Source organism: Camellia sinensis, chromosome 1, assembly GCF_055761805.1.
Source record: "Camellia sinensis isolate YWXY chromosome 1, ASM5576180v1, whole genome shotgun sequence".
Taxonomy (NCBI): Eukaryota; Viridiplantae; Streptophyta; class Magnoliopsida; order Ericales; family Theaceae; genus Camellia; species Camellia sinensis.
In genome coordinates, this window is record NC_138961.1 from 9,378,772 (window position 1) to 9,450,860 (window position 72,089).

General features: G+C 37.3%; 1 protein-coding gene and 2 long non-coding RNA genes across 3 annotated transcripts; all 3 read right to left on the reverse strand.

Annotated features, from left to right (window-relative positions):
• Positions 1–21,924: 21,924 nt before the first annotated feature.
• LOC114256531 (uncharacterized) lies at positions 21,925–22,525 on the reverse strand. Its single transcript, XR_014327542.1, has 3 exons — positions 22,376–22,525; positions 22,154–22,282; positions 21,925–22,048 (listed from the first exon to the last, which is right to left on the reverse strand). It is a non-coding gene; the product is annotated as an uncharacterized LOC114256531 (long non-coding RNA).
• Positions 22,526–27,717: 5,192 nt separating this feature from the next.
• On the reverse strand, positions 27,718–28,558 carry LOC114256544 (ethylene-response factor C3). Its single transcript, XM_028196209.2, has one exon. The coding sequence runs from the start codon at positions 28,486–28,488 to the stop codon at positions 27,808–27,810; it is 681 nt and encodes a 226-aa protein (XP_028052010.1). The 5' UTR covers positions 28,489–28,558; the 3' UTR covers positions 27,718–27,807.
• Positions 28,559–35,982: 7,424 nt separating this feature from the next.
• Positions 35,983–39,751, reverse strand: LOC114256546 (uncharacterized). The gene is made up of 4 exons (XR_003627229.2): positions 38,930–39,751; positions 37,941–38,099; positions 36,282–36,376; positions 35,983–36,178 (listed from the first exon to the last, which is right to left on the reverse strand). It is a non-coding gene; the product is annotated as an uncharacterized LOC114256546 (long non-coding RNA).
• Between the last annotated feature and the right edge of the window lie 32,338 nt (positions 39,752–72,089).

Sequence of the window (72,089 nt, forward strand, 5' to 3'; positions counted from 1 at the left end):
CACGCAAACCGAGGCAATGCTAGAATATGATGAAATGATATGGGAATGACAAATGGGCTTATACCAACATGAGTGAGCCTCAGCCACACTCATGGGATGCCGATGGCAGAAAATGAAGTGCTTCGAAATGCGTGCACACGGGCACGCAAACCGAGGCAATGCATACGCAATGCAAATGACATGAAAAATGACAAATGGACTTATACTAACATGAGTGAGCCTCAGCCGCACTCACATAAGATGCCGATGGCAGAAAATGAAGTGCCTCGAAATGCGTGCACACTGGCACGCAAACCGAGGCGATGATAGAATGCTGTGAAAATGACATGGAAATGACAAATGGGCTTATACCAACATGAGAGAGCCTCAGCCACATTCACATCGGATGCCGATGACAGAAAATGAAGTGCCTCGAAATGCGTGCACACGGGCACGCAAACCGAGGCGATGATAGAATGATATGAAAATGACATGGAAATGACAAATGGGCTTATACCAACATGAGAGAGCCTCAGCCACACTCACATCGGATGCCGACGGCAGAAAATGAAGTGCTTCGAAATGCGTGCACACGGGCACACAAACCGAGGCAATGCTAAAATGTGATGAAACATGGCAAAAATGATATGCAAGCATGCTAATGGAATTTCAGCAACAAAATATGGGGGAAAACAGTCCCGAAATGAAGCGAAATGACATGAAATGCAAGGAAATGCCCCGAAATGCAACATAAGGCACCCGAAATGGCCTATAGCTATGCCAAACATGCACAATATGGACATGCAATGCAAAGACAGAAGCTAGACAGTCCCAAAAGATGTACTTTCACAGTTATAAACATGGCCAAACAGCAAGTATAAGTAAGGGAAAAATAGCATGTAAGAATAGGGGCCAAAAGAGGGGTAATGAAGCAAGTGGTATAAGAAAAACTCAAACTGAAAAATTTCCTTCTACAACACTGAAGATGGACCAAAAATATGAACATTTACAGTATATGGCAGACCTCAAATCAGTATAAAAACATGCTAAAAATGTGATGCAAAACAAGGCTCAAAAGGTGCTATAACATGAAGTATATAAAATAATCACCAAACAGAAAAAAAGTGTGAATGAAACATGAAGTATAGGCCAAAATAAGACCACTTTCAGTTCGAACCAAGGTCCAAAAACAGAAGCAAAGAGGGCTACTAATTTATGCAAAAATGGGGCCAAATAGGGGATATAACTACAAGTGACATATGGAAACACCAAACAAGGTTGAGCCCTTCCTCAATGTTGAAGAGGGGCTCAAAATAAGCCTTATATCAGTTTATAACATGCTCAAAAACAGATGTCTCATGGGCCAAAGATAGCATGCAAAATCATGACATACAAGATGATCAATGAAGCAAGTATATTATAGAGGGCTCAAACAAGGTTGAGCCCTTAATGAGAAGTGAAGATGAGCTCAAAATATGGCCCTTTTCAGTTAGGGCCGGAGCTTGAAACCAAAAAGAAATGGGGCTTAGAAATAGATTAAGGAAAAAGGGTCAAAAGGTTAAAAGAGTAACTTACCCTTGAAGATTTAAGCTTTTGTTGCTTCTTGGATGGATTTGCAGCTTCTTTTGCCTTCTAGAAACCTTCCTTGCTGCTGGAGGTGAGGTGGTGGTGGTAGAGCTTGGTGGTGTAGAAGGAATGAAGGTTAGGGACTTAGGGTTTTTTGAAGAATTGAGAGGGAAGAAGATGGAGTTGGCTATGGAGCTTTGAAGGATAATTTTTCTAACCCTTATGAAGAAGGCCACCAGCTGGTTATAAAGGTTCAAAATGGGGTGTAAAGGTGGGGGAGAAGGAGGGCAAAACTCCCCCACAAAATATCCCCCGGATACAGAAAATATCTGGGGGATATTGCCCCACAGTTGGAAAGGGTACAGTGAAAGGAAGCAGGCCGGCCTCATACTTTTGCTGGAGGCGGCCGGCCGGCCACACCCCCTAGCCGGCCGGCTAGGGGTCAAAAGGGTCAAGGTGATTTTAATGGCCGGCCATGAACTTTTAGGGGCCTCTCATGTGTGTACATCACAGATATGTGGTTGAAAGTTGGCAACACTAGCTCCAAGGTATTCAACATTAGCCCGGAAGTGCGAAAAACGGGCGCTGGGAGGCTCCGGAAGAGAAATAACTGGTTGCTGCAACAATTGCTGGCCTCCCACCCTTCAGTGACCTTCCCTGTGATAAAACAGAGGTACCTGCCAAAAATGAACGAAAACCGTTGCAAAACGAATGTTCCGGGGCCAAAACACGCAGTTCGGGGTCCCGAAAATGGGCTGTTAAGCACCGAAAATGGTATTCGACCTCGAAGTGGGTTTCTCAACCCCCAGTGTCCCTCAAAAGGGATGAAATAAGATGTATGCCAAAAATTAGAGCAAACGGAGATGGTTAGGCGGTCCCGAACCGAGGCACACGGCCTGACGGCTCCGAAAACCGGGAACCGGACTCCGAAATGGGCAAAATCGCCTACGGCCACCAAATGTAGCCTATGGACATTGAGAGATGGTCTGCGGGACCTCTCCCTCCCCTCAGGAAAAGAAACAGAGAAAAACGAGTCTGGTTCGCAAACCGAGACAAGGCACAAGAGAGAGTTCGGAAGTCCGGAGGCAGGGCTCACGGCCGCGACTCTGAAACTTCTGAACGAGCACAACATGCAATATCACCGAGTGCTCAACTGGTGACGTCTGAGTCTCGAGGTCGGTCAAAAAATGGGGTGTCTACAGACATCCTCCGCCGATCTTCGCAGATCCACCGCCACCGCTACCGCCACCGCCACCGCCACCGCCACCGCCGCGAGATCCAAAGGCTTCATCACTGACAAGAACTCTGCTCCATTGATGCTCCATCTCGCGTATGCTCTCTCTCTCTCTCTATATATATATATATATATGTATATGTATATAAGTATATCTGTGTATCTATAGATCTTCGATTGAAAATTGCAGATTTTGCTGCGAAATCTAATACATTAAGGCAATCAATTGGTGAAACCATTAATTTTCATGTTTGATTTTGCTTGAAGTGGTGGAATTTATTATTTTTACACCTTCATTCTCTATAGCTTGGAACAAAATGAAAGATTTGTTCCAACACTAACAAAATCCTAGAAGTTGTAGGAAACATACAGACTCAAAATTCAACAAAATAAGTAGTTTCTAAACCAAATGTGAGGTGGGTGTTCGTGTCTGTGTATATATGTATGTACTATTAATTCTTCAGAGTGAGATGGTGAGTGAATTTTATTGGAATCAATAATGTTATTTTTTCTTCCTTGTTTAAGAATAAACTTATTTCAACATAACATTTTAAAAATAATTTTTAGATCTTTAAAATAATTTTGTTTTATTTATGAAATAAAATGATAAATTTATCAATGCTAAATAAGATTATTTTCCTGGTTTTGTTTGGCATAAGCTAAATTGGCTAAATTAGCTAACAAAAACAAAATAGGTTAATTTAGTCAATAAGATAAAATATCGCAAATAAATCATAGGGTGATGCATCGATGAATCTTAAAATGAGAACTTATGATCTATTTAGTCTCGTATTTTTTTCTTCATAGACCAATAAGTCCCATTATAGTGTATTTTACATATGAGGACAATATTTAAGTAGGGCTTGTGTGGATTGTTAAGGGATACTTAAGGTATTTCAGCCTATGTGAGTTTACGAACTTGGGACTTCTTTAATATAATCTTTTTCGAATTTGACGTTGAAGAATTTAGAAAGATTTTGAACTCTGGTATAACATTGGGCAAGAACATGGTGGTTACACAAAATTGAGACTTCTTTAATATATTCTTTTTCGAATTTGACATTAAAGAATTTAGAAAGATTCTAAACTCTGGTGTAACGTTGGGCAAGAACATGGTGGTTGGAGGTGAAGCGTAAATGGAAATGATATTTTTCCGGCGTTAATTTAGTATTACATATTTAGGAATCTATGTTGCCCAACCCTACATTGCTAAAACCCTAGAAAACATCCCCAAGTGACATTGATTCACGATGTTGCAAACATTGTGGGAAAAGCGATTGGCGACATTGAGGAGTGAGTTCTTTGATTCTGGAATCCAGCGTGGATTAGAACCGGCGACCGTGGTGTGGACGCATGACAATGACACATTTAGGTGTGTATTTTCGTGATTCCGTTTGCCGATTATGAAATATGGGGTTAGTGTTCATTTGGGACTTTCGGATGTCATATGTTTTCGATGTTGTGTGCGTTTATGTTTTTGAATGTTGGCAATGCTGAATGGGTATGTGGGGTTATGGTGGAGATTACTGTGGTTTGTTATGTCAATGTTAAGTCAAAAATGTTAATATGGAATTTGTGGCCTGTTACTCGTATGTTGTATGTGATTTGATGGTAAACTGGACCTAACATTTGTATAAGTGTGACATCAGTTTGTTGCCCTGTTTTGGTAAATGGTTGTATGTAGACTGAAGCTAACATTTGTATATGTGTGACATTAGTTTGTTGTCCTGTTTTGGTAAATTGTTGTACATGCCCTGTGTTTGCCTTTGACATGTAGACATGGTTGCCAATGTAATTTTTTTGTAACAATATCGGCTGTGTTTATGGGAAAATTTTTATGCATAATTGTCGCTAAACGGAAACGTCATGTGACAATAATATGGGGGTTGGAGTGTATACTGATGCAATTACGATGTGGATGGGGGTGTTTGACAGACCATTAGATATTACAGGTGTTTTTTATGTTAATGTTATTGAGTGAGTGAACCAAATTCTTTATTTGTAATTTTTTACAAATCAATATGATAAGTTTTATCAGTGATTAATTTAATACTAAATACGTATAATTTTATTTAATTTATCAATAAACATATACAATTACAACTTATATGTGGATCAATGAATTAAAAATAATATTATTAAACTAGATAAATATTCTTGACTTTTATTTTTTTTTTAAGTAATAAAAAAAAACGTGAGAACAGTGTGTGTGGACATGAGGGAGAGTCAGTACTAGGAATGTATAGTTTTTTCTAGTGGTGACCAGCAGACATGGTGCTAGATTCTGACTAACAACCAAAATGGAAAGTAGACAACATATAAATTATTAAGAATAAAAATTTGTGGGAAACATGACTTTCTGAAGTCTATAACAACTTAACTAATCCAAAGTAAAAATAAGAATTAAATGACCCACAAATGAAAATTATTAATAAAATTTAGATTAATTTTTAGGACAAATTTCATAGACTAAAATGTAATTATCCAAAATTTTAAGAGGAAGAGAGAAAGAGAACGCTTCCATTATGTTAATTTGGATAATATCATTAGGAAGATTCGCCTTGGCAAGGATAATTTTCTCGGCAAAGTTGACACTGGTGTTGACAAGCCACAAGGAGCAACTCATCAAGAACATCTCCAGATAAAAGGTTAAGCTTCACTTCCAAATTAGAGTCGTCATCATTTTTTGCGGCCTCAAGCAGTGTCGGATCCATTTCGGGTCTCGCCTAGTTCGTTTTTTTATTTTTCTGATCAACTCTCTCTCTTCTCTCTCTAGATTATTATATAATCTACAGAGGAACAAAGGAAAACACAACTTTCCGCTCCTTCTGACTAAATAAAATTAATTTATTTTGTTTGGTTCATATTTTTTTATTGTGTAAATATTTAAAATGTCTTAAAAATTATAGATGTGATTTTTTAAAAAAAAAAAAAAAAAATTAATCACGCATGGATTTCGTTGAATTTAATCACGCCTGCCGTTTGAATTTTTTACATGCAAAGAAATTTCGTTGCATGATCACATCTGCCTTTGGCCCATCAACATGTAATTTTATGTACTAGTTGTGATAGGACAATGAAAATTTTATTAGTTTTTTTATTAGTACAAAATTCATTTGATCAGAACTAAGTATCTTACATGGGTAGAATTTACATAAGCATAGGAGTGTAAATCTGACCTGGTCTGGCCTATATCGGGTCTCATGGGCTCTCGTTAAAATTTGGGCTGGGTCGTTCCACGAGCTAAAAAATTAGACCCAAGCTTAGGCACAGGCCTAGGGGTATTTGGGCCATGACCCGGGCCTCAGATCAGTCCAGTGGGTCTAAACCTGGCCTCGGACTTGGGTTGCCCTGATATTTTTTGTACCAAAATTTTATTATTTTTCACTAAACAAGACACTGAGCCTCAGGCCAGATCTCGAGTGGGCCTTAAGCGGACCGATGGGCTGGGTTGGGCCGGGTTTCAAAATGATAGCCCAGGAGCTTGGACTGGATTGGAGCTCGAACCTATCCCGAGTCGCGGGTCATTTTTACACTTCTATATAAGAATGAATGTCAACTATCATATGACAGTTGTGTCAATTTTTTTGATTGAATCATTTGCATTTATAAATTTAAAAAAAAATAAAAATAAATAATTGAACGAAATGCATAAGCAAGACAAATAGGTTCCTTTCGCGTTGGCTCCATGAAGATAAAATTTATGACAGAATGAATCAAAACAGGTATAATTAAATAAAAGTATCATATGAATAATAAAATTATCTAAAATTAAAAGGTAAATTATGTAAATAGTTCTTATAAACTATGTGTTAATTTGGTCTCTATTATTTTAATTTACTCGATTTTACCCCTTAATTTAACAGATTGTGTCATATTGGTCTCTGTAAAAATCGATATTTGTCTTAGTCGATTTTCTTTGTGTATATGTTGAGGGATTTTAATTATTATGAAAATATTATATATTCTTTATCTTATAAAATTTTAATATTAAGAACCTTAAAAAAAAATTATCCTAATTTGCCCAATAAAATTTGCAACTGTAATATCAAACTTTTCTTTTAGCTACCATAATATATTGTTTTAATTTTTTTTTATTAAATATAGTTAATCTCATTTTAAACTCTCAATATACTTTCAGTAGTACTAATTTTATAAAAATTAAATATATATTTTATTAAAATAAAAATAATAATAAAGAAAGATGAGACAAAACTGACATAAAAAATAGAAAAATGGCTGATAGAAGAGAGAGAAAGGAAAGAAGAAATAGTCAAAATGAGAAGAGAGACTTTAGAGGCGTTGACTAATAGGCATTAATATTGTGTTTGGTTGGAGATTTGAGAAAGAATTTGAAAAGGAAAAAAGTAGGTGTAATATAAATAAAATACAATTACATTTCATCTAATTTCACACATTTTTTCTCTTTTTATTTCCAAATCTCTTTTTAAATTCTCCAACCAAACACACAAAAAAAAAAAAAGAAAAAAAAAGAAAAAAAAGAGAGATAATTGGGAAAAAAAATGCCTCTAATTTCAAAATAGTACATACATTCGTGCAAACAATTGGAAAAGGGCTTAAGTGCATAGAAAATTTTAAACAAGAAGCGTACTGGTGATGGAGAGAGAGTGGGTCCTCCCGTGGCGGCGATTGCTACAACAAGGGGACGGGGTGCGCTCACTGAGGTTGCCCTCTCCAGCAACACCCTTCCCTTTAATCTGGCGTTTTAGCAGCTCCATCTCCGCCGCCATCTTGCGAATAACGGCGTCTTGGTCCTTGAGTTTGTGCTCCAGGCGCTGCGCATGGGACTCCCCTCGGCGTCTGCGGCCCCCAGGACTCTGCGAGCGATCAGCACTCCTTTCGCATTTGTCTCGCGCACTTCGCGAAGGAGTCTCTAGGCCCGCCATGGCTGGAATATTCAGAGGACCTTCTCTCAAGCGGACGTACTCAGGTGTGACGCCATCGACGACGGACAATGGGGCTTCGCCGTTGTTGGCAATGGAAATGGTCGAAGAAGCTCTGAGAACAAGGGTTGAGTATCAAAAAAAAACTTCCCACAGACGGCGCCAATTATACGGGGGCGAAATATCCTCTACTTTTCGTACTCCTTGTACTCTGAGCTTCTTTTGACGGCATCTACCTGGGAACACGAAAACGGTGAGCTGCCCGGCGGTGGTGTGCCGGATAGACCCTCCGACGATCAAGTCAGTTCACTTGAGGAAGAGGAAGAAGACTGAGAGAAAGATAGTGTTCTCTTTTGGGAAGAAGTTGCATACCTCTAACGTTCGCCCCCTTCCCTATTTCAAGGCTGGCCATGCAGCCTCAAGATCGTGCGCGCACTACCTCTGCTGTCCTTCCCAAGACAGGTGGCAGTACTCGCCTCTCACCACCTTACGCGTGTAAAGGCTTAGTCCTCCCAACAGTACACGCAGAACTGCCTAACGGTATTGAGGCATATGTGGAGCATATGTCCCTTCCTTCGGGCCATTGGTCCAGGTGGCACACCTGACCGCAGTACCACGACCGGTCTATTTCCCAAGAAGAACTATCGCTACAGGCGCTCAACCGCGCTATGCCCCACCGGACTGCCCCTTCGCAAAGGGGCGGCGGGGGGGACGTCCATGGACCGGGCTGGAGTTGACCGGTTCGTCGTGGCATACCGGTCGCGAGGCATGCCGGCCCCCGTCCGTTCTACCTTCATCCGAGGTTATATTGAATCTTCCCATCTCGGCTCACCGGTCAGAGACGCGTCATCCCTCCCTTGTCCACAGTTTAGCCTGAGCTATCCGTAGCTCGGTCTCACCTCTTTGCTGTGCGCACAGCTGAATATTTGCTAGTCGTAGCTCGACCAGGCTTGGTTTCTGCCCGGTCAGCCGATCCTCGAGACCGAGCAAAACAGACCCGTCCAATCCCTGCTCGGCCGTGCTAACGGCGCAAATCTCCCCTCTCAAATTCATTTACAAAATTATCTTCTCCTTGACATAGTATTTTGAGAAATGATAAATGTACCGCATGATTTCCATACCCATGTAAAAAAAATGTATACAAATTAGGTATCCCCATGTAATGTTTTTTGTCACAAAATTCTATAAATTTCATTTTTATAATTATTTATTTTCAAATTGTAATCCTAAATTAACTTACCTCACTTGTCATGTTCACAAATCAAAAATAGCTAAAGTGCTTGGTTTGGGAAGTGGCTTGGCTTTTTCCTTGACATAGTATTTTGAGAAATGATATATGTACCGCATGATTTCCATACCCATGTAAAAAAAATGTATACAAATTAGGTATCCCCATGTAATGTTTTTTGTCACAAAATTCTATAAATGTCATTTTTATAATTATTTATTTTCAAATTGTAATCCTAAATTAACTTACCTCACTTGTCATGTTCACAAATAAAAAATAGCTAAAGTGCTTGGTTTGGGAAGTGGCTTGGCTTTTTCCTTGACATAGTATTTTGAGAAATGATACATGTACCGCATGATTTCCATACCCATGCAAAAAAAATGTATACAAATTAGGTATCCCCATGTAATGTTTTTTGTCACAAAATTCTATAAATGCCATTTTTATAATTATTTATTTTCAAATTGTAATCCTAAATTAACTTACCTCACTTGTCATGTTCACAAATAAAAAATAGCTAAAGTGCTTGGTTTGGGAAGTGGCTTGGCTTTTTCCTTGACATAGTATTTTGAGAAATGATATATGTCCCGCATGATTTCCATACCCATGTAAAAAAATGTATACAAATTAGGTATCCCCATGTAATATTTTTGTCACAAAATTCTATAAATGTCATTTTTATAATTATTTATTTTCAAATTGTAATCCTAAATTAACTTACCTCCCTTGTCATGCTCACAAATCAAAAATAGCTGAAGTGCTTGGTTTGGGAAGTGGCTTGGCTTTTTGACTATTTGAGCCTGAGTTAAAAAGTCTCGTTTTGATTGAACTTTTTGATTTTTTGGACTTTTATGAGAGAAAAAATAAAATGATTATGATTTGAATGTAACATTTTGTCTTATTAGATTTTTAACTTATTTTGTCTTTTTATGACTATTTTAACCTTTTAGCCTCCCCAACCTTGGATGCCAAACGAGGGCTTAACATTAGAAATCTGATGTGATATCATTTCATTTAGAATAATTGCAATCTTAAAATAAAATGCCCATGAAAATAAGTTTGTTTAATAATAATGAAATTTATTTTAGGAGAAATTACAAAAAAAAATTCAGGATTTGAGTCTAATAACAAAATAAACTCTGAACTTGTAATTTTGTCAATTTAAACCTTAATCTTATAATTTATTTTTAATTCAAACCATTTATCTATTTTCGTTAAGTAAAAATGTCGGAAAAAATATATTTTAATTATTAAATTCAACACAATTGTACGAAAAATGTCTAAAATATCTGTTTCTATTGATTTTAATAACTAAGTACACTTATTCTTTTTTCAATACTTTTTTACTTAATAAAAATAGACATATGGTTTATATTGAATACAAATCAAAAGATAATGATTTAAATTAACAAAGTTTATTTTATTCTAAGGCTCAATCAAACTCTAAATTTTATTTTATTTTATTTTTTTTTGTAATTTTTTTCTTTTATTTAAAAAAAAGAAGAAAATTATAGGAGAAATTACATCCCGACAGGAAAAAAAAATTTACACAAATATGAAGAGGTTCAAGTGATGCTTGCACTTCCACAACTTTTCACTTGTACCAACCACAACTTTTCACATATTTTTATAATTTTTTTTCACTATCTGTATATATTATAAAAGAAAGATAGGATATAAAAGAGTTCTTACGAAACGTCGTTTTTTGATGCAAGGAAGTTAGTATATGGGTAAATTATGCAAATATTCCCTGTACTTTACACAATGTGTCAATTTGGTCCATATAGTTTCAATTTGCTCAATTTTGCCCCTTAATTAACGGATCATGTCATTTTAGTCCAATAAATAATGATTATTAAATTAATTTAACGGAAGGTCAAATAATGTGTCAATTTGGTCGCTGTACTTTACAAGATGTGTCAATTTGGTTCTTGTAGTTTCAATTTTCTCGATTTTGACAGGGACTAAATTGACACATTATGGAAAATATAGGGACCAAATTGATACATTTATTCTATTTTCCGTTAAATTAACTTAAAAATCATTATTTATTGGACTAAAATAACACAATTCATTAAATTAAGTGACAAATCGAGCAAATTGAAATTACAAGAATTAAATTGACACATTGTATAAAAGACTATTTACGTAATTTTCCCTTAGTATATTAGGCAAAAAGAAGTTGAATCCAAAGCCTACAAGGAAAACAAGTGCAGAGTTGAGATGGAAGTAGTGTTACCTAGAGTCTCGCAGCCGTACGAATGGAAAATGGAGATGAAGAATGTTGATATAATTGCTTCAGTTCGTCATGATATGTGGTGTTTGTACGAGGCTTGCAAGAACGGGGATTGGAAATTGGCAAAGCGATTGATTCAAGACGACAAGAAGTGGTGTTTCAAGAAGAACAGGTTTGGGATGACTCCTCTCCATATTGCTCCTGCGGATGGTAGAATTGATGTCGTAAATTGGATTCTCAAATATTGCCCTCAGTCTGCGAAAGATGTCACCGCAATGACAATAGAGACTTGTCTTCACGTTGCTACCAATCATAACCAGACCGAGGTTGTTATGCACTTGCTAAAATGGATTATTGGAGAAAGGCCAGACTTCCTCTATCTACTTGATTTCAAGACTTATGAGGGAAAAACTAGTACTGCTGTTCAATTCTCCACTTTAAGCAAACAATTCCAGGTATTCTTATTGCTATTTTCGTTAATCTTTAGGCATATATATATATATATATATATATTTGATCAGCAAAGGAAATTTTATTGATGGAAGCCATACAGAGCATATGAGATTACATCAATAAAAGAAAAGAGAGCAGCACCATATAGGGATGACAGCAACACCATATAGGGCCACAAACCAAGCTAGCTGGTGAGAAACCAACCATAGGAAAACACACCAAGAAGAAGAACAGGACACACCCACCAACCCCCAAAGACAGGACAGAACCGTCCACCCCCCAAAACAGCCTCATACCCATTCATGTCAACACCAGAACAACCAGAGATACCCGATTAGCACTGCCATGAAGCCCGCAGTCCAGCAGACCACCAATGAAGCTCAGCAGTGACAAAGTAGCTAGGCACATACCGATTAGCTAAGTATGCATCTAATCTGCTGAACATTATTGACAAGCTCAAGCACAGTGTAACAGCAATCTTTAGAGTGAGCTTTAACCCAACTGGCAATTCTAAGCTTGATCAATTCGCATACTTCCTCCAGATGCACTTGCTTACCATTGAACACCACCTCGTTCCTAAGCTTCCATAACGATCACAAGACAGCTAATGGTACAACCCTCCAAATCAAATTTGCAAGCTTTCTCCACCTAAAGCCCCTCCACCAGCCAAGAAGATCCTCCACATTCCGAGGCACAACCCCAAGCATATCCCCCACCATTGCATCAGACATGACCATACTCTCCCAGCAAAAAGGGCACCACGCCTCGAAAAAATAAATATAAAAGTTGTCTCATATGTTCGATATGACTTACAGACGCCACACTAAAACCAATCATATCCACCACCACTGCCATAGCCACCGCTTATTTCGTTCTCGTTGTTGCCTCCGTCAGCAATGCGACCACCATCAACCTATTCTGTCAATGAAATACTACCCCCAATTTGGTGGGGTTTGCGGTGTAGTGATTACTGTTACTTGTTACGGCAATTATAATGGTGTGACAAAATTTACAATCATAATGGTCCTCACTGTTACATAAAGGTAGTAACGGCCGTTATATTACCGCTATAGCACTATTACGGCCGTTAACACTTCTATTTTTTTATATAATTTTTATACATAATGTTATTATTTATTTATTTTTATTTTCTAATTATATAGAATTTAAATACAAATCTTATCTATACATGTTTTAAATGTCTAATCATTAAGTTCTATAAGATTTCATTACTTTTTTTCACTTAATTATATTTGAATATGAACTTATATCTATTTCTCTTCTATTAAATTTATTGAACAAAATTTAGATTTCATATTATGTACTTTTACATTTTTATGCTGTCATTTCTTTATTTTGAACTTAAGTTTATGATACTACATTTTTAGTATTAAACACATTTCATTTTTTTCTTTCTTAACAATTCTATACTATTTAAGAAAAATTGGGTTTCTAACCATAAGGGCTCTAAGAGTTCCAAAATTTCATTCTACAATTGCTAATTTTTGTAATTTTAAAAATATTTAAAAAATAGAGAAATTTACCTAGAAGTTCCATCCTAAAAAAGTATGTACCAGAAAGTCCTATGAATTTTTTTGTAGACTATTAAGTCTCATTGAATTTGAAAATGTATACTATGAGGTCCTTTCATTATATTTCTTGGAGATTCCGAATGTGGGTATGCCTTATATATGCACTATTGTCTTATTAAACTTGTGCAAAATGTGTCATTCTCCTTAAAATGTGACAATAGAATATATGTGTACTATTGTTTTATTAAATTTTTTTTATCAAATATGTCATTCTTAAAATATGACAATATGACATCATTATAATGTGCGCACTATTGCCTTATTAAACTTTTGCTAAATGTGTCATTTTTAAAATATGACAATGAAACATTATTCTAATGTGACATTCTCCTTAAAATATGACAATGAGACATTTGTACACTACTGTCTTATTAAAATTTTGTCAAATTTGTCATTTTTAAAATATGATAATGTGACATCATTCTAATATGTGCAGTATTATCTTATTAAACTTTTGTCAAATGTGTCATTCTTCTTAAAATATGGCAATGAGACATTTATACACTATTATCATATTAAACTTTTATCAAATGTGTCATTCTTAAAACGTGAAAATACTATTGTCTTATTACGTTTCCAAATATAGGTATATTCATTTGGGAGATTTTAATGTGATATAAGACTTATAGGTTTATAAGAATACTAGCATAAAACCCATGCTATACACGGCCTTAAATAAATAATTAAAAATTCATCTTAACAATTAAAATGATAATTTTAAAATTTAAAAGAAAAATGTAGTTGAAATTGTATGAATAAGTTGTTTTCATTAAAATTGAACTAAAGTCGTGTTTTAACTGTGTTATCATTAAAATAAGTATTAATAATAGATATATATGTCATTCGTGGATCAGTAACATTTTAGAACAAAAAAATTGAATGAATTATAAAAATTACATTTAGCATAAATGATAAATATATATACTTTTATATTAAATTTTCTTGAAGGATATAACAACTAAATTTTTTTGATTATTTTATTTATATACAGGTTATCTCGTTCATAATACGGGTATTATGCTAGTTAGAAGTTATCCATAAGTATAATCAATAAAGTAAAGAAAATTAAATAAATCCAACAATAAGAAAATTCTTCATTGCGACTTCAAGCCAAATAACATTTTATTGGATTATGTTTTAAAACAAAACAAAAATACTAAAATTATTTTAATACTCACTAAATGTGATTTTGAAATAAAAATATATATATGTATCAATATGTTTTTCTAGAGTTGTGTGAATTAAAAAATTCATAGTTATAGTTGCCGCTATCATTACACTATGCCTTTATACCCTGCAACCGTGTCAACACTAATGTTACCGTTACGATAACCGCTAGCATAAAACCTTGCGACCAACAATATTGTCTCACTCATAGGGCAACAATGGAGGACTTCCTTGGGGAATTTTGTTGAGTCTTATTATTTTGGCAAGTTGAAGGCTTGAAGGTGATGCAGAAACAATTTCCACCATTATCATACTCACACACGTCACCAAAGATTAATAAAGGATTCACCTCACACTGTCTCTCAAAAAACAAAGTTACCCCTAAACCCAAGGTTCTGAAAAGCGGTTGTGGTGTTGCGGTTGTGAGGTGTAAAGGCCGTAGCGTAACGGTTGCGGTAACCGGAACCGTGAATTTTTTTATTTTTCGCACAATTTAAAAACAACTTACCGATACGCACATTTTTTTTCCATGATCATATTTATTGGGTTTTAAAATAAATATTGATCAATTTTTATAAATTTTTAAGTTTGATCCAATATATTTCATATTTTTAAATAACTATAAACTGAGTTTTTTACATTTTATTTTAATAATTAATGACTTTATATTATACAAAAAATCAATCACTAACTATTATATATAAGACAAACAATGACAAAAGTAAGAGAATAAATAAAAGCCTAAATATATATATATATATATATTAATTAAGCCAAATAAATAATAACCACACTTGTTATTATTATTATTATTTTCAAACAATATATAGATAGACACACACAAATAAAATTGTTGAGTGATAGCAGCTGAATAGAATAGTATAGGTCTTACAATTTCAACAAATCAATAACATGTTCTTCATCTTCCCTATTCTCTCTCTCTATCTCTTGTCTCTTCATCTTCCCTCTTCTCTCTCTATCTCTTTTTCCCATTTTTCAATTTTTTTTTTTTTTGTATTTTTTCGAAAGAAGCAATTTTGAACCATTACGTAACGGTGCATAACAGGCCGTTATGGCTGTTACGGCACCGTTACGACCGCTATATCAGTCGCTACGGCCGATACATCCATGAATCTCAATCACACTGCAAAAGCGGCCGTAACAGGTGGCGGTAACTACCACAACCGTTACATAACAACGTTATGTAACGGTTGCGGCCGCTTTTTAAAACCGTGCCTAAACCCATTAGTCTTTTAACAATTTTCTTGTATTTTGTTTCTCATATGATCCTGCTCTTGCTTTCACAAACTCACACTTAATGTAATTGCAGACTTTAAGAGTGTTGCCTCCCTTGAACTCTAGTGATTCCGTGGCTCTGGACATCTCATACGATCTACCTGATTCAAAGAATATCGGAATTGACTGGATCCGTCAAGAACCTAGGGATTTAACTACACAAAAATTCAAGCATAGTGATGTTTATAGTTCTAATGCTTCATACGATTTACCTCAATCAGAGAATATGGGGAATATGGATATCGGAATTGACAAGATCCGTCATGAACCTTGGGTTATCATAAACTCGGATTTAACCAAACAAAAAATCAAACAGAGTGATCTTTATAGTGACAATGGCTCATGTGATCTACCTCAATCAAAGATTGTGGATATTGCAATTTTTTGTTTGGCTAAATCCGAATCTATGATAGCTTGGGATTTGCCCAAACAAAAAATCAAGCACAATGAGGTTTATAGTTGTAGAGGGGTGTCCAATAGCTCATGGGATTTAAACAAACAACAAATCAAGCATAGTGATGATTATAGTCATAGAGGGTTGTCCAACAGGTCATCAGATATAAGCCCTGATATGTGCAACGTTGGATTCAGAAATGTTTTGCTACTGATAGCCACATTGATCACAACGATAACCTTCCAAGTACCTTTTCACCTCCTTGGTAGCACTTCCAAAGAGGGCTATATACAAGATTCAATCACACGCAGGTGGTTCGTATTGTTCAGTTCTATGGTGTTCATTTCGTCGGTTGGGGTCATTATATTCCTCCTGCATGAGTTCCCACTAAAGCCGTGGCCTCATATCTCAATTTCAGCTCTATTTGGTTCTTATATGCTCTCATTGAAGGCAGTATCACCCAATGAAGCTCCAGCGTTGTTCTTTGTTTCAATTCCCATTTTGTTGGTTGGAATGTGCAAGAATTTTTTATGGCTTTGCAAACCAAAATCTGCCTTGATCACTTGAAGTGATGTTGCTTCTGGTTTATTGAAACATCAGGGTGGTTCGATTTAAGTTCGTATATGTATTCAATAATGGCAATGCAGCCAATAGAATGACGATCTTCCTTGTGGTTTGTTTCCTTCCTGTTTTGTGGGACTTGGCAGCAAAACTGTCCTCTGTACAAGTCTGCTTATAGTATCAGGTTTGTAACTAATTTCTTGTAATGCTTGAAAAAACAACTAAGTATATATCATGCTGATTATGTGTTGTGTACTAAATAGCCATGTCTTTATATCCTATTTGCAGACTAGTAGTATGTGAAATTCATGCAGGTTTTCACTGAAATATGTGAAATGATGTCTGTGAATTGTGTGTCGAAACAGAAAAAATTCCTAAATAAAAGGCATCATAGCTTGACTGTGGGAATTATATCTGCAAAACATCTGTATTTCGTGCTGCCTTCATAGGGTTTAGTTATCTGCATAATAATATGTTAATATAGAGCTAGTGATCTGAAGAATATCTAGAGGATATTTGGTATTAATTACACATGGAGCCAAATGTTCCCCACCTCTTATCCTTCCATCTTTATCCTGCAACCAAATGCGAGATTAAAGTTCAGGTAAGACCCTAAATGTTTTTCATCTCTTATCTTAATTTTATCTTGGTTTTTGATTATGGACTATTATGATGATTAGGCTAACAAATTATCAGAAGGCTGTCCATACTTCATAATATAACTAAAGGGCTGAAGTAAAGTATCTTAATTTTTACATGAAACATTTTTCAGAGGCTGTGTACATACTGCATATGGCCAAGTGTGTAGATGGATAGCCAATTACTCGTGCCAAAAAATTATGGGAAAATTATCATGTAGTCCTATGTAGGGGATCTATTTCCCTTCTAATCCCAATTTATTTTTAATAGATCAATAGGTCCACAGTTTTTTAAGTTTTATACCCAGAGGTCCCGTTTTTTATTTTCGTATTTTTAAATGACTGTATTACCCTTTGTTTTGAGATCTATATATACATGAAAAATCAAATTTTTGCTCCGTTTAAAAAAAGGAAATCAAATCTTCGTCTCCACGATCTCGATTTCTCTTCGTTGTGGCAATCTCATTGTGCTGTGTGGTCGATCTCATTGTGCTGTGAGGTGGATCTGGTTGTGCGATTTGAATCTCTGTGTACAGGCGATATCTGCATACGTTGTCTCTCTCTCTGGTGATAGATATATGTATGTGTATGTATGTATCTGTCAATACATAAATATACATATATATGTATATATATATATATATATATGTCTGTGTGTGTATGTGGTTTGTATTTGTCGATATATATGTATGTATATATAGATAAGCAAATTTGCGTGATATGTGGTTTGTGTTTGGCGAATTTTGTTTGTTTGATTTTGTTTTTGTTTGTCGTATAGTGTAATGTGTTTTGAAGTTGTATTTTGGAATTGTGAATTCTGATATGTTGTAAGTGTATAATTTTGCAATTTGGAATTGTAAATTGTGCACTGTTGGTATTGATATGTTGTAACTGTATAATTTTGCAGTTTGGAATCTGTGAACAATTGTTTGTTGGTTTGTGATTTTGTAGTATGGAGCAGTGTTTCATGTTAATGTGCAAATACAGTAATTGTTGTGTTGCTATTAAGATTAGTGAGGGATGTAGTTATGATGAAGTTGTTGAGAAAATATGTGCGAAGTTAAAGGAGTTGAGTGTTGGTAACTTTTGTTTGTTTTTCTCTGTTCCTGGATATTCTAATTGTATTGTTGGATGTGATGATGATTTGGGAAATATGCTGTCAATGGTAGGTGGTAGTGGTTGTCATGTTGTTGATGTTATTGTGGGGGATAAGAGTATTGTGGAGGTTAATGATGGTAATTCTTGTAGGATTGATTCTGTAACTTGTGAGAGTTCTTTTGTGAATGATTGTGATGATGTTGGTGGTTTGTTGCGTAGTTTTTATCCAGAACCAGAGAGAGTTTTATTGTCTGCTAGTTGGAAGGGGATTATACATAGTGTTGGTCAAGAATTTGAAAGTGGAGTGCCGGGGTTCCGCATTGCATTGGCTAAGTATGCAGTTGAGTGTGGTTTTGCAGTGAATTATTTGAAGAACGATGCAACAAGAGTAACCGCTGAATGTATGATGAAGTCGTCTACGGGTTGTAAATGGTTTGTGCATGAAAGGGTGTTGATGGATTCTGGTGTTTTTTTTATAATGAAGTTGGATAATGTGCATACTTGGCGGGTTGTTGCTCGTAAATCTTATAGCAAAATGGTTGGTTCTAGACTTGTGTCTGATATTGTGCAAAACGATATTAGTGATAATCTGTTGACTCGTCCTATTGAAGTTAAAAAAAAGTTGAAGAAGCAATATGGTATAGATGTTTCTTATCGGGTTGCATGGTTAAGAGTTGATAAGGCAAGAGGTGGGTTGTTTGGTGATTTTGCAACTTCTTTTGACCAGCTTCGATGGTACCTTGAGACGGCTATGAGAACGAATCCGGGAAGTGTGTTTGAATTAGATATGGATGAAAGTAGTGGGTGTTTTCGGAGGTTGTTTGTGGCATTTCATGGATGCTTGTATGGCTTTCAATTTTGTCGTCCGTTGTTGTTTGTTGATGGTACATTTTTGAAGGGGCGTTACAAGGGGCATTTGCTTGCAGCAACATCAAAGGATGGTAATCAAGGTATGTATTATTTGCAGTTAGTATTGGTTTAGTTTGTCAGTGTGTTATTGTATTGTGAGTCTGCTAATTTTTGCAGTTTCATGTGGTTTTGTTTGCAGGTTTGTTTCCTTTGGCTTTTGTGATTGTTGACGCTGAAAATCAAGATAATTGGATGTGGTTCTTAAGTCAGTTGTTGAAGGCTGTTGGTTCAGGCCGGAGATTGACTTTTGTGTCGGACCGTCAACATGGATTGCTAGACGCTCTTTCAGTGGTTTTCCCCAATGCACATCATGCTTATTGTTTGAATCATTTGAAGAGAAATTTGATTGACAAATTGGTGGGACTTCATACTAACTATAAGTTGTGTTTGATGAAAATATTAGTTAAATGTGCTTATGCGCCAACGGTTGCTTCTTTCTAACATTATATGGAGAAATTGAGGCGTATTGCTGGGAATGGTAGAGTTGATAGTATGTTGGATGGTTTGCAAAATGATAAGTGGGCCAATGCATTTTTTAGAGGGAAACGATATGGTGAGATGTCTTCTAATGCTGCCGAGTCTTACAATAATTGGATTGGTGGGGCCCGTGAGTTGCCTATTACTTGTATGGTTGATATGATTAAGGTTCAAATCATGACTCAATTGTCGAATAAAAGAGCTGAATCTAGAAGATGGACTACGAAATTGTGTCCAGTTATGGAAAAGAAGTTAGTGGACTCTTTGGAGCTAGCTAAGTCTTGGGATGTGATTGTTGCTAGTGATAATGTGCTTGAGGTTCATTCTTCTATTTCTTTTTATGTTGATTTTGGTAGACAGACTTGTTCTTGCCATGAATGGCAATTGAATGGTTTTCCTTGTTGTCATGCTGTGCATGCTTTGCGTAGTAGTGGTAGAGATGCATATGGTTTCATTGATCCTTTTTTTCATGTAGGTTGTTTTAGAGAGTCATACAAGGAATCTGTTTATCCAGTGCCTTCAAGTGAGAGATTTGACTTTGATGGTGCCAGTAGTTCGGTTATCAAACCTCCTATAACGAAGAAGTAGCCCGGGCGGAACAAGAAGAAGATGATACCTTCTAGGGGTGAGAATGTGAATCAAATCAAGTGTGGGAGGTGCTTGAAATATGGGAATCACAATAAGAAGACGTGCAAGGCTGCTATTTGAGGCCACAATCTATTCTTTTGGATTTGTACTTGAATTTGAGGAATTATGATAATAAAAAATGTGATACTTGGTATTATGGAAGTAATGAATAAAGTTGGTTGAATTGTTTTTTGTTTGTTGATGTGTTCTTTACTTATTGAAGTTGTTTTGTAACAGTCTGGTTTTGTTTTTTATTTTTATGGAATGTAGAGAAGGTTGTTGAAAATTTCTTATTGAAACAGTATAATATGGAAATGCAGTTCATATTTCATAGCGAGAAAACTGTATAATTTTACAGTTTTAAGAATTATTAGAAACAACCTGATGAAACCGCATAATTTTGCAGTTTTAAAAATTATTAGAAACAAGCTGATGAAACTGCAAAATTTTGCAGTTTGAAGAATTATTAGAAACAACATTTACTGTATGAAAATATATGCAACCACAAACAAGTAGACAAACAATCAGAAGAAGAACCACAATAATAATAACAAGAAAAAGAGCAACAACAACATCAATCATTTTCACCATAACCATAATAACCAGAAAAAGATCATTCCCAAAAGTATATAAAGTACTTGTCACATGTTACAAAAGAAAAATAAAAATAAAAAATTTAAAAAAGGTACAAAGATATGTTCCCTTGAATATTTGTATTGTCAAGAAGTTTGTTCATTGTTTCTATGGTTTGGTATGTTTTGTCAACACTTGGTAGTGCTCGAGTTTCCAGGATCGGTTCTCATCATTGAGGAATTGATTGATGATTTGTGCTCGAAATTTGACCCACTCAATTGGACGAAGTTTTTTCTGCACAGGTTGCCAGTTGAGATATTGGTTGATAACATTGCAGACGGCGATTGCACAATCATTCCTGCAGTGTTTGAGATGAAGTTAATTAGTTAGGTGAAACTGCAAAATTTAACATATTGGAAGATTAGTTTATGGATTTTGTATCTTACGAGTGTGGGGTTTGTTGTGGGCATTCCTCAATTGATGCAATTTCTGTCTCGCACTCTTGAGATGATAACATGTTTCCCTGTTTGCTGAGTAATGCTTTATTCCATCTCAGTTGATGTTGTTGCTACAAAATAGTTAGGCCCCGTTTGGGGACTTACTTTTTTAACCAATTAGCCAAAAAGTTACTAAATTAGCCAAAAAGCCAACAACTCATACCAAAAAGTCAAAGATTCTCTTTTCTCTCTACTTTTTGCACATCTTTTCGTAATTAGCCAAAAAGTCATCCCAAACATACAACTTTTTTTTACCTACCTTTTTAGCCAAATAGCCAAAAAGTTACTAAATTAGCATGTTCCCAAACGAGGCCTTAGTGGGTGTTTTTGTTAGTTATGGTGATGAGTTGAGATGTTTGTAAAGGAATGGAACTAAATATGAAATTTTATTTTAACTTACAATTTGCTTTGCAATTTCAAAGTGCTTGTTGTGGCAATCTTTTGCTGGTCTCAAAGAGTCATAGTGTCTCCATATTCCATCAGCATTGTTAAAGACCACAATTGTCCAATGGTTGTCGTGGTTGATTGGGAAATGGATATATCTGTTTTTCATTGCTTCTGGAAAATGGCTGTCCATCAGTTTTTCTCTCAGTGCTTGATCTTGGTTTTGTAGTGGAGTCTGTAAGTTATATATATGTTTGAAATATGTTATAAAACTATGTAGTAATACATGTTGAGAAAGTAGAAAATTTTGCAGTTGTAAGGTATGTTAAGTTTTGCTTACATTGATGAGTGTTGAGAAAACGTAAGATCTTCCTGCATATGGATTGCTTGCAAAGACTAGATCGTTTTTCTCAAATTCTTCAATGGTTGGTTGGAGTGCCAATTGCTTTTCTGAGAAGGCATCAATGACCTGAAATATGTTATATATGAGAATATGTTAGGTTTGTGGAATAGGTTATTGAATATGTACAGAAACTGTAAAATTGTGCAGTTGGAGACCTACATTCCCATATAAGGGTTCCCTGTTGGTCAATCTGCATATATCTGAAAAGTATACGCAGTTTTCATCTTCGCTGCCAGACCAGACACAAGCACTTGATTGTGTGTTGTTGATGAGTTGAATTTGGTCTTGGTCTTTTTTGGATAGGCTATGCCAAACCTTGTTTGTTTTACGACATGAAATGGCGAGTGGCTTGTTTGGGATTGATTCTTCCTAGAAATCATCATCACTTTTCAATACTTGAAGTTTAGTCTTCTTTTGATTGGTATGCTCTTTTGGGTTTGTTTTAGCAGCAACTGCTTTCTCTTGGCCAATGTGTTCTTGTATCTTTTCTTTCTGCTGTTGTTTTGCTTCATGAGCACCCTCTTTTTTGTTGTCATTCTTCTTCTCTTTTTCTTCATCGGTACCCTGTGTTGGTTTGGGTACATCAGCAGCAGTTTGTGTCTTGTTTCTTGCATCTTCTTTGGGTTTGGTCATTGGTTGGTATTCAAAATCTGGGTCATGTGCTTGTTTTCTTGAACTTTGTTTGATTCTCTTGACCATGGATCTTTGTTGGGGACTGCCAGTTTTTTTGGTGGACATTTTTTTCAATTGATCTTCCTTTTTACGCAATTCAACCATGAATTTTTGTTCCATTTCTTGCATTTGTGCTCTCATGGCTGATATGAGCTTGTCCCTGTCGTCCTCTTTGGTTGGTGTTTGTGGTTGGTCATGACCTATAAAAATGTTGGATTGTGTTTTGGTTAGTTTAATGAAATTTTGTAGTATGCTTTAATATTAGACAATAGTTTACCTTGTGCATGAAATATGTCAGATTTCTCTTGCAGTTCTTCTTGTTGGTTTGTCAGTTCTTGTTCATTGACTTCTTCTTGTTGGTTTGTTTGTTGTTCTTCTTGTTCTTGTTGTTGGTCTTCTTCTTCATCAAGGTCTTCTTGTTGATCACCTTTTGTTTGTTGTCTTTCTTCTGCTTTGTCATTGTCTTGTTGTTCATTAGGTTCTTCTTCTTTTTCTTGTTGTTGTTGTTGTTCTTCTTCTTCTTCAGTTTCAGTTTCTTCTTCTTCTTCACTTTCTTCTTCTTCTTCACTTTCTTCTTCATCAGTTTTTTCTTCATCAGTCACTTGATTTTTTTCATCATTACTCTTTTCTTCTTGTTCATCACTTTCTGGTTCTTCTTGTGGTTTTTGCTTTCTTTTCTTCTTTTTGTTGTTGTTCTTCTTGTTCTGATTGTGATTCTGATTCTGAATGATGTTCTTCTTCGAGAAAGTCATCCCCATCACTGTCTAGAAGTCTTCTTTTTTTTGTTACTTTTGTTTTCTTTTTTTGCTTATTGTCCTTTTTGTGGTCTTGTTTCTTTGCTGAAGAGTCTGTTGATGTACTTTGATTGATATGCAATAACTGTATTTCTTGTTCAGTTGGGGTTAAAGCACTTTGGTTAACCTGTATTGGAACAATGTGGCATATATCAGTAATACTGTAAATTTGGTCAGTTTCATAAGATGAGTTGTACTCTGAGTAATGTGGGTTAAGTGTCGAAATATGTTTTTTGAAACTGAAAAATGTTACAGTTTCATAACATAAGTGATGTTAAAGAAGTGTGTGCTTTGAAACTGAAAATTTTCACAGTTTCATAATATGATTTGTACTACAATGAATATGAAAGGAGTGTTGAATAGATTTGTGCTATGATAGTATAGAAGAGTTTGAATACCTTTTCAAAGTTAGCAAGGCTGATGTGTTTCCACTTGGAGTACATTTTGCCAAGGTTCCATTTCATAAACCTTGGGAAGCCTTCTTTGTTGGATGGTCGGAGGAGTTTACTGTGCTCACAGTACCAGTACTGTAAAAAAAAAAAAAAGTTGAAATATGTTAGATAGTTAGAAATAGGTAGATGTCTGATATTTTTGTGGGAAGTAGTTGAGTAATGTGTTTACCAAGAGTAACATGATGCATCTAGTGACATGCCTTGGGTTGTTGTTTGCATTTGTCATTGAATTCATCAGTGTGTCTTTTATTGCCTCAACCCAATTGTACTTCTTGATGTTGTTGAGATTGTCAACATAGTTGAGGAAACTCCAACTGAGTGTATGGCCTGTTGTGGGCATGAGAAGTTTCAAGCACAAGTAAAGGGTGATTACCTTTGCAAGATCTTGACGATCATTGGTTGATTTTCCTTTTTTTGTTTGTTGAAACATTTTGGTCAAAGACTTGCCATCCAATCTCTTGACTGATTTGCATCTTCGTTTGTAGAATGAAAGCTCAAAATCCTTTGGTCTTGCATAGGATTTGGTGGTGATGCTGTCTTCTCCACAGTCGATACCAAAAATGAGCTTGACATCACTGCTTCTGAGTTTCATTTCCTTTTTGCCAAGTACAAATGATCTTTTTCTTTTGTTGTAGAGTGTTGTCATTTCTGCTACAATGAAATTGTAGCATCTGCACCAAGAGGCCTTCAGTTGTGTTGAGGAGAGAGCATTTATAAGGGGCCAAAAAGGGGTTTTTTGCAGCTCTGTCTGTTGGGCTTTTGTGAATTTGACCCCCTTCAACAGTTTGATTATCGTTCCGATGTTGGAACGATAATTAAATTGTTGGGCTCTCTTTGCAGGGACTGCTGCTTTTTTTTCTTTTGATGCCTTGGTTTTTGTTTTGGGAGTTGATTGGCTTTCTTGGAGCTTTCTTTTTTTGGTTGGAGGAGCTTCTTGGTTTTTTGTTGGCTTTCTTTTGTTTGTTTTTGTTGTGGTTGGTGTTTGTTGGGTGGGTGGGGTCTGTGGTGTAGTTCTTGGGCTTTTTCTTGTAGGTGGTGTGGTTGTTTTGTGGATTTTTTGGTGGGGTCTGTTGGGTTTGGTTGTTTTTGGGTGTGGTGGTTTGGTTTTTTGTGGATGGGGAGATGGTGGTGGTATTTTAGTGGATACAGGAGATGGACTTTCAAAAGGGGAGATGGTTAAATCCCTGATTGGATTTGTGGGCATATAGGTTTGTTTCTTCCAATATCTTCCAACAGCTATTTCTGAAAAAATGAAAGTGACAGCAGGGTATGAGTAATATAGTGACAAAACTGTATAATTTTGAAGTTTTATATGCAGTTTAATATGAAGTTATATGTATTTTGTTGGTAACAGTTACGAAACTGTATAATTTGACAGTTTGATTTGCACTTTATAATAAGTTAGCTATTTGTTTTGAGTAGTGGTTAAACTGTGTAATTTTGCAGTTTCATTTGCAGTTTGAATAAATTTAGATATGTTACTTGTATAGTGATGAAATGAAATACTATGATGTTGCAGTTTTTATAAGGAAACAGTATGAACAATAGGAACAACCCATTGTATTTTGTAAAAAGCAACAATAACAACAAGAAGATTAAAAATTCAAAAATAAGAATAAGAGAAGCCAATATTGAACAACAAGAATAAGAATAAGGTGTTGAATGTGTAAAAACAGGGATTTATATGTAAAAACAGTGTTTAGAATGTTGAAAAACAGGGGACTATATATAAAAGAGGGTTTATACATTTGGAAGTATGTAAAATGTGTATATACGAAATATGAAAGAATGATGTACAAATGTGAATGAAAAATAATGAATAGGTGAAGAGAGATGTTACTTTTTTTCCCCATTTTTGTGAATCGGAAGTCAGGAACTATGAAATCTCTTCAGAGTGGTGATGGTTCTTCGTGTTGTTGAGAGTCGCCGATTGGAGAATATGAACAGCTTGGTGTTGTGTTGAAGATGAACGGTTTGGTTTTGTGGTTAGGGTAGGGTTTCAGAGGGAATAGAGTCGAACGGAGGAGAGATAGAGGATTGAGAATGCGATTTCGAGCGGCAGAGATGTAACAGTGTACTGATCAGACTGAGATGATTGTGGGTGATGAAGATGAACGGTTACGTTTTCTGGTTAGGGTTAGGGTTTCAGAGGAGATGGAGTTGAACGGAAGAGAGATAGAGGACTGAGTAGTTGATTTCGAGCGGCGGAGACGTGACAGTGTATTGATCAGACTAAGATGATGGGGACGTGGGAGATGGTTGCGCGCGTGTAAATTGGATGATATATTGTGGGTATTTTCGTCTTATTGTTAATTTGAGGACTTAATGGAGTATTAAATTTGTTTTGGGTCTAAATGGGGTATGATATGTTGGGCTTGGACCTTTGGGTCAAACGTCCAAAAATTATTGGTGGATTATGGGCCTTGCGGGATTTGCATATTGAGTAGAGGTCTAATTGTGTTCAAAAAAAAGTAGAGGTCTAATAATGATCTGGTCTGGCCTATTTTGCCTCAAGCCTAGCTTGGTCTTTTTACAGGTGGGCTCCTACCCAAGCCCAGCCCAAGACCTAGGCAAATGCTGGGGTTTTATCAAATTTTCAAAAAAAAAAAAATTTCCCTTTAAATTTTAGTGTAAACTACAATAACAAAGACTTACACATTCTAAAATTTACAAATAAAATGCAACAAATTGAGAATCAAATGCAATGAAGCGCATACCTGGGAGATTGTATACTTTGAGAATCATTTGTGCATAAAATGCTTTTGGAGTAATTATTTAGTATTCGAGAATATGTTTATTTAATTGTAAAATACTAAATGCTTATTTGGTACAAAAAATAAGAAACATTATGAACAAATCAAAAAAATTTATTAGATGGACACATGATTACATAGTACACGCCAAACTATATGATAATATCTAGATGCTTTTGATTTTGTAGAAACTTCATGTGAAATTTTAAAAATAAACCAACTTCCATGATTAAATTTGGGGAATTTTTTTTTTGAGACCCTTAAAATATGAATTATAAATTCCTTTACAATGATATAGATTATTTCATATTAGATATTGATTGTTTTAAAAATTAATCAAGACCCAATTCCCTTCTACACCATTAACAGTGAATATAGAAATTGTTTTTTGACGAGTACTAGCATTTTTGTTAGTTTAGGCTGTATATGCTCTAGACGCCATTTAAACTCATATTTGCGGTTCAAAATTATTGGTCTAATTAAGTCTCGTTTGAGAACAGGTTATTTTAGTAACTTTTTAATTTTTTAGCTAAAATATGAGATTAAAAAAATTAGTATATTTGGAATGATTTTTTAATTTTTTATGAAAAAATGTGCAAAAAGTAGAGAGAAAAGAGAATTTTTAACTTTTTAGTATAAGTTATAGACTTTTTAATTTTTTTAAGTAACTTTTTGACTTTTAAATTAAAACAGATAAATACCAAATAAGACCTAGTCTAAAATATGATTTTTTAAAAAAATTCTCTTAAATTTATGTTATGGACAAAAAATAAAACAAAGAGTTGTCCCCTTATCTAGCTACGTTGACTCGACACAAGAGGCCCACGTAATTATTGGTACTTTTAATCATCCATTATCTTCAACTTTTACAAACAAACGAAGAAGTGGAACAGAAAGAAAGTAAAGCTAACAAAAAACATTCACCAAGAACAAACACTAGTACTCTTACTCTCACTCTCCCTCTCACATAAACCAAGAAGTTCCTCCAAATAATCAGCACCCAAGTCCTCCAACACCACCACACTCTCAAACCTCAACTCATTTTCTTTCTCTTTCGTCTTCATCATCTTCATCTTCCTACTCACTCCTTTCCTCTTCATGGAATGCCTCTTCTTCAATGCCAACACCGGTGAACCACCTTCTTCGAACCCATAATTCATCTCTAGAAGTGACTCGTAAACCATCTCTGCCGGGAAGTTGAGCACCGCCATGGACCCCCTCATTGCAAATGCCGCTTGGTCATAGGCCAAAGCCGCGGCCTCAGCAGTGTCAAATGTCCCTAACCATACCCTCACCCCATTCCTCGTCGAGTCCCTTATTTCTGCTGCATATTTTCCCCAAGGCCGCCTACGAACACCTCTGTAGGCGGTCTCGGGTTGGGATTCTTCGCTCTCTTTTGAGCATACTTCTTCTTCTCGGAATCTATCTGCCTGTGATATAACTCCAAAGAGAAGCATCTCTTCGGAATCGTTTTCATTGAATGGTAGGGTTTGGTTATTGAAGCCAAGCATGTTATGTGACAAGGGATGTTCTTCTTGTGAAGTAAAGGAAGATTGGGAAAAGATTTGAGGAAATGGGTATTGGAAGAAAGAAGTATCCATGAATGGGTTTTTGAGAGTCTTAAGTTTTCTTTGCTCGGTAAGTTTGTTATTTGAAATGGTCTTTGGTCATATATATATATATATATATGATAATATTATAAGGCTTTATATAGGCACACGAGGGGGTGTATTAAAAAAATGTTGATAACACTACGATAATTTGTACAATATAAAATATAAAAATATGATAAGGAGGGGTTGTGGGCACATACATGCATGAACATTTGCGGTCGAGTTAGTGCACGCGAGTCAAAGGACTTGTGGGCATGGCGGCCATGTAGATGATGACCGAAAATTATTCAATATTTTCAGAGTATTATATGTCGATATTTTTTAATTAATTATTATTTAATATGTTTTTTTAGATTTTTCAATCACTCGACATAATATAACACTTATTCACTTACTCATTTTCTCTACCAATTATAACGTGATGAAATATCACATATCTATATTCAGAGATTACTAAATAAGTACCCAATGATGACTCAGTGCGACGTAGGCTTTGATGATTTCATTTGTATCATTGTATCTTCCCTGTAGTAAAAATTGAGTTTGATAATGTGGGGGAAATTTTTGGGTGTGCAGCTTAATTACAAAAGTATACGAATTTTTATAAATTTATATAAGTAATATTATAAAAATGCGTAAGTTAAATATAAATTTATGTAAGTCGAGCATTTTCATATGATGATACCATATTATCATTAAGATATGTGGTACATTAATCAATAATAATATTATAAAGAGAGAAAATTTTGAAAATTATTATCTATTTAGTTTTTTTATTAATGAAAAATTGCAATTTACATTAAGTAAGTCATTTTTTATCTCTTAACTATTTAATAACGTAAGTTAGTATGTTTTATTTTTTACCATATGATTGATTTGAAATACTAAGTAAACAATATCACAAAATACTTTGAGACTATTGAATAATTATCTGTGAACTTTACTATACAGATATAACATTGATAAAAAATTATTGAATAGTTAACTGCAATATATACATAATAATTTAAATGATTATATAACGTTATGATGGTACGAGTTAGTGATAATGTGCTTTCACACTTGTATTGAATTTTCATCTTATTTGGAATGTTTTTTTAATGGGGTAAATTTGGTGGGGGTTGATCCACTTGGCACCAATTGTCTACGTGGCATTCTATAGAGTTGATAATGCCTTTGTGACTGATAAAATGCACGAATGTTGTTGACTGATTTTATTATTATTATTATTTACATTTTTTATTTTATTTTATAATTTCAAAGACAAATGATCATCACCCTCTCCATCAACAATTTGGCGATGAAAAGAATTTTTTCTGAGACTGAATGGGGAAATTATTCAATACTTCTAGGCCATGTTTGTTTGGGTGGACTGGATTAGCATTCCCATAATTAATAATCCTGGGATTACGAATCCGTTGGATTATGTATCCTATCTTAACTAAAAGTCAAGTTTAAAATAATTAATTCGTACTTCAATTGTTTAACCAAACATCGGATTAATAATTTTATTGGACTATTAGTCCAATCCCAAGCTCATGTCCACCCAAACAAACATGGCCCTAGAGTATTACGTGATTATATTCCAAACCAATCATCAATTATTTAACCCTATGTTGTTCTCTTATCTCCAACATAAATTATGGATTCTTACGTGTCTTCACCAATCAAAACCTTATAAAATACCACGTATCCATATTTCAGAAATATTGAATAATCACCCGACCCAATGTGATGTATGTAAGTATGCTATGTGATTATTAGGCTTTAAAGTAGATAGATGCTATGTTGAAAACAACAGTGATTTCCATTGCCTACAAACTACTTCTAAGGTTTTGTTTGGCAATTTTCTGTTTTAATCTAAAAGTGAAAAAGTCATTAAAAAAAATTAAAAAGCCAATAACCTATGCCAAAAAGTCAAAGATTTGTTTTTCTCTCTATTTTTTGCACATCTTTTGTAAAAACCTAAAAAATATTCCAAACATATTAATTTTTTTACCTCATATTTTAACTAAAAAATTAAAAAATTACTAAAATAATTTGTTCCTAAACAAGGCCTTAATTGGGTGTTAAGTCAGGGTAAGAGTATAACATGGTCCGACTCCATAATATACATCCTAATATTAGAAGTGATTTGAAAAACTGATCTGACCCAAGATCAAGTTTATACTCTATATCCTAGTCCTTTTAAAAATAAAATAAAAAATCTCAAGGACGTTTATATGATCTGTATATTATTTAATATTTATATTTTAAAATTTAAAATATAATTTGTTTAATGGTTTGGATCACTCTAGCGACAAAAAATATAAAAATATAAAAAAAGTTAATTATTTTTTACTTTTTTTGTTTTTGTCATTTGTGAACTTGTTAATTTTTTTTTTTACTTTTCTACTCCGTCTAATTGAGTAAAATTCAAAAGTGTAAAGTCATTTAAAAAAAAATTAAAAAAATATCACTGAAGACAAAAAAAAAAAAAAAAAAAAAAGAAAGGTAACAAATAAATTACTAAAAAAGCCAACTCCAAACACCCAAAAAAATAGATGTAGAACATTCATTGTCGGAATTTGTTTGGAAGAATGTTTTTGCAAAAAAATTTTAGGGTCTAAAATGAAGTATTATTTTTATTATTATAAGGGTTCTTCATTCCATGATTGACCAAGTAGATGATAAAAGAAGGATGGATTACTTATCACAACGAGTTTAAAAAATAAGCTTTAAGATCTTTATATTTTTATTAAAAATTCTAATAATACATACATGCAAACCTAACATCAACCACCACAATCACAACACACAACATCATTACACGCGGGGGGGGGGGGGGGGGGGGTTGGGTTGAATTGGTGTTGGAGGAATGAAAAAAATGAATTTTTGCATTTAACAATGATTAAATTTCAAACTAAATTTCAAACCTTCCAGTTAAGAGCGTATAGGTCCTGTTTGGTAGGGCTTATTTTTAACTTATTTCAGCTTTTAGCTTAATTTAAGTTATTTTGATGTGTTTGGTTCAGCTTAATAATACAGCTTATAGCTTTTTGTAAGTCAAAAATCAAATTATTCTTTGAGTGGGGGAGGAGAAGCTTAATTTATAAGTCAAAAATCAGCTTATGTTCACAGTTAAAAGCTATAAGCTGTTAAGTTATAAGTTATAATCATTTCTCCACAACTCTACCAAACGGGACTATAGTACTATCCAACTGATCTAGTCCCAAATTGGCAATCACTTTCTTATTACAATTAACACAAGTAACAATATTCCTATCACAAAGTGTAGCCAACATCTTTTGATAAGCATTGAAAAATCCAACATTATGGTTATTAAATTATTAAATTTTTTTTACTGATTATAGTTGTTATCAAAAAAAAAAAAAAAAAAAAAAAAAAAAAAAAAAAGACCAAGAAACAAAACTTAAATAGATTAAGAGGGCCCATTACATTTCAGCTCAATAGGAATGGTGCATGAACAAATGTATCTGTATATCTCACTATTAATAAAGGGAATGTATCATTCCATGCTTGCAACAAAGTTAACTTTTGTTTATTATTATTATTTTTTATCATCAACGCTTTGTGACAATTTATTTTTTTAAATGTCATTATTTAAGATATTTTTGGCATGGTGGAAAAGGTGCTATTAGTTAGGTTAATGGGCCCAATTTTTTTTTTTTAAAAAAAGGAAAAATAATTGTTTTGTCTTACGTTACGCGAGTCATAAAATTACATAGCTATTATTGTAAATTATAAGAATTTTCATATGGGTAATAATTTACAAACAAAAAAATTCATATAAAAGTCACGTATAAAATGATGTGAATTTTTATACTCATTGAAAAATGATATTTATACATAATCTTCAAAAACATAATTTAATACAATAACCAACTGCTCACTTTCTTCCAATCTTTGGTCTTGTGGTAACTTTTTTTCTTTTTCTTTTTTTGGATAAGAAGGTCAGCTCAGCTGGTACATTAACTGAACAGAAGGTTAGATTAGTGAACAGAAAAACCAAATTGAGGAGATGTTTCACATGGAAATCAAAAAACCAAGTTGAAAATAAACTAACATTTTTTTTTTTTTTTTCTGTGGGTGGGGGGGTGTGTGGTGTTCTAACAGGGCTTCTCAATTAAGCAAATATTGGAGGCTGTTAGGCAAAACAAAGCAGCCAAAATTAGGTTGCTTTTTAGCTTAATTAGCCCTCGTGCCCACTTAACGTTCAAACTACTAATCACTCCATTTAAGCAATTCTCCGGACATATTACAATTTCTACATCTCGTTAGGTGTATATGTTGGTTATTTTATACACACACTTGGGTTAAAAAGAAAATGGAAGTTCAAATAACACACTTTCCCTAAAATGGCATAATTTACAAGTGCCATGGCTTTGATGTTCAATATATAAGAGTAGTTGGTAAATCATTTGAGACTAAACAATAAAATTTAAATTCATCATTTTTATTGTTAAGTAAACCAACCGTGCTACGTACTTTAGTTGGCCAATTCTCTCAATTGAATGTTTATTTTCTATTAGAATTTTTCTCTAGTTGTTTATTTCTTATTTATTATGAAATTATTTTTTGTATATTATTGATGCTGTGGTTGTTGGTATTGAGCTTGAAGGTATGTGTTATCCAACTTTTTTACATGATTGATTGTATTATTTGATGTAATTCTTTTAGAATTTGTTATTATTCTCTTATTAATTGAAAAAAAAAAATACTTACAATCAACAACACAACGGTAGACTTTTGCTCAAACTTATTATGAGTTGCCCGTTGCAAAAAAATACTAATAAGATGTTGCGGTTTGAGTTTTCCATTTATATATGGTTGTTTTTTTTCCCTTCTTTTATTTTTATTTTTATTATTATTAGTTTTTTGGGTTGTTTCTTAGATTTATTGTATGCTCCACTACTAAAAAAAGTACTTTTTGCGACCGCTACAAGCCGTCGCAAATAATAAAAAAACAGTCGCAAAAGACTTTTTGCGACGGCCCATGCGACGGCAAATGAGGGTCGCAAATGTGGGGGTGGCAAATACTTTTTGCGACCGCAAAATAACAGTCGCAAATTATTTGCGACCGTCTAACCTACTTATAGCGACTGATATTTTGCCGTCGCAAAAGAGTTTAAAAAAGGCCTACAATGTATTAGCGACCATCTTCTTACCGTCGCAAAATAAAAAAAAAACAAAAACAAAAACAAAAACAAAAACAAAACAAAACCTACAATCATATATATATTCAAATATTATATACAATAAACGTAAAGACATATTTGCAAAAATCTCAACATTCATGCATTATTTTTCATTTCTTCCCTCAATAAAATTCCCTTTAAAAAAAAAAAAACCTATCCACAAATCATACAGATATGTCCAAAAAGATAAACAAATATCCCTAAAAGAAGAGGTACAAACACATTATTTTCCATTTCTTCCCTCAATAAGACCATATGTAATCATGGATTTGGGGCAGCTCACTAAACCAGAACCTATTTAGGGGCCTTATAATTGGATTATGCGGACCATGAACACAGTCAACGGCAGCGATAGAGCCGTAGCAAAAATATATGTATTCCCTTGCACAACCTGCAAGGGTAGGCTCAAAAAAACTAGCTCTGTAGTGGACACCATAACAAACAAAATATTTATAGATTGCTATCAAGGCATTCAGCACCTGAGACCAGCTGCAATCCGCCCAGAAAAATAGTCCCTGCAGCCATTCTTCATGTCAATGATCTGCCAACAGTGCTTCAGGTTACTACCAACATTCTTTACAATTGTACCACCCATCTTCAATCTTGGAGAATTAGTAGAACCTGTCCAAAATTGTAAATGGAGTGAGTACAACCAAGCAGAAACCCAGCCTATGTATAGGATGCAAGAAACTAAATAAAACATAATGAACGGGCTAACTTCACTCAACCCACAATATATTGGCTCACAACACTCGAACAATAATTTACAACACACAATATTAGAACTAATATCCTCAACCCACAATACAGATCACATGAGCAATATATCCATAACATGACCTGGTAAAAATACAAGACTATCAAAGTTGCCGAGTAATTTCATAATCACAACGTGTGCAGAAAATTTACAAGACTATTATAGAGGAATACAAGAAAAGGTGTGGGGACAGGGAGACAGCTCACGAAAACTGATACATCAGACTGACCAAATATACCACAAGATTAACTACATACATTACTCTACATGTAAGATGCTCGTGCAATTAACAATACCTGTGAGGCAACAGGTTGCACAAGTAATCTAATGAAGCCTCAGCTTGGAGTAGCTCAACACCATCCTCATTCAATTCATCAATGTTCCCATTTGCACTTGACAATGATTGGGACAACATTGCAGACGCAATAGACTTTATCATCTTTCGACCAATAAAGGCCCCCACTCTTACAGATCCATAGTCTGCACCGCCAATGCTGGAAAAAAAAAAAAATCAAAATTGTCATTGAAGTTGAGGAAACATTTTTCCAATTTTCCTTTTTGTGGTGTAGGAACAGGGGGTTGGCAGAGAGGAGTGCATGATTTTCTTGCACGGCATGGGGAAGGGAATATGCTTCAGTATGAAGAATTTTATGATGTTCCAAGTTTTTATATGGGCTCATTTTAAGTGATCAATGCCCCCCCCTGAAGCAAACTATAGAGTTATGTTCTAAACAAAATTCCTTTATGTCGTTAAAATAAAACTAATGCATTATGAGACTTCAAGATCTTGCAAAACCGGAAGATGCGAACAAAAATGAAAAACAGGAATATATACGCATGTGAATTATGTTGTGTGTTCAGGGTTGATCTATGCCAGCCAGGTGTTTGTAACAAGAGGTCCATGTAAAAGAACAAGAATAGAGAGAGTTCCCCAATAATAAACTAGCAAAAAAGGATTAATATGATCCGTGTAAGAACACAATTGGTGCCTTAAATTGCACAATTTAGGTAAGCTCTAGTTTGAATAATCATCCATAAAAAAATTAAGCATCATTAATTACTAAACGGCCCATCACTAACTCACAAAGAAATATTAAAACAAAGCATGAAAGACCTTGTACTTGTGTCTTATTCCTGAATCAATTCCCCAAAACCGTACATGACTAGGAATAGCCACAAGCCCTATTACCTCAGCAGGCTGCATAATTACAAGCACAGTTTTTCTCAAAATACCCAAATAGTGCTAATTCTACAAAAGAATATGTACACCATACCCAAGAATTAACTAGAAAATATAAATTATCAGATAATATCCATAGAAATTTTTTTCTCCTAAAGGTGAAAGGTGCATTGAAGAAAAAAAGCTTGGTAAGTTGTTTTTTTAATAAAAATCACTTTCGAAAAGTGGCTGTGTTTTTTCCATCTCATAATGACAACGATCTACTATTGACAGTAAACACTAGAGTGAAAGGCTCCCCATAATTCACAACTTTAATCATGAATAAGTTCTGTTCCCTTACCTAGGCTCTCCAGCATGCCCTCGACTGTCTCGGGATTAGCACTTATTGTAGATCCATGAGATAGTTGGCGGCTGTAAAAATGATATGTCCCCAAGGTCAGCCTTTTGGGGTCTAACAAAGATATGCATACAGACAATGAGTTAACCAAAACAGATTTTGGCCGTGAATCCTCCAGAGCATGACAAAAGAGTCTTCCTATAAAACTGTGAACATAAAACAAATAATTACTTCTCTAAATAATAGGAAACAAGTAGATGATATAATATTGTGAACTTCCCACGAGATCAGAATGAAAACTAGTGCTACCTTGGGCTGGTGATTTTAGCAGCTAGGCCTGGAGGAGCATATCAAGTTATAGCACACAGTGTTTCTGCTGTGTTGGCATGCACTTCTGGACAATCCTGCGATAAGTGTTTAATAAACATTTAAGTGAAATATATACACAGTTGCAAAACAACCTGGAAGACAACTTCATTAAATCCAAGTTCAAGCATTTAGAAGCATGGATAGTCAGCCACAAAGACAATTCACATTGTAGTCGAAGAATTTACAAAACATGATGATTGAATCGTGGAAGAATGGACGATAACAAGTAAAATCACAAAACTAATGTTAATCACGTGATTCAAAATATTCACAATCATCGAGATTGGTACCTAATTTGTACACAATGCGTGATAGGTGAGCTTATCATTGGAGATGCTAAATATGTAGAGGCACTAACTGAAGTAACAAATACACAGAAATGAACTTATACTAATTCCAAAATTTTCCTGCTAAGATAGAAAGAAGCTAATGTAGTAGAGGATCCTACAAATCTACAGAATTATGTGATTAGTACCCTTTCCATTTGCATTTGGTTTGACATCTTTTTACCTACCAGACTTCCAAAACAAAGGTTTTAGCCATGACACTGTATACTCCACTCGTCAAGTTTTTCTGTCTGTTTTTTCTATCTTTTATCGTACTGCTCTTCTACCACCAAACTAAATTATGTCATAAGCATGCTTATCATACATTTTGAAATGACTTCCATCTTTTTCTAAAAGAAAACAAAGAACATTTAGCTTTTATTTATTTATTTATTTTATCAAAAAGGAGGACATTTAGCTCTTCTATGGTTGAATTTTCACAAATCACCATGAACATACCCAAGACTACATTTCGTCCACAAATGACTGAGCTTACACCTTTTCCTTTACACTTTGCTCCATGTGTTATTTTCCTATCTTACAGTTAATATTTAACTAAAAAGGTAGTTGTGAATCCAAAGTTGTGAATCCAAAGATCCATGGATTTACAAAATGTTGTGTTTTGAAGACCTAAACCCTCATCGTCAAACATGACAGCTTCCAAAATCAAGATATGACTAAAGTATCCATTGAGCTCAAGGAACAAAATTTCGTTACGTTACCATCAAAATGGTTGAAATATTTCCATTTCCCAAGATGTATAGACCTTAAATATGTTTAATTATTTAATTATTGAGCTCATATGAACATTTATATTGGCTTTAGTTTCTATTTCCAAATAATTCCATATATTCCCTTTTTTATTTTTTCCTTGTGTTAAAACATTTCCGAAACATTTCAGTTTCCAAGCGAACTTAAACAGCATATCGAAACAAAATTTTGATATAAGAGAATGCATTAGGAAAGGGGATAATCAACTATGTTCAAGATAAACTAAAACAAAGACTCTTAATCATTACCTCTTATCAACAAGGTCAGTTTTGTTCCCAACAATGACAATTATAACGTCACTGCCCCGTTCAGTGCATATGAGGATATACTTTAATAAATCCCAGTATCAAACTATATTTGTTGTCAACAATTAGAATACAAGATCACCATCGCCAACAAATTGAAATTTGTTTTGTCAACTACTAAAATTAGCAACTAAACAATGGAGAATCATGATAAATTTTACTTCCACCTCAGATAATGGTAACCGTAAGGTACTCACATAGATGTCTTCTTGAAGATGTATGGCGTTTTCTCGTATTCAATCTCAATATAAGAAGTGATACAATTGCAGATAATGTAACTGCACCTGCAATCATCCCAAGTGCAATGCCAATCAGTGCTACCTTGCTAATACCAGATTTTGAAGAGGAGAGGTCCGCTGCAACAGAAACTAAAATTATGAGAAAAACCCCCTAAAAGTTATGCAACATCCATCCATTCCTATTTGTATATGAAATGAAAGTAGGCAAACTTGACTGTGTATTTGTTGATTAGAATGGCATTGACGTATTTGTAGCTGCCTTTTAGGTCAATGTTATCCCGCTGATTGATCATCCAATATTGTGATCCAAGCATCATAAACAATAGTTTCAGCGGGGTGCATTGATTATTCCTAACTACTAGTCATTGCAATTGGAGCAGTGAGGAGTGGAGATCTAGACAAGAGAAGGCCAACAACAGTGTTAGAGCCACTTGAAAGCAGAATTCGAACCTAGGAGCTTGAAGGTGAAAAAGTAAAGTCTAACACATTCAGGGTTGGGTCGTAAGTCATTTGGAGTCATTTTATTAAACTTTTGATCTCATGGATTTTGACAAGCAGGGTGGTCTTTACTTTATTAGTACCATATTTGTGTAGATGATTTATGCATGATTGAGATATTGGAATTGGTATATTGAATTAATCTAAATAATAAACTTGGTAATTTTTTATTTGGTAATTAGTTACAACAATTTGGCCCATTCATTTCCTCTTTACGCACAAACATGTCCACTTCTGCAATTTCATAACCTATTCTTACCACCACGCCAGGGCAAAACAACACTAATATATACATCTAGGTTGCCCATATATTCAGATAGAGGCATAAAAGCAGAAAAAACAATTAGACAACCTTCTCCCAGAAACAGAAACACAAAGACCATAACTAATTATATCTATATCGAGAAAGTCCAAAGCAATAACTGCCAGATAAGGTTTATGAGACAAACCATCTTCATAAGGGTCCAACAGAATGAAGTTGAGAACCTCATAAGGTCCAAAAATTTTAAGATCACGAATCTCCCATCTTGTGAACAAGCCCCGAATACGTAGAACCTCACTACTATTGAATAAATGATGGGTGTTGTCAATGTATACAGGAAAAATCTTCAAGTACATTCTCAATCGATGACTTGTTTCCCACATAGGTAAAAAACTCTAGTAAAAAATGACATCACAATACTACATTCTTTTAAAAAAAATCACATATTCTAAAATGACTTTATTATTTAGATTCATCGCAAGAGATCCGTGACAGAGCATTATAATCAGTAGCTTGTTTTAATGCATAACAAGAGCATGTTGATCTATCATGTTGCTAACTAGTTTGGTACCTTGAAAAACTATACACACAAAAAGAACATAATGGCTATGCATCAGTTGAGAGCTAGACAGGAGATAGGTCACAAATTCAATTTTGTTATTTGATTCATTAGCATCAGCATGCTCTGGCTTCAGTAATAAACCAGCCCATTACTTAAGCTAGTTTGGTGTGATCAGCAAGATTTTAATTAGCAGTATTGGGAGGTGAATTGGTATAGGTGGCAGTGTAGTGATATGGGAAGTATGAAAAATCAATTGACAGAGTCTTGAATTTTTTTAAATATCAGTAGTAAAAAAATAGATTTGAGGCAATGATCTGATTCTAAATGTTAGAAAACCATAAATTCAAATTAGAATTCCAGAATTTGATCCACAAACAATGAATACAAGCAGACAATGAAATTCAAATCTAGGTTGCAACACTAGAGAAATTAATTCTAAATATAGAAAAGAATCATTTCAGATTCAAACTCTCTGGATCATAATTCGGATTTGAGTTACAGTAAAATTCACTGATAAATTACTGAACAAAACAGAATCCAGATTCAGCATACTATGACTTATTCAAAGCAATGATCTAATTCTGAATTTTTTTTTTTTTTTTTGAGAAAACCGTAAGTTCAAATCATAATTCCAGAATTCGATCCACAAAAATGAAGATATGTAGATAGTGAAATTTATATATATATATCTGTAAATGAAAATCAAAAACTGAACTGTACCAGTAGAAACCAGTCCTGCTCGGTTATCTCCGATTCCTTCACTTTCTGTACAACAACCTGATCGATCGAGAAGATTGTAGTGAGATTAATGGATAAGTAACAAGTTAACGAAAAAGGCGTGAAGATGAACAAGAAGTGAATGCTTCGAAGAGATTTCTCTGATTTCACAAAGAAACTGAGTCAAGAGAGAGAGAGCAATTCAGAGCACACTTGATTTCTCGGATCATTACAGAGAAAATTGAATCGATGAAGATGTGTTTAGGCTTACCGATTATGAAATCTTCAACAGTGGTGGACTTGAGAAAGTTGAATCGATCGACAGATTCGAGAGAGAGATTCGAGCGAGAGAGGCAGTGAGATTCGAGAGAGAGTCGAGCGAGTGCGAGAGACAGATTTTGAGAGGGAGAGAAAGAGAGAGCCCAGATTTGGGAAATAAGAAAAAAAAGGGGGGGATTGAGAAGGAGAGAAAGAGAGTCAAGTTTTACCCATTTTTATTTATTTTTATTTTTGTAAGAACATGATTGGGTCAGGAAAATGAGATGTTTGATTCTAAAAATGATTTTTTGCGACCGTTAAATAATCAGTCGCAAAAAAATAGACGCAAAAAATCCTAATTCTAGTAGTGCTCGTAGTATATTATTTTTTAATTTCATAATCTAATATAATTTTTATGATATTTATAATTTATTTTTAAGTTTAAAAAATAATGATTTTGATCTGACTATATAGTGTGAATATAGTGTGAAACTAATAGTAATGGCCAATGGGATTTAAAAGCGATTTGAAATCAGGAAGCACCCATTTCTTATTGAAATATATTTTCAGTACTAAAGTATACATACATTTGAATCAATGATTATATGTGATTTATCTCTCTCTAACACACACACACGATTTACCAAATCACCACAAAAAGCAAGTAGTTTTATGTTCTACTACTACTACTACTGCTCTTGTTTTGAAAAGGTAGTCAACATGATGTGCTCTTGAAATGAGATTGGTTGAGTACTGAAAATGGTCAAATTAATATTATACCAGTCAGCAGTGGAGGTATGGGGCCTGTCTCCTTCAGAGCATGGTCAATCACACAATTATATTGTTGGTGAATCCAACTTCCAGAAGATTATCAAAGTCTTCAAAAATTCAAACCTCATTAAAGTTTGTGGTCAAAAGTTACAATTTGGATTATTAAAATGACGGGGGGATTCTTTGGAACAGTCCCTTACAATTTGGGTCATATTTGACAAGTGGAAGGTTTAGAAGAACACTCCCTGTTGGTTTCGCTGAAAATGGAAATTGATTTTCATGGGTACTTTTGTTTTGTCCAAAATATAACAAGAAGATTTGAAGTTTAGTTTGTACATGTGAATGTGAGCATGGAGAATTAGCAGGTTGGTAGAACATAAACTAATGAAAAAACTAATTAGCACTTAGCAAGAAAATTGGAAATTGAAAACTCAAAATTAAAAAATTTACTAAGAATAATATAATTTTCTTGGGTGGTGGTTGGGGTGGTTTGGGGGAGTGCAAAGAAGGGAGAGATCTATCGAATTTGGGAGTGGCAATGGAATTTCGGTGGTTGGTGGAGGATAAATAAGCACGGCAGTTGGGGTTGGAGAAAGGTTATGATTAGGTATATAGGGGAGAAATGGTGGAGGGACGACGATCAAGATTGGAGACTTAGTGAGGATAAGGAATGATGAGGTTTAGGTAAGGAAGGTTAGCCAGAGAGATTTGGATTTTAGTATGACTTGAACTTTTATAGTTATCCTATAACATGTTAAATGATTTCATATGATCATTAACTAAATATTTATTTCAAACTTTAAAGTTGGGAAGATGGTTTTGCATCCAAATTAGGTAAAAATAAATTTTAAAAGTTAAATTGGGAATTATTTAATAATTGTGTTATTATTGACATGGGCTAGCTATATGTTTGTCATTATGTGTTGGTAGAATCTTTTTAGATAATTGAATGTCTGATTTCGACGTAATTGTTAAGATATTCATAAAGAAAGAAAGAAAATATATATATATATATATATATAAAATATAAAAGATCAATTGAATTTTCCAATTTTTTCATTGCTTCTCAATCATCATAAATTCTTTTCTTTAGTTTGTTTGGTTTATTTTATTTTATTTTAATTTTTTATATATTTCTTTTTTTTTTAATTTTTTTTTTATATATCAATGTAATAAGGGTAGAAAAAAATAGAGTTAGAAATAAGTATATTCATAAATGGACAGAAGTAATACTATAAAAGATAAGTGGAAAGAGAATAAATTGAGATAATTTGATCATACACAACAGAAGTAGTAAAGAGATGTGATGAATTAAATGGCTATTGATAGAGTCAAATGGAGAAAAATAATTTATGTAACTAATCTAACTTTAAGGCTTGCTTGATTTGATTTGATTTATCAATGCAATAAGAGTAAATCAACAAATGGAAAATTCCATCAATGGCATTTTCCCGCCTGGCCTTCAGTTGCTATAGCAGCCAACGTCTTACTTTGATGGGCATTTCTATATGGGCCCATTTTGTCGAGGCTCCATCAGCCCAATAAAGTTTCTTCACCCGAAGCCCAAAGTATTGGCATAGGCCCATATCACAATGTTGATAAATTTTGTGAAAAAAATATAATAAATTAAAAATACACTACTGTGGTTTTCTTAAAATTTAAATTGTTCTATATGATTTTAAAAATTACATCTCACTTTTTTAAGTTTTTATTTGCATTACAGATGAACCCTTTTATTAATAAATTACCAAATTAATAGTTTTTAATGATGTTAGAAATATATTTAAATTAACAATTCAGATAATTTTACTACTGTATAGAAAAATAGTTAGAATTTTTTTTTATTAATTCTGTTAAAAAAATATCATTACAAGGGGTATTTGCAATTTTTAAAATTATAGAGAGTAATTTGTATTTTAAATAAACTTTGGGGGTGTATTTGTAATTTATCTATATAAAAATTATGAATTTACAAATTTTAAGAAACTAAATTTTTTGATCAGGTAGGCAGTGTTATTGTACCCTCAAATTTTGTACAATTAAGGCCTAGTTTGGGGTACCCAAAAAAATCTAAAAAGTCAAAAAGTTATTAATATTCACAAAAAAAAAAAAATAAAATAAAATAAAAATTTACACACAATTTATTAATTACAACTCACAGTCTGAACGTTGCACAAGCTGTTGTTGAGTTTTGTGAAAAAATTACGCAGGCGGGGTGTACAAATAACACAGTGTTGTTCGGCCTGTGGGGGTCATCACAGGTCCCGTTTTGATAATCTGAACCGTTGAATGTGTAAAACGCGTCGAGTACTATATGTCTGTAAAATATCATGTTGATCGAATATCGCTAATTACATGATTAAATCAGTTTTGTATTAAAAAAATGGATGGTGTTATAGTCAATAGTTGAAAAAAAACTAATCTAATCAGATAGCTATCGATATCCGATTAATGTAATTTTTTTTACAACCATATATTACTTGGCAAGTTCTACACATTGAACGGTTTAGATTATCAAAACGGGAGCCGTGATGGCCCCCACGGGCCGAACAACACTGTCCAATGCAATGTCCGAAAAGTAGGCAGCAATTTCTTAGCATCAATTCAGTCTACCTAGACGGTACGCCGTACTGCCTACTGTCCTTATCTTCTCCTACACACTAATTTATACAATTTTTTAATACACATTTTTTCGTAAAAAGTTAACGCAAACAACTATATTTTTTTCCCTCAACTTCTTAGTCAAAAAAGTCAAAAAAATACACTTATTTAAGACACCCCAAACAACCTTTAAATCTTCGTCATATAAAAATGGAAGATTCTATTTTTACATAAAAATCTCTCTAATAAGAATTAATTTTTATGAGTTATTACATAAAGACGTATAAAAAAAATAAACATAATAAATTGACATTTTGTATTAATTATTTTTAATTTCTAACTAATTTTGTCAATTCCCAAATAAGCCCTAAGATCACCTCAGGAAAAATTACTCTAGAACATCCAAATGCACTCAATTATGTAAGACTTAATTTGCTTGTCATGTCACGGTAAGTGGATTGTGAAACTAGAATTACGAGTTTATAGCATTTCTCTTAAAAAAAAAAAAAATTAAAATTTCGAAAATGTTAACCCAATATATGCATTGTACTTGTTCATTCGGACAACACAAATAATCTCTGCTAATCAATATCAACCGCAAAATTCAAAATTGCAAACGTGATCCATAAATTCTTGCTAAATACTATCCATAAATCCAACATTAAATCAAATCCATCATCCAACACAAGAACTCAAACAAAGCATCCTTAAAAAGTCATACACATCCATCAAAAGTACCAAAAAAATAAATAATTAAATAAAAACACAATCATCCATTATGAAATCAAAGCATGTGTGGTCTGGTCTATCCATCAAGAAATCTGAGCATTTGAGAGTGTATTTATTGGTTTTTTGGCTTTCAAAGGTTATTTTTGTAATTGCGAGCGTGCCAGTAAGGATCAATCAGTCCTTACAGAAAATTAATTGCCAACGAATTAGCAGACGATTATGTTTTAGTTCTTTCAGCCTCAATGAAGAGTACTTTTACTGGTTGCTTGATTTAGGAGAATTAAGCAAGATAACAATTTAATGAAGAACAATTGAAGCATTTCATTAAAATGAAAAACTTACAATGATCCAAACTCAGCCTCGTAGAGGTTTACAACAGCAATCTACTACTTGAAATTACTCCTATAAACGAAGTGCAGTGCAGGAATTTAAAATACATGAATGTAAAGAACAGAAAATGTAAGACTGAGAATGTAAAACTGGGAATGTAAAACGGGGAAAAAATAAGTGAAATAAGACTGATTTTTTGGATCTGAGTTCGGGGGCTTTTTTTGGGCCTTCTCTGCTATTTATACTTCTCGAGGTTGACCATCGAACTGTATTTCCAACCGTCGAACTGCTCCTCCATGATCGCTGATCATGTTGCCTTATAATTAGCTCCACTGTGCCATCACTTACAATTAGGCTTCCCTCATAAATTTGAATTTAAATATGAGTAACCGTTAAAGCCACATCACCTTGCATCTCTTTGTTGATCCACTGCTACTCAGATCTCGTAATAACCAATACTAATTGCCACGTGTACGATCAGGATCAAAGACTTGAATAGCCTTCATGTATTACCCTTATTCTGCAACGCGTCGAATTATAATTGGTTTGTACAAAATATGTAGCCAACATTACCCCCCGCACTAATATTCCCAATATTTGGTGATATTAGTGGATCAAGGCCTTTTATCCATGTCTTAGAACGTGCATGGGCTTTGTATTCTTTCAGGAATGCAACCGTCATTCATCATTTACATTAAACTCTCTTTCAATCTTTTGAACACTCCCACCACCTTAGTATTCGAACAGATTGATACATTTTATGGCCAAATCAATTTTCTTCTCTATTGATCGAGCACACGAAGAGTCATCTAATGATGTTGTTCCTCCTCGAAAGAATCTCCATGCATTAATTAGCCACCTTTACCCACCTTTCTATATTCAAGTCATGGAAGCCTTTGCAAATTATCAACCCTTGGACTACGAACACATTGCCCTTAATCCTTTGATTTAGAAAGTTACAAATATGGACATAGGAAGCTCTCCTTCTTATTCACCCTTGGACTACGAACAAACTGCCCTCAATCCTTTGATTCAGAAAGTTCAAAAAATGGACATTGGAAGTTCTTCTTCTGAGCCACAATCCTCTGCGTGGGACGAAGTCGTGGCTTCTTCTTCTTCCGGGGCTTCTGGTTGGGAAAGCTGGTCAACCTCTGAAACATGTGAACTAAGGGAGCGAATTAACCATCATTTTGTTGAGTTCACTGATCCCTTAGAGTTTTCTTTTTATGCGCGAAGCTCGGTGGTCTACCCTTACGTGTCCATCGATCGTCGGTGTAGTTTGGAGGACAATCTACTTGTAGCATGGTACACATCATTCATGTCTACAAAGGTAGTACGAGCTGTCCCTCGCCCAGAAGAGGCACAGGGGTATAACCCATCATTCTTAGCCAAGAAGGCGAAGCTTTGCTCTTTCGACTGGCTCGATTATATTAATGCCTTTGTTCCTTCTACCCCTGCTCCTTCTCCCGAAGTGGAAGCTTCCATATCTCTTCCTCCGCCAAATCCTTGCTGGACAGAGAGACTAAGGCTTGCCCTCTCTGCGGATAAGGTGTTTCCTCCTTATACACCTCCACCTTCCCCAACTCCAGATGAGCGGAAGCAAGCCCAGCTTCTGCTTGCAGCCTTCTCTCACTTGGCCTTCAATGTTCTTGAGGATGATGTTCCTCTAAAGAACCTTCGATAGGGTTGTGATATTCTGACTCGGGATCACATCCTCAACCCCATTGCCCAAGCAGAGCTTCACATGTTTTTGGACCAACTCCCATTGCTTCTTCACTGGCATCGGGTTTCCGTGGCCACCACTCAATCTTTGGATCAACTCTCATTCCTTCGAGTTCATGCCCAGTACGAAGCAGAGAACCTCATTGAAGAGTTCGATAACTTTAAGAATAAAGACTCTGCGTACTGGGATGACTTGGATATGAATGAGTTGGAACAAGGATTGAGAGAAACAGCATTCGAAATAAAGGCTGAAGAGCTCTTTTATGAAGTGAGAGCACATCAACTTCAGTAGCCACATCTAGAAGAAATAGAAGATAAAATAAAGAAAGAACATAAATTTATTAATCATAGTTGGACAAAATTTCATGATCTTGTTATTTATTCTATCCCTTACTTTTACGAACTTGAATTTGTACCCAAAGAGGGCCATTCAATGTAATCGCTTTTACTTTAATACAACTAAGGTTTTCTCTTTGTTTGGCATTGTTTGATCTTGTCCCCATTTATTTTTAAAAGCAAATGTAGGGCTTCGAACTGAACAACCTTATCCTTCGAATCTGGATTCAATCGTTCTAAATGAAATACTAAAAACAACCAACACGAACCTCTCCAATTTATGGAATAAAGTTGACATTTTTTGTTGATTTTCATTTAGAATCAGTGTTTCGAATTTGACAATCTTATCCTTCGAATTCAGATTCAATCATTTTAAACGAAACACTAAAAAACCATGAACTTTTCCAATTTATGGAATAAAGTTGACATTTTTTGTTGATTTTCATTTAGAATTAGTGTTTCGAATTTAACAATCTTACCCCTTAACTAACATATGGTCATGGTTAGTATGATCAATCAGTCTTAAATTGACCATTTTTGCTTCGAACAACAGTTCATGCTGTTTTAGTTCAAAAGACAATCTCTTTCTATATATATACAAACCAACTATTGGTTTTGATGTTTCGAACGCCAATTCCCATCCTTAAGGGGTCTCAAGTTTTACTTCGAAGGACATTACTTTCATTAAGAAACCTAAAACAGGTCTTTAATCCCTCTTAAGTAAACAAATACTTGAGTATTCTTACATCTTTAAGTATGGAATGTGCTTCGAAGCCGGCTTCTCCGTTTCGAAGCCATTTGTTGTTTGACTTTTGGCGCCAAAATCTGGTTTCGAAGCTAAATATTTTACATCGAAGCTGGCCTCAACATCTGGGATGTGTTTTTCCTCCCAAAAGTATCAATAGTGAAGGAGACTCTTCGTATCTGTACTTTTAGTACTTAACAAATCACGCTATACATTTTCCAGACACAAAGGTTTTTAAACCCTTTTATTTCGTGCTTTGAAATCACTCGCCCGTTTAACACACAAACCCTTTATCTCTACCGACTCTCTACTCCCCTTTCCAACTTCATCCTCTAGGAAAGCTTTCAATCAATGGCTTCTTCTTCATTGAAAGTACCAATTGTAGAGCGCGCGAGCCCGTCTGTAACCCTGAAAAGGATCATTGAGGCAGAATGTGAAAAGTACAAGGCCGGTGAGAAAAGCGCCATTGATGGACGCATCATCATCCCTCGACGTCATGAGCAACAGGACTATGTGCTTGGGCCCATCTTCAAGGAGATTCTTACTGAGCTTCCATCGTTATATCCACGTTTAGAAGACCACTGTCTCCTTTACGAAGGTGGTCTTGACTAGGGAACCTGGAGGATGAACCGTCCCCATCGATGCTGGCTCACGGTGAGACCGGAATGGCAAGAATGGTATGATCGGGTTATCCCTGCTAGGACTTTGGACCTTCAAGAGCTCTGCCTTCTCGATGCCCTTCGACTATCCAGGTTTACCATCTCAGAGGACCCTTTCCTAATTCCTGCCACTCTTTGCTTCTGGAATTCTGCTTTTAATTTTTTCCAATTCAAATGTGGGATGATGGTCCCTACTGTTCTTGATATTTGCCATCTGTTAGGATTGTCTCCCATTGGTACCCCAATTGGACCAGATTATCCTGACTTATCAGTTCCCTTTTCCTTCACCTCCCTTAACTCATCCTACAGTGACTTTGTCAAGGCTGAGAATAGAAGGGAGGGCCCTATAACTGAAAGGGAATTTTTTTTTCTTTCATACTATATTGGTTTTGCAAATTCATTTTTTGCACTTCTTCTCAAAGAATCATGCCTGAATTTGCCCTTTTTACCAAAGCCCTTGTCCTACAGAAAAAGGTGGCCTTAGCCCCATATGTTCTAGGTCATGTATATAGAGCTTGTTCTCTTTTCTGTGAGAAACCCTTAGATGCCAATCAAGGAGGTCCATTTTGGATACTTCAGCTTTGGCTTTTTGCTTATTTTGCTGAGCTACAGTCTAAGTGCCTTAAATTTTTTGAGCCAAACCCTCGTACTCATGGCATGAGACTAGCCAATGCTTCACTTTATCTTTCCACCTTTGCTTTTTACTTCTCTTTCTTCCACCAACTTCTAGCTTCTCTTCCTTCTTACAACTTTCGTCCCTTTGAACCCATTACTATTGGCCCATCTTGGTTGAAGAATTTCCTAAGTGATAGGTTCTGTCTTCACCTGCTCACAAAGATATATGGGCTTCTATTTTGATCCCTAAAGAATTATTCATTAGGACCATGAACCCCAGAGCCTACAAATGCATTGCTGAGCCCTATTGTCATGCTTAATTTGCTAGACAGTTTGGCTTCTCATAAGGGGTCCCAATACCTCTCTGTAGTAACACCAATCTAAGTCTTACCAGTAGGGATTTGAAAGTTCGAAGGTCCAGACTAGAAGAGGCAACTTCTAAGTTTATACAGGACTTGATCGATTTTGAATATATCCCTTTCCTCCCTCAAGGTAACCTGTTGAAGAGGTACCAAAACTGGTGGGTGACCAATATGGAAGTATACTTGGCTATCTCTCCTCAAGACCTACTAATGGTATTAGATGTGCCCAAGCCCAAAGGAGCTGGAGTTGTTACTTCTTCCACTGTTCTTACCACTTCAGTTCCTGTGCCTGCCACCACACAGTTTGCTCCTGCTGCCTCAACTCCTCCTAGAGTTACTCAAGCTGCCTCAAAGAAAGGTATATACCCTTGTTTCTTCTCCTTTTGACTTTTCTATAATGCTTTTAGCCTTATCTTTAATTCTTCTTTTGTGAAGGTGGTGCGGGTACCTCATAGGGAGGTTCTCTTCAGAAAACCCAAGCTCTAAATCTTCTCAAAAGCAAACAGCAACAAAAGAAAATGAGACTTTTACTTGAGCCTGAAAAGGAAGCACTTGAGGTTCAAGCAGAAGAAGAAGAAGAAGAAGAAGAGGCGAATCGAGAGTAGGAGACACCCTTGAAAAGAAGAAAAAAAGTGACCGTCCCTTCTTCTGATTTGATTCAAGATCCCACTCATGAGACAACTGCTAGAGTAGTAGAAGAAGAACTCACTTCCGAAGGATTCGAACGCCAGATTGAAGAGAGAGAAATTGAGAAGGAGCAGGCAATACCAGCACAGAGAAAAAAGAGAAGAAAGATAATTGTCTCTCCTTCTGATTTGGTCAAAGACTCTATTCATGATGCAGCTGCCAAGACAGTAGAGCAGGAACATTCTAAGGCCATAATTGTTTTCGAGAGAGTTGAGAAGAGACGGTAGCAACAATTCTTAAGAGATGAAGCTGCTGCTGCTGATACAATCCAAAGGGAAACTGCAAGAAGGCAATCTATTGCTGAGCACTATTCCCTTCGTAGCTCTCCTATTGTTGCTATCATTTTTTAAACAAGTAACTTCTTTCAAGCCTCTACTATTCTTTTCCTTGTCAAATTTTTGCTATTGAGACTTGACCTTACTTTGTACTTTTTTTTTTTCAGCAACAACTACTGAGTCTATTCTTCCAATCAGGATTCCCTCAGTTTCAGTTGAAGTGGAACAAACTCAAGATGTGGAGACCATTCAAATAATTCTGCCACTTCCAGGCCCTATATTTTCTATACCTTTCCTAAGGCTAAGTATTCCTGCATCACTTTCTTTTGGCTTAATTCCATATCTTCCTTACTTGTTTTTTGATCTATCTCAATTTAAATCTCTTTCGAGCCTTGCTCTTCCTTCTCCTCCTAAGGAAGTTCCAGCTATTACCTTCTCTTCGATGGTAGCTGATTCCCCTATAGAGGGTGTTGGCAGCTCTCCAACTCGTAGTTTATTACCTTTGCCTAGTTCCAGCCCTTCTTCCCTTGATTTATTGGTGGCTAGAACCATAGAGACTGCTGAAGATGCTCCACCCATTTCTCCTATCCCTATGCAGTCCTTTGTGCCTTCTACCAAAGCCCTTTCTTCCCCTTTCATGTCCACAGATGAGGTAGACATTTTTGAAGCAAGACTAGCTAGCCTCTTCGACCGCCTTTTTACCTCTCCAATGGCTAGTGATAAGACTAAGCCATTAGTTTTGGCTGATTCCTTACTGGAAATTTTCGAAAGCTCTTCCTCCAGTAGTAAGCCTTTTTCACCTCTGATAGACTTGGACAACTGCCTGGAGCTGTTGATATCTTTTTCGAGGATTCCCTTCGAGGCCTTAGAGAGACCTATAATAAGAAATGGCTTCCTTCAGTGCTGCAAGATTGTTGAGCAATCTAGCATGACTATCTCAAGTCATTTATCTCAGGCAACAGCCACTATTGACTTCTATATCAACATTTGCCATGCTGCCAAGGTTGCAGAGGAGAAATTGGTTGAAGATCAAAGCTTTGTCTCCACAGTGCATACTGAGGTATCAGAACTAAAGGAACAACATTCTTCTGTCTCCCACTTTCGAACTCAACTACTGGAAAGGAAAGCTCAACTTGGGGAGGAGCTATCTGCAGTGAACCAGGCGTTAATCCGAACTGACACCAGATTGCAGATCACCAACCAAGGACTAGCTGACCGAAAGCAGGAAATAACCATGGCCATCCAGTTGTTCTCATCATTTAGGAATAGAACATCTATTATAAAAGAACAACTGAGACATTGTAATGATTTCTGGGCCAACTTATGACAGAATATATTCAACTCTTTATGAAGAACAAATTCTTATTTATCATTTGAGTATTCTCATGTTCTTGTACTTAATGTTTATTTTATTCATTGTATTTCCCAAATGGTTGGAAAATAAGGCTTCAAATATCTGCCATTAATCTTTTTGGGATGTATGTATCCATTTAAATTTCTCAAATGGTATGCTCCAAAAGGCAGGACTCTATGAATTTGATATGGTCCTTCCCAATTAGGTGACCATTTGCCAAACTTATGGCTTTTAATCCTTATTGGGAGTATTGTCTTCCATACCAAATCACCTTCATCAAAGCCAATGTATTTGACTTTTTTATTATAGTTTTTGGCTGCTTTCTTCTTTTGAAAAAGAATGCTATTTAATGCCAGAATTCTAGCTTCATCTATGCTTTCTAATTCCAAGCACATACTCTGATGGTATTGCTCAAGATCTAACTGGTCTTGGCATCTTACCCTCAAAGACTTAACATTAATTTCCATAGGTAACACTGCATCATGCCCATATACTAATGCATAAGGAGTGACTCCTGTGCTTGACCTTGGGGAAGTTCTATAAGCCCACAATACATCCAACAATAAGTTATGCCAATCCCTTGGATTGTCTTCCACAACCTTTTGTATTCCTTTTTTCAAGGATTTATTGGATGATTCAGCTTGACTATTGGCTTGTGCATAATAGGGGGTGGAATTAACAAGGCTAATTCCAAACTCTGCCACAAAAGACTTCACCATTTTCCCATCGAATACTGTCCCGTTATCAACAGTTATAGTCTGTGGATACCAAATCTATGGATTAAATCCTTAATGAATCTAATGACCTTAGTTTGGTCTACAGCTTTGTATGGCTTGGCTTCGACCCACGTGGTGAAGTAATCAGTGGCCACCAAAATGAAACAATGATGCTTTGAAGAAGGTGGGTGTATTTTCCCCATCATGTCCGTGGCCCATCCTTTAAATGCCCAAGGCTTCACTACTGCATGCAAGTCAGTTATGGGCACATGCCTTATCGTGCCATGCTTTTGACATGCTTGACAACCTTTTGCATATTCTATGCAGTCCTTAAGGATAGTTGGCCAATAGTAGGAATGCCTTCGAAGCAACCATCTCATCTTCACACCAAGCTGATGAGCACCACAGATGCCTTAATGAATCTCAGCCATAGCTTTCAATGCTTCTTTTGGGCCTAAACATTCCAGCAATAGGCCATCTCCTCCCTTTTTGTAGAGAGCATTACCATATATCATGTATTGCATAGATTGCAATTTAATTTTTCTACTGACCTTTGAAGATGGGCCAACCAGATACTGCATTATTGGATGCCTCCAATCTTGTTCTTGTAGGTCATTATGATTGACTTCCAAGACCACATTCTTTTTATTTAAGGGTGGTATTAATTTCTGAAGTGTTGTTTAGCTTATGTCCTTTTGAACATTATCCCTTCTTTTGAAATTCGAAGCTTTCTGAGCCACATCATTAGCTCTATTATTCAAGAATCTTGAGACATAAGTTACATTTGCTATTTGAAATTGAGAAAGCAGATGTAATGCAACAACATAGTATGGAAACATGCTTATACTATGACATTTGAAAATCCCTTTCACTTGGTTAACCACCAATTGAGAATCTCCAAATATGTCAACTGTATGAACTTGCAATCCAATAAGAATTTCCAGTCCCACTATTAAGGCTTCATATTCAGCTTGATTATTAAAACAAGTAATCTCATCCACCCTGAAACCATGTGTGGTTTCTATTCCTTGTGGTGACTTAATCACTATACCAATCCCAATTAGGCCATTGGCCTTTGATCCATCGAACCACATTTGCCATGGCTCGACACTAGCCATACCATGTTCCATTATTTCTTGGCTCTTTCTGTTTGAGATGGATGGTTTGCCAAAAACTTGGCTAAAACTTGTCCTTTTACTGCCTTTTAGGGAACATATTCTAAATGAAATTCTAATAAGGCTAGTATCCATTTGCCAATTCTTCCCCTCAACATAGGTCTAGATAACATATACTTAACCAAAACTATGGTTCCAATTACCAAGACAGTTGTAGGCAAAAGATAGTATCTTAATTTCATTACAGCAAAATACAATGCAAGGCACAGCTTTTCTATAGCTGAGTATTTACATTCACAAAAATTTAAAAACCTACTAAGGTAAGAAACAGCTTTCTCCTTGCCTTCTTCATTATCTTGGGCTAAGAAAGCTCCCAATGAATCCTCTGCTGCAGCTATGTATAACTTCAAGGGCTTCTCACCCTTTGGTGGCATCAGCACTGGAGGGTTGGCCAAGTAGGCTTTGATTCCTTCGAAAGCAATTTGATGCTCTGCTGTCCACACAAATTCTTCTTCATCTTTTAGCCTTAACAAGGAAGAAAAGACTTTAGTTTTCCTTGTAGTGTTAGAAATGAATCTTCAAAGAAAATTAACTTGTCTAAGGAACTTTTGTAATTCTTTCTTACTTGATGGAGGTCTGGCTTCAATGATGGCTTTGGCTTTATTCTGGTCAATCTGTATTCATTTCTTGTGTACTACATAGCCCAAGAAGTTTCCAGATGATACGCCAAAAGCACACTTAAGAGGATTGAGTTTCAACTTGAACTTTCTCATTCTTTCAAAAGCTACTTCTAAGTGAAACAGATGCTCCTCCATGGATTGAGATTTCACTACAGTGTCATCAATATAACACTTTAAATACCCTCCATTGAGGTCATGAAAGATAGTGTTCATAGCCCTCTGATATGTAGCTCCAGCATTCTTCAAGCCAAATGGCATTTTAACCCAATCGAAGGTGCCAATATTCCTAGGACACCTGAATGCTGTCTTGTGAACATCTTCTTCTGCAATGCAATTTAGTTATAACCAGAGTGTCCATCCATCATTGATAAAATTTGATGCCCTGCCAAACTGTCTACCAACAAATCCACTCTAGGCATAGGATACTCATCTTTTGGGGTTGCTAGATTTAAGTTTCTGAAATCGATGCATACCCTAATTTTACCAATTTTTCTTAACTACAGGCACAATATTGGATAGCCATTCAACATACCTGGTTGTCCTAATAAAGCCTGCCTTGAGTAGTCTAAGAATTTCCTCCTTAAATTTCTGAATTACTTCTAGACTCATTCTTCTTGGTTTTTGCTTGTATGGCTTGAAGTTAAGCCTCATAGGAAGCCTATGTTCCACTAATGATCTATCCAATCCTGGTAGTTCATCATAAGACCATGCAAAATAATCTTTATATTTTTCCAGAACCAACAACTGGTCCCTGCCCAAAGCATTCAAACAAGCACTTATATAGATGGGCTGTTGTATAGAACCCTCCCCTAAATTTACTTCTTCTAAGGGGTCTTATATCTGAGAACTTACTGAAACTCCTTCTTTGATCCCTTCTGGTTTCGAAGCAATCCTATTGCTTTGTTCTGCTCCCAGATTCTTTGATTCAACATCTTTGCCCTCCTCCTTATAGATAAAGTCTGTCCATAAGGCTTTTTTTTCCTGTATCTCCTGGACTTTTGTTTCAATGTCCAATGCACAATATTTATCAAAGGCCAAAACTCGGGCCTGTTGTTGCTTCTGCTTGCAGCCAATTATCATGGCTTCTTGCTCTTGCTCTTGCACTTTCTGGACTATTGATTTTACATCCAATATTGAAAACTTAATTAGAGCCAAAGACTTGGCTTCTTGTGCTTCATCTCTTTGCTTACAACTGCAGACACCCCATTTTTGACCGTCCTCAAGACTTGGACGTCACCATTGGAACACTTGGTGATTACCCTTGTTTGTGTTCGTTTGGAGTTCCCGGAGGTCTCGGCTACGCGCCTTGCCTCAGGATCCCCGAATTTGACTGTTTAGTGTCTGGTTTTGCACCAAACACTTGTGTTTTGCCTTGGAGGGGCAGGGAATGCCTTGTGAGGCATCCCCACACATCACCGGCCATGGCCAGAGGCCATCGGCTAGTGTTTTGCTGCCATCGGCAATCTATATTGCCGGTCGGCATTCTTTGTTGCCGGTCGGCACTACCTTTTGCCAAAATGGCATTTTTGGCAGCCGACTACTGTTCATCTGCTTTTGCAGATATTTTAATACAGCTGTCTTGCATTTGGCTCCCCTCCATACACGTTTATGGAGGGATCTCTCTCTTTAGAAGCTTGTCTTGTAAGCTTTACAAGACAAGAAGCTCTATAAGAGGAGCCCTTCTCTCCCTTGCTTAGGGTTAGACACTTTAGAGCTTTTAGACAGCCATATTAGGGTTTTGAGTTCTAGGGTTAGGATTGATACACATTCTATCTCTGTATCTCCCTCTTGTGTGTGTTTAAGTGTGTTTGTGTCTTACTATTGCACACAAACACATAGTGTTTCACCTTCACTTGACTGCTGAGGTTCTAAGAGGTTGTTTTTGAGGTTTTGGAGCTGGTTTCAACCTAAAAGAGGCCGCTGGTCCACCATTGTTAAAGGGGTCAACAAGGGTAAGAAACTAGTCTATTGATTCCCCATTTTTGCATTGTATTTTTACCTATCTTAAAATTGTTTTTGAGCTTGGTGTATAATATAAAAAATTTCTATTTTTAAGCCCTCTAAATAGTTTGTTTAGAGTGTTTTGTGGTTTGGAGGTGTTTGACCCCTCTTAGGCCTTGAAAGGCCCCATTTTGTGCTATTTTGAGTGAGCTCCGAGACCTTGATGTTTGGGCCTCCTCACCACTGAAATCTTGAGGGATTTCAGAGGTGAGGATGGTGCCTTGAGGTCCCAAGAAGGAGAGGGCCACCCCCTCTCCTTATTGTCCTTGAAATAGACCATTTTTGGCCTCTTGAGGGAGCATCTAGCTAAGCTTCATGTTGACCATGCCTTGGCTGTTTTTTGTGCCTATTATATCATAATATGCCTCTTTTTATTGTTGATTTTGGTACACCATGCATGCTTAGCATACCTACCTTGTAATGCCACTTTATTGCCTTAATATGCCTTAGGTTGTAAACCCTTATTCTAGCATGTTTTAGGCTTAGCTTTGTGAAGCTTTTGTGCATATTTTGCCATGTTTAAGGTCTGTCCTAGGTTGTTTGGGTCAGATTTGGCATGCTTAGTATAGCCCCTTTGCATTCCGGCTTGTTGGCCTTAAGTGTATGAATGTATAGCATGACATTCTTGCATTGATTTAGTGGTTTGGAACTATCCACCATGTAATTTCAGTCCCTTTGACATGCTTGTATGCTTGCCTTGGACACCTCTTTAATGCTTTGAAAACTTGTGTAGCATGTTCCATGTTTTGGCCATCGTACATGCCTTTAAATTTGAGCCACTTAGATGCCATCTAGGGGGCCCCCTTTGCATGGTCTAGGTCTGTCTTGAACCTATTTTAAGTCCTCTTAGCCTTGTGAGGCTTGGTTAACTTGGTCATGGTTCAAGCCCCTTTGACTTGCTTCAAGTACTTGGGCCATTTATTACATGCTTAGTCCATTTTGTTTGTTTGGTTTGGCACCATCTTAACATGATTTTCAATGTTTATTTGCATGCCATTAGTCCACATTATGCCTCTTTCAAGTGTGCTTGAGAGTCCCCCTTTTATGCCTAAGTGTTGGCCCTTAATCATGTGCATGTGTGCATGTGTATTTGGTCCTTTATTTTGGTCACTTTGGCCACTGTTTTGCGCCTTATTAGAGTTGCCCAAATCATGTTTAAGTCCATTATTTGTTTGCTTGCATGCTTACCTTGCATGTTTGTTTGCATGCTTGCATGTGCATCTCGCATTCCCATGTTGCATCCTTAGCTTGTATGCCTAGGTTGCATTGCATCTAGCATGCATGTCTTGTTCCTTGATCTAGTGATAGGAATTAGACTTTGGCTTGTTGGTTTGCATTGCATTTGACATCAAAATGTGCACTTTTGGTCCCTTGGGCCATCACGCATGGAAATGCGCGATTGATGGTCCGAGAACCAAGGAGCATGTCCCTTTGAGTCATTAACATGATAAGAGACATGACTGGTGCATATATGCCTTGAATTGTATTGCCATGCTCTGCCTTGCCCTCTGTTGCTGTCAATTGCAGATTCTGCAGGAGCTTTCTGCCGACCGGCAATCCTCCCTCTGCCGATAGCTTCACCAATGGCCGGTGATTACATTCGACTGCCGGTGGGCATTCTACCTAGCCGATGGCATTCTCCAGTATCCAGAGAAGCAATCCTGAGGTTTTGGCAGCCTCCAGAGGAGTAAAGAAAGGAAAACAGAGGCAGCCTTGCATGGCGGTGCACTTCCGAGCAAGACCCGAGCACACATTGCATTGGGTTCTTTTCCCGAGGCAGTTTACTATTTTTTCTAGCTTAGTTAGTTTGTTAACTAATTAGGTAATTTGTAATAATTAATTAGCTTGTAGGTTAATTATCTGTATTATTCTTTTGGTCCCTCCGAGCGAGGACGAATCTGTAATAAGTGTGGGTGAGTGCGTGAATGTCTTCCAACCCCCACTTCTTTCTTCCCTTTTATTTACCTGCTTATGATGGTAGATTAGGGCATGTTTAGATTAGCATACCTTATGCTACGCATGCGTGCATTCATACATTTGTTTCGCATGCACCGGGCTCGGTACATCGCACTAACTGCATTTGTATTTCAATTCCAAGTTGAATACGTGCATTAATTGGTTGCATTTCACATGCCATGTTTAGGTTAGCCGAGCCTATTCTGATTGCATCTTGCATGTGTTGCATTAGTCAACTTGACATGAACTAGGATCACGCATGTTTGCTAACTAGTTTATTGTTTTGGCACGGAGTACGATGTAAGTATTTATGCTTTAGCATCTCGCACGCGTGTGAATGTTAACATGATAACATGCTTACCATGTGGCTAGATGCTTATGTGATAAACTGTTTGGATGCCTGTGGGTGAAGGTTGGATTGTTTGAGTTGGAAAAACTCGTTGAAATCCGTATTTTAGCCTACTTGCGAGTAGCAAATTCCAAAGTACTTTTTTTAAGACAAACGGATATGCAATGCTTATTTCCAAATTAGGCAATCTAGTCTATACTTGTTTGCTGTGCGCATAATATAGTAACGCTAGGCTAATAATTGGAATAAGTACACATAACGTTTTCAAAAACGGATATCACGGTTAGTAGAGGCCGATCTTCGGATCGGGCGAGAGGGGGTGCTCATAGCTGACCTTCCCCAATCGTACCCTAGCTCCTGAGCCGAGACAACTCCGGTGATGACAGACATGTGGCCTTCGGCACCGAGTCAGGGTTTCCTAAATTCCCTTATAAAAAATATTTAGGTGGCGACTTTGTATCTGGCAAAGCAGTCCATGTTTGACACTTCTTTTCAAAAATCTGTTTCTCAAAACGATTTGCCAGATTTGAACTCTTTGGTTCAAGATTAAGAACCGTGATACAAATCGAGTCCGAGCTGTAGTGACCCCAAATGAACAGAACGGGACTCACCCTCCCGGGGCGTTCGGAGACGTCTACAACAACCAGGCATCATTGTCATCCTTAACGACAACCTCTTCATCAGCACTTTCCTGGACTAAGTGCTTTAGGTGTGTCACCTCCTCATCAGCCGTTACTTCGGTTGAGCCATCAGGTTTCTTCAGTATACTGAGTGGTGTCACTCCCTCAATATACAATTTGGCCTCTGTGAAGTCTGCACAGGCTATGAAAGGTTGAGGATCTGCATCAATTTCCTCTGTCTCTCCATTGCCCAAGGCCATCATTATTTTCTGATGTAAAGAGGAAGGCACACATTTGTTAGTATGGATCCAATCTCTGCTAAGTAAAGCATTGTACTTAGCATTGTTGTCGATAACGAAAAATGCCGTCTTGCAGTCCCTGGTTCCTACACTCAGGTTGATGGGCAAAATTCCCTGAGCCATCTGTTTGTCTTCAGCCAAGCCAGCAATGGTTGTGCTGGTCGAGATTAACCTGGGGTTCCTTTTCCCTAGTTTTTTCAAGGAAGATTTCAGTAGTAAGTTCACTGTTGCCCCATTATCCACCAAGACTCGGTTCAATTGTATCCCATGGAAGAAGGCCTTGATATACAAAGGCTTGACATGCTGTGTCATAGAGTTTGAGGGACACTCAAAAGGATATTAGAGGTTAATACTCACCTCTTCTTCACTCTCATACTCAGTTTCCATTGGGGTAACCATTCTGGAATTATCTTGCACCATACTTACTTGTGAGTCTTCGCTAGAGACTGGAATTGGGTCAATTTCTTGCCCTCTTGGTCCTCATCTTCAGCTTAGAATTCATGTGGTAGTATGTGTACCATATTCACTGATACTGAGCCAAATTGAATGGCCGGCTGTGCCTGTTTCTTCTCTTGGCCACCTTGTTCAGTCACTTTAGAAGCATCCTCCATGCTGCATTCTGGCATCTCATTACTAACAGACTCCTTGGAATGGGCTTTTCTGATTGGCTTTTCAACCAAAAATGTTTGTTCAGCCATAAAGGCTTCGAACATTTATTCCTCAACCATTCCTTTCTTTTGGCTTAGGCCAACTTCTTCTTCTGTCTTGCTATCACTCTCCATCAAAGCCTTCACCAATCCTGTTAGACTAGACTTTTCTCTGGCTTTTAGTTTAGAGTGAACTTTGGCCAATTGTTCTCTGCTACAACCCATTTTGTCATATGGAGTTGGTTTTGGAGTATGGTCTGACTTTGGATTCTTCTTTCAAGTCTTTCCAGTACTGAGTGTACCTACGCTGAATCTTCCTTCTTTGTGATCTAGAAATTACGGGGACCATATTTGGTTCCTTTGTTTTTGGGTGTTTAAGCAATACCCAATTCTTTGGAGCCACCAAAGGAGGTTTGACCATCCTTCCTTGGTTTCCAACAACATTTCTCTGGGTGGACACTTCTCTAGGTTTGTTCTGCATCACAAACCAATCTGGAACTCTAGGTACCCACGAACTCACTGACTTAGCTGTTGAACTATTTCTTTCCTCCTTCGAAGCCATCTTTGAAGCTGGCTGTGAAGGCCACTGCTTGGCCCTGGCTTCATGTTTTGGGCCTAACTCAGACCTTTGATGAGGGTAGCCACTTTCTGTCATGCGTGATGTTGGTCTAGGGGGCCAATTTCTAGCTTTGATCCTATAAACTGAGCCCCTCTCTGACCTCCTTACAGAATGACTGCTCTCCATTCTGTAATAGTTATGTGGCCTGGACTCATATAAAGGCCTCTTGCCTTTAGAATGCATTCTATCAGCTGTTGGCTCAACCATTAATGGCTGCTGCCTCAACCATTAATGGCTGCTGCCTAACACTAGTTGGGTATGGACTTTTGTTGTGAGCACTGGTTGGTTTAGGACGTCTCTGCACATCCCTGTAGTATTGCTTCCCATCGATCGGGAGCCCTTTTAGCCACTTATTGCTCAACCTACACCTGGGACACATTCTTTGCATAACTGCAGCCTCCAAGGAATCATCATCCAGTGTTTCTTCATCAGAGTCTTTTCCCTGACTTGTAGAGCCTTGTCCAACAACTGGCAGACTTCTAGTGTCTTTCTTAACAGTAGCCTGGCTGGCAACATGCATTTGCATATTGAACTCTTCCAATTCCTGCAGAGATGAATTCTTAAAGTATGGTACAACAACATTAGCCGCACTTTTTCTAACTTCTGGAAATGGATTACTGTCGATCCCCATGACCTTTTCTACTTTAGCTGGGAATTTTATACTTCCTTTCCGAATTTGTTCTTGGATCCTGTCTCGAAAAACAATACAGTTTTTAGTCGAGTGAGACCAAGAATTATGCCATTTACAATATATTTTCCTTTTAAGTTCATCTGGAGATGGAATTTTGACTCCTTTTAGTAACTTAAGGAAGTTGGGCACAAGCAAATGATCAAAAATGTCATCTGCCTTAGTTAAATCGAAAGAGTATTTCCTATGAAGATCTTTCTTTTTAAACTGTTGGTCAATTATTGTATCCTTATGAATTAATGCTTCACAGATCACAGGTTCTTTCCCCACAATCTTTGCTGCATCAATCTCATAATTAGGATCTCTATAATATGTCTTGTACGATGCATTATTTTGATCTTGTTCCTCCTCTAGTAATGCTTCGTACCTAGACACCTTATAAGTGAGTTCCACTAAGTCTCTGAACTCAGTTGAATCAAACTTCTTTCGAAGCCTAAACTCTAAGCTATTTTGAGTCAATCTCACGAATTCTGGCTCTGGCAGGATGACTCTACATTTATTTCGAGCCCTTTTAAATCTGGAAATAAACTGAGTAGCCTTCTCATCAAGCCTTTGACTCAATCTTGCCAAGTCTGCCATGGAAACCTTTGGCTCCGATTGGAAGAATTGGGCATGAAATGCCTCTTCCATTTGTTGTCAAGTTTGGATAGAGCCAGGTGTAAGGTTAATATACCATACAAATGCTCCCCCAGTTAGGGAATTTGGAAATAACCTTAACTTCATATAGTCATTATTAGTAAATTCACTGCATTAAGCAGCAAACCTAGCAATGTGCTCCACTGTTGATTGGTTTCCATTCCCATAAAAAAGGGCAAAATCTGGTATCCTGAAACCTCTTGGGTATTCATGTACCCTGTCTACCCATTCTGGGTATGGTTTCCTGTACATAGGAGTCTGGACCCCCCGAGCCATCGGTCCACACATGTCTTTGACAATATCAGTAATTTGGTCCCTAGGGACCATATTTTGCACCTGTTGAACCACTACTGGTGGGACAAATACAGGATTTGGTGGACAACCTTGTGCCTGTGGTCCTCTTGGTCCATAAGGTGGTATATTTGGGACTGGTTGTCCCTGTGGTGCAAGTTGCTGTTGGGGGTGTGGGTAACCACTTTGAGCCTGTCCTGTGAAATGTGCTGGACCAGGTGTTGTGTCTCTTCCATTTGTAGGAAAACCTTTCAACCCCCCGGGTATAAATTCGAATAAGGGATTAGTAAACCCCCTCGTGCCAGGTATGGCTTCGAATGTTGGATTTGGAGCCATTCTTATGCCATTTTCTTATACTGGGCCAAATTCACCACTTTGCATGGCTTCACTGTTAAGTACGGAGGCATTTTGACCTACTATAGGCCTCAAAATAGGTTCGTACCAATACTAAGGTGACGGTCTTTCATAGTTTTGATTACTAGTTTGACTATTAAAATGTCCATTAATTTGCATAGGCTGTTTATCTCTAGCCAATCTTTGCTGAGAGACATTTAAAACTTCCTCTATGTGCCTTGTGTTTGTTGGTTGGTGGTTATTCATTCGATCCAAAAAGGATGTTGCCCACCTTTCCATCGTGTTCATTAACTGATGTCCCATGGCATCTACTAGGCCACCCCATGGATTTATTGGCTGAGTAGATGGAACAGTGGATGGTCCAATTCCTTAGTCTCGTCCAATATTATGAACATGTGGTACTTGACCCGAAGTGCTGGTCTGTTCGACCATAGGTTCTGATAGAATTGGCGTCTCCACAGGATGTGTTACCACATTATCCTCCGGATTAGGTATTTCTACCTCTCCTTCTGCGCCTTCTTCCAGGCGTTCATTTTCTCCTTGTCTCCTAAGTCTAGCCATTTCAATTAGTCCCACTGGGCGTACCAAAAATATATGTTGGCTTTTTGGCTTTCGAAGGTTATTTTTGTAATTGCGAGTGTGCCAGCAAGGATCAATCAGTCCTTACAAAAAATTAATTGCCAACCAATTATCAGACGATTGTGTTTTAGTTCTTTCAGCCTCAATGAAGAGGACTTCTACCAGTGGCTTGATTTAGGAGAATTAAGCAAGATAACAATTAAATGAAGAACAATTGAAGCATTTCATTAAAATGAAAAACTTACAATGATCCAAACTCAGCCTCGTAGAGGTTTACAGTAACAATCTACTACTTGAAACTACTTGTAGACGTGCCCGCGTGGGGGGCCTCGCTGCTACAGTTTGGACTCGATTTTGTGTCACGATTCTTAATCTGAACCAAAGAGTCCAAATCTGGCAAATCGTTTTGAGAAAACAGATTTTTTTGAAAAAGAAGTGCCAAACATGGACTGCTTCGCCAGATACAGAGTCGCCACCTAAATATTTTTATGGGGAATTTAGGAAACCCTGACTCGGTGCCGAAGGCCACATGTCCGTCATCACCAGAGTTGCCTCAGCTCGGGAGCTAGGGTACGATTGGGAAGGTCAGCTATGAGCACCCCCTCTCGCCCGATCCGAAGATCGGTCTCTACTAACCGTGATATCCGTTTTTGAAAACATTATGTGTTCTTATTCCATTTATTAGCCTATAATTACTATGTTATGCGCACAGCAAACAAGTATAGATTAGATTGCCTAATTTGGAAATAAGCATTGCATATCCGTTTGTCTTGGAAAAATGTTTTGGAATTTGCTACTTGCAAGCAGGCTAAAACACGGATTTCAACGAGTGTTTCCAACTCAGGCAATCCAACCTTTACCCACAGGCATTCAAACGGTTTATCACATAAGCATCTAGCCACATGGTAAACATGTTGTCATGATAGCATTTACATACATGCGATATGCTAAAACATGAAAATAGTTACATCGTACTCCATACCAAAACGATAAACTCGTCAGTAAACAATGCATAATCCAAGTCCATGTTTAAATGTCTAATGCAACACATACAGAATGTCACTAGAGTAGGCTCGGCTAACCTAAACATGGCATGTGAAATGCAATCAATTGATGCACGTATTCAATTTGGAATTGAAATACAAATGCAGTTAGCATGATGTACCGAGCCCGGTGCGTGCGAGACAAATGCATGGATGCACGCATGTCCAGCATAAGGTATGCTAATTCAAACATGACCTATTACTAACCATTAAAGCAGGTAAGTAAAAGGGAGAAAGAAGTGGGGGTTGGAAGACATGCACACACTCACCCACACTTATTACAAGTTTACCCTCGCTCGGAGGGATCGAAAGAATAATACAGTTCGAATAATGAATTAACTATCCTAGCTAATTAATTATTACAAATTACCTAATTAGTTAACAAATTAACTAAGCTAGGAAAAACAGTAAACCGCCTCGGGAAGAGAGTTCGATGCAATGCATGCTCGGTCTTGCTCGGGAATTCACTGCCATGCGCAATCTGCCTCTGTTTTCCCTGCTCTGCTCCTCTGAAGACTGTCAAAGTCTCAGAGTTGTTTCTCTGGACATTGGGAGACACCACCGGCTGAGTATAATGGTCACCGGCAGTGGTCTGGTGGTCATCGGCACATAATGAATCCATCGGCTGCCAGTTTATTGCCGGTCGGCACTCTATGAAGTCGATCGGCAGAGAATGCCTGCAGAACCTGTTTGACAGCAGCAGAGGACAGGACTTTGCATGGCAATACAATTCAGGCCATATGTGCACCAATCATGTTCCTTATCATGTGAGTGAGTCAAAGGGACATGCTCATTGGTTCTCAGACCATCAATTGCGCATTTCCATGCGTGATGGCCCAAGTGACCAAGTATGCACATTTTGATGTTAAGTGCAATGCAAACCAACAAACCAAAGGGGTCCAATCCCTATCACTAAATCAAGGGACAAGATATGCATGTTCAATGCAACCTAGGCATGTTAGCTAGGGATGAAACATGGCAATGCAAACAAGCAAGCAATGAACAAGCATGCAAGCTAGTGGACATGCAAGACATGGTGCAATCAAAGCATGCAAAGTGTAAGACATGTAACAACATGTAAAGATTGGACTTAAACATGATTTGGGCAGCTCTAATTAGGCCCAAAACAGTGGCCATAGTGCCCAAAATGAAGGACTAAAACACACACACACATGCATGCAAAGGATGTCCAATACTTCAAGCATTTAAAAGCAATTCTCAAGCACAATTAAGAGAATGCAAACATGGATAAATGACATGCATTAAACTCTGAAAATTATGCAAGAATATGGTACTAAACCAAGCAAACAAAATAGGCCAAGCATACAATAAATGGCCCAAGTACTTGAAGCAAGTCAAAGGGGCTTGAACCATGGCTAAGCCAACCAAGCCTCACAAGGCCTAGGGGGCTTAAAACAGGTCCAAGGCAGACCTAGACCATGCAAAGGGGACCCCCTAGATGGCATCTAAGTGGCCCAAATTCAAAGGCATGTACAATGGCCAAAACATGGAGCATATAACACAAGCTCATAAGGCATCAAAGAGACATCCAAGGCAAGCATATAAGCATGCAAAGGGGACTGAAATGACATGGTGGATAGTTCCAAACCACTAAATCAATGCAAGAATGTCATGCTATACATTCACACACATAAGGCCAACAAGCCGGAATGCAAAGGGGCTATACTAAGCATGCCAAATCCGACCCAAACAACCTAGGACAGACCTTAAACATGGCAAAATATGCACAAAAGCTTCACAAAGCTAAGCCTAAAACATGCTAGAACAAGGGTTTACAACCTAAGGCATGTTAAGGCAACAAAATGGCATTACAAGATAGGTATGCTAAGCATGCATGGTGTACCAAAACCAACAAAAAATAGAGGCATATTATGACATAATAAGCACAAAAAACAGCCAAGGCATGGTCAACATGAAGCTTAGCTAGGTGCTCCCTTAAGAGGCCAAAAATGGTCCATTTCAAGGACAACAAGGAGAAGGGGTGGCCCTCTCCTTCTTGGGACCTCAAGGCACTATCCTCACCTCTGAAATCCCTCAAGATTTTAGTGGTGAGGAGGCCCAAACACCAAGGTCTCGGAGCTTACACAAAATAGCACAAAATGGAGCCTTACAAGGCTTAGGAGGGGTCAAACAACCTCAAACAACAAAACACCCTAAATAAACTAGTTAGAGGGCCTAAAAACAGAACTTTTTTATGTTATACACTAAGCACAAAAAGAGTTCTAAGATAGGCAAAATAAGTATGCAAGAATGGGGAATAAAGGGACTAGTTTCTTACCCTTGAAGACCCCTTCAACAATGGTGGACCAGTAGCTTCTTTTAGGTTGAAACCAGCTTCAAAACCTCAAAAACAACCCTCAAGAGGTCTCAGCTCCAAGGGATGGTGTAATGGTGGGTGCTTGTGAGCAAAAGTAAGACAAAACACACACACTAAGCTCAAGAAAGAGAGAGAGAGAGAGAGATATATGATAGATACAAATTCCTAACCCTAATATCAAAACCCTCTAAAATGTTATCTAACCCTAATGCCAAGAGAGGAGACTCTCTCTTATAGAGCTCTCTCTTGTAAAGCTTGTCAAATAAGCTTGCTTAGAGGGAAATCCCTCCATACACGTGTATGGAGGGGAACAGAGTTGGTGCCAGCTATCACAGATGGCACAAAATATCTACCAGAAGTAGATGAATAGTAGTCGGCTGCGCAAAAATGCCATTTTGACAAAATTTAGTGCCGACCGGCAACAAATAGCGCCGACTGGCAATATATATTGCCGATGGCAACAAAACACCAGCCGGTGGCTTCTGGCCATGGCCGGTGATGTATGGGGATGCCTCACAAGGCATTCCCTGCCCCTCCAAGGCAAAACACAAGTGTTTGGTGCAAAACCAGACACTAAACAGTCGAGTTCGGAGATCCTGAGGCAAGGCGCGTAGCCGAGACCTCCGGGAACTCCAAACGAACACAAACATGGATGATCACCAAGTGTTCAAATGGTGACGTCCAAGTCTTGAGGACGGTCAAAAATGGGGTGTCTACAGTTGCCCCTCTTTGACAGAACTCGAAAGTCATAACAATGACGGGAGTGAATGTGAAAGCCCAGAGATGACCCATTTTTGACAAGGCCGAAGACTTAGACAAACATGCAAGACAAACAAGGTATGCGCCCAAAGGCAGGGGCAAAATGCAAGACAATGCACAGAGCCGGACATAACTTATGATCATGCAAAGAAAAGCTGTAACGAAGCATAACATGCGACAATTTTAAGCTAGCATACACCGAACTACATTACAATGCAGAAAGGATGTAAGAGAATTATGCAATTCTCAATATGGCTCACTCAGAGGATACAATACCTGTGCGGCTCGTCTGGTTGCACCAACCTCAAATGAACCGTACATACAGTATCGTGCCTGAAAAGATAGCAAACTTAACAGGTACGATGTTGTTAGCAACATGCATGACAATGCAAAAATGGATGCAAACTGATACGCAATAAATACAAAACAATGTATAAACAATGCAAATGAAGATGCAATGTAATTAAAACAATGCAAACTATATGCAAAGCAATTGAATCATGATCCAATCGCGAACGGTTCGAAACCACGCCTATGTCAAATAGATTGATGGAGGTAACAAGTCCGTCTACCATAGAACGGTCTACTAAACTATGAGTAATGTAGACGGACGCAAGAACAAGTATTGGGGGGGAATGACATGAGTGGGGTAACAACCTGCTGGGGAAAGGACTACGATCCTAATGCTGGATGCAAAAATTACACTACAATGTAATATATATACAGATAATGCTGGGGAAATGGCAATGGACATGGCACGCGGGCCAAACTAAATCTTGCCTAGGCAAGGCATGTACGCATACAAGCCACGTCTAACATAGAACGGTCTACTGAACTATGTTTCGACACGAGAAGTATGGGCACATACCAGACCAAGCTCAATCATGGAAAGGCGCGAGCCATAGATGGAGGTGATGCAGTGAAAGCATGCAAGCTACAATGCAATATCTACAAATATGCAATGGAATGGAAATGCAATATAATGGATATGGCGTGCGGGTCAAGCCAAATCTTTCCTAGGAAAGGCATGTACGCATACAAGCCGCGTTTAACATAGAACGGTCCACTGAACTATGTTTCGACATGAAAAGTATGGCACATACCAGACCAAGCTCAATCATGGAAAGGTGCGAGCCATAGATGGAAGGGATGCAGTGAATGCATGCACCTACAATGCAATATACACTATATTACAATGATGCATGACAATGCAACTATTTACGATGATGCATGGCAATGCATGTTTTTTTTTTTTTGTTTTTGAAATGCAGATGATGTATAAAATGCATGTTGCATGGAATGCGCGACAACACGCGACTTTCGAGATGTACGACAATGTGAACACTAAAGGTCTTGCACCTTCCAAGGATTTAAGGTCTCCTAGACCGTGGATATTGCACAAGAAATGCATAACAATGCAAGTGAACTTGAATATGCGATGACGCGAGTCGCTTGAAATACATGTAAAATGCAACTTATCAAAAGTCGTTCGGGCACGACGAACACTGAAGGACTTGCACCTTCAGAGGATTTAGGGTCTCCTAGACCGTGCAATACCTGTGCGGCTCGTCTGGTTGCACCAACCTCAAATGAACCATACATACAATATCGTGCCTGAAAAGAAAGCAAACTTAACAGGTACAACGCATATTAATGTATTTGAAAATGCGCGACAACGCAAAGCAAGTGGGAAGCATAACGATGCTGTGAAAGCACAGACATGTAAGTGGAGCACGCGGTCTACGCAGGCAACAAAATCGATCGTAAGCATGTGGTCTACGCAAGCCATGAAATTGAACATAAGCATGCGGTCTACGCAAGTCAAAACATGCGGTCTACGCAGGTAATGAAATTGAACAAATATGTGGTCTACGCAAGCAAAACATGCGGTCTACGCAGGTAATGAATTTGAACAATCATGCGGTCTACGCAAGCAAAACATGCGGTCTACGTAAGTAATGAAATTTGAACAAACATGCGGTCTACGCAAGCAAAACATGCGGTCTACGTAGGTAATGAAATTGGAACAAACATGCGGTCTACGCAAGCAAAACATGCGGTCTACGCAAGTAATGAAATTGAACAATCATGCGGTCTATGCAAGCAATACATGTGGTCTATGCAAGTAATGAAATTGAACAATCATGCGGTCTACGCAAGCAATACTTGCGGTCTACGCAGGTAATGAAATTGAACAAATATGCGGTTTACGCAAGCAAAACATGCGGTCTACGTAGGTAATGAAATTTGAACAAATATGCGGTCTACGCAAGCAAAACATGCGGTCTACGCAGGTAATGAAATTGAACAATTATGCGGTCTACGCAAGCAAAACATGCGGTCTACGCAGGTAATGAAATTGAACAATTATGCGGTCTACGTAACAAGATGCGCAAAACCGCGCGATGCGTTAGATAACGCGAGTGCACAAGACAGTGCAATGCGCAAGATAGCGCGATTGATTTGGAATGCACAGGAGGGCAACTTTTGAGTTTCTTAAAAGCCAAAAGGATACGAAAAGGATACACCTTGCACGAATTCGAGTGCCACGCACAGAGGACACGACCCTAGGTCACAACGAAGGCCGATTGAGTGTCGGGGATGCACTGTTTTGAGCAATGAAGGTCCTGAACCCCACAAATAACTCAAACAAGGGTGTAGGAGGCTCCAAAATCACTGTAGGAGACCACCGGATGTCCACCGGCCATCAAAATACATCACCGGCCGTCCATCGGCCATCATACAATTCCATCGGCACATTATTTTGCCGACCGGCAAAGAGTGTGGCTGACTGGCAAAGAATTCCTGTATCGGGGCAGTACTGTCATTTCGGCACGGGTCTTTTAAAATAGGGTTTCTAACCCTATTTTCCTCACTCCTCCTTGGTCGAAAATCCTCCCCCTCTCTCTAGAGTGTTTTCCTCCTTTGATTCTCTCCTTTTCTTGCATTCTAGCTCCCATTTCGTTGTTCGATTCGCGATCTCCTTCGCGTTTCGGACATTTTCAACCGAACGAAACTTCGTTTCGGTGTTTCTTTCTTGATTTTTGCCACTCGGGGTTTGTTTTCCTCAAGTTTTTCTCGATATCCGTACCTTTTCCGTACTCTGACTTTTCCGGCCTTTTCCGACCCTCTCGGGGTTTGACTTTTTGTTGACTTTTCACCTTCTTGCCCGACTTTCCGCCTTCCGGCCATTTTCACATTCTCTTCGAGATGGCAGACGATCTTCCACAGGGTGGGGCTCCTCCAGAGCTCGAGATGGACCCTGAGGCCGAGCCCTTGCCACTTCATATCCGACCGTTCGATCCGGAGACCTACAGGCCTTCAGTTCATGAGATGCTTCCCGACGGACTACGCCAGTTCCGGAGCTTCGAGAGGCACGTGCCACGCGAGCTACTACTGCATGAGCCTACTTCCCATCTGTCCTTCGGCGCTTTCGAGGTAACTTTCCTTCTCTGCTTTACTTTCTGCAATGTAGGATGCAAAACTGCTGTAGCTGGTTATGCTCTTTAACTGCTTAATTCTGATATGCTGCATACTGTAGTTGATTGTAAACATACGTGCAACTGATATCTGTTCAAGACTGTCACATGCACACACACTTCACTGGTCCTGAATCACCCAAACACACGGCGCACATTGTATTTCACTGCATACACACTGGTACCTGGTATTGGCTTGAGTCTGAAAATATGCACGCATGCTACGCTGTACTGAACTACCCAAACACGCTGACACATCATACGTTGTAGTTCACTGTAAGCACACCGGCACCCGGTATTTGCTTGAATCCGAAAACATGCACACATGCTGTATACCTACATGTTTCTTAGAACTGCATTTTGAATATTGCCTTGCATTTGTTGTTGTTTTGTTTTGATTACAAGGGGATTCCCATACCATCCGCGGGTATGGGAACATCGTCGCTCGGGAGTGGTACCTCGAGCTGCCAGATGCGGTTCGTGACATCGTCGACGAGGCCGGCTTTGGCATCTTCTGCAGGGGGCTCTCTCGACTGACTACCTGCAGGCCCTTGCTTGCTGCTCTAGCGGAGAGGTGGTGGGATACCACCGACTCCTTCCACTTCTCCGTCGTAGGGGATATAACGATGACCCCTTACGACTTCTCGATGCTTACTGGCATTGGGGTAGGGGGTGATCCGATCCCCTTCGACACGGATATGGACGAGTGGGACGCTGCCCAGCTGTACCTGCTTGGTACGCAGCCTCCCCTCGCTCGAGCGGGGTTCGTCTTGTATTCGTTGTTTGAGAGCCACTTTCGGGTCCAGCCGGCCTTGGCAGAGGAGGCGCAGATGTCCCCAGAGGAGGTGGACCAGTACGCGCGGGGCTTCATCATGTTCCTCTTCGGGACGACTCTCTTCGCCGATCGGGCGAACACCATGCCCTTATGACTGTTGAGCGCGCTGGTGGACGTCAAGCAGATCCGCCATTACGACTGGGGTGGCGCCGCTCTGGCCACTTTGTACGGTTATATGAGCTCTTCTTCCCGCCTCAGTGGACAGCTTCTTGGTGGCTACTGGCGAGCCTGGGAGGTACGTCCTCTTCCCTTTTTACATTTCTGCTTCCTGCTTTCTGTATTCTGTACACTGCACATATACTGTACGCTGCCCCATACTGACTGTACACTGCACACCCGACACACATATATTCTGCTTTACACTGACTGCACACCGCACATACTGCACATTCTGCACAATATACTGCACAACACACGATTCTGCTATTTCTGCTTTATTCTGTCTTCTGCCTTATCTGATAGTCATACTGATATCTGTTCTGCAATTGTGGGTGTATGCCTACTTTCCTAGGCTTGCCCCAGTACCCGATGAGGAGATCCCGCTCGGCGTCCCCTTCTCTCATCGCTTCGACGTGCGATGTGTGCGGAGACCGCGGGAGTCTCTTACTTTCTTCCGCCGA

What these genes read in the sequence shown, in the direction of transcription:
- LOC114256544 (XM_028196209.2), bottom strand. Translation starts at nt 28,488, where the DNA reads ATGGATACTTCTTTCTTCCAATACCCATTTCCTCAAATCTTTTCCCAA.